Source organism: Dermacentor silvarum, chromosome 2 (assembly GCF_013339745.2).
Source record: "Dermacentor silvarum isolate Dsil-2018 chromosome 2, BIME_Dsil_1.4, whole genome shotgun sequence".
Taxonomy (NCBI): Eukaryota; Metazoa; Arthropoda; class Arachnida; order Ixodida; family Ixodidae; genus Dermacentor; species Dermacentor silvarum.
This window is the reverse complement of record NC_051155.1, coordinates 257,614,040-257,686,128: the sequence shown is the minus strand read 5'-3', so window position 1 is coordinate 257,686,128 and position 72,089 is coordinate 257,614,040. Positions and strand designations below refer to the sequence as shown.

Sequence of the window (72,089 nt, the reverse complement as noted above, 5' to 3'; positions counted from 1 at the left end):
TAGGCAACGGCTCAGCTCGTGGTTTCACCGGCTCCTCCTCTGACGTCATGCCAGATAGCGCGGTGAGTGGCGCTGCCAGCTGCGGCGGTTGCTAGGCAACGGCTGAGCTCGCGGTGTGGCCACCATAGAGTTTCCCATTATATTACCTAGAGGGAAAACTGGCGCTGCTGCGCTGTGGTATCCATGGGAATGCTGGTATATTGTGACTTCGGATTGGCATCGTTCATAGAGAGCCAGAACGCCTTGAAGACGCGCCTGGCTAGCACCGTTCCGTCTGTCACAATGATTCATTTCCTGCTAAAACAGCACGTAAAAACAGTTTTAGCTTTTATTATTACACAAAAACATGTTTTGTTTAATTTTGAGGACTTACTATTGGATGGATGCACAATTATATGAAACGTAAAAAGTATCAGCTGGCCGCTAAAGGTGGAGGGAAGACGACAACATTATCGCTCGCTCTTCAACAACTTGTCGTCTGCTCTTGCTTTTCTTCGCTTGATTCTGCATTGTAGGTGAGTAAACTTTATTGAGAGATGTAATATGGGTGAATGAAAGCCTTTTATATAGATTTTATTTTAAGAATGCAGTACTTGTGTAGCCATATCCACGTTCTAGACGAAGCCTCGTTCAACACCAGCCAACACAAGCTTCACAGACACATATCCCGTCATTCCCATGGGGACACGGCGCCCTTTAAGAAACTCGCATAGACGGTGGCGCCAGTTTACCCTCTAGGTGTTATAGTGAGAAACTCTATGGTGGACCATAGCGAAACGGCGAGAATGAGGCCAATGTAGCTCTCGCTACAATAACGTAAACTTGGTCTTTCTGGTTTACAGTGTCTGCGAAATACCAAATTGTCTCAAAGAGCTGCGTAGCGGTTGACAAGTGCCTGCGGAAAACATGTTGCTTAGGATCGAGTAAATTGTCTTCGGCATACTGAACCAGATATTTGTTAAATACATCTTCAAGTAGTTTGCATACGGCGTATATTGCCGAAATGGGACGGTAATTACTTACTTTAACTTGCCTCCAGCTTTTAAGATCGGAACCACGAGGGCAACTAACCAGTCATCTGGTAAGGCACCCGTTTCAAGGGAAGCACTGAATATTTCAAATAAAAAACTTGAAACGCATTCGCAGTAATGTTGTTGAAACGCATTCGGTATTTTATCAGAACCAGAACTTTTCCTCACATCTAGATTTAGAAGTAGTGCTACCGATTCCGTTTTTAGAAATAATAACCTCACTAGTACGTCACTGTTTATCCCAGCTTCTTCTACCAGATACTCTTTCTTAGCCAAAAAGTCTCAGCCATTCTTACCGGTTTGCTACAGACGGTTTCATTGACTAAAACACCATGTAGCATTAGCGTTGAAGAAGATAAGTAGCTCCAAATTTTTTTCGGGTTATGAACCGGGTAATCAGTCAGCGTAGACGAATAAAAACGAGTTCGGGCATCGTTCAGATCTCTTCGTATCTGCGTGCCAAGCTCCGAAATCATTGCAGCTATCTTTGGAACCTTTTATTGCGATAGCAATTATATATGGACACTCCAAAGTGGATTTTTGCCGTCGGCGTCGTCGCCGTCACCGTGAGGTTCCGTATGATGTCAACGGCGATGAAATCGTCGCCGCGCTCCGGACGCTGTATGTGCGAGTGAAAGGGAGCGAGGGACGCGCGCTTTCATGGGAAGCGAACGCACGTCGGAGAGCAAACGCGCGTTCTGCGCCGTGCTCCCTGAAGGGCTACGTCTCTTTTCTCCGCTGCAATCACCATATATAGAGAGCAAACGCGGCTTCTTCCGTGGCGCGAAATGCCGGGGGGGGGGGGGGGGGGGACGGGAAGGACGGAGGGCAGGCGACGTTTAGCTGCGGCACCAAATGCGTATTTATATAAAAAAGTTGTCGCAGTTTCACCTGAAAGGCGAAGCATCAATTGCGATAGCAAACTTGTAGAGAGCTATAGGGAGTAATGATATTAGCTTTATCAGCTGTATAAACTTGGACATGCAGCAACATCGGCAACACGCAGAACTGTTGAAGACGCCATCGGCGTTTTGCCCGCGTTCGCTCAAAATGCGTGCGGCGTTGGTGACTGTTGCCGGAGCCTCTGATATAAATAGGCACTGCGTGCCGCAGCTAAACGTCGCCTCCCTTCCCTCCCCCTCCCCCACGGCCTCTCGCTCGTCGAAAGAAGGCGCGTTTGCTCTACATACATGGTGATTGTGAAGGAGAACAGAGACGCCTACTTTTGCAGCCCTTAAGCGAGCACGGCGCAGAACGCGCGTTTGTTCTCCGCCGTGCGTTCACTCCCCGTGAAAGACGCGCCCCTCGCGCCCTTTCTCTCGCACATACAGCGTTCGGCGCGCGGCGACGATTTCTTCTCCAAATGACGTCATACGGAACCTCACGGCGACGGCGACGGCGACGGCGACGCCGACGGCAGAAATCTGCTTTTGAGTGTCCATATAATTGCTATCGCAATAAAACGTTGCGAGGCGAGAAGGTAGGTAAGATTTTCGACGCTGCTCGACGAGTATCCCATTCTGATCTTGTCGAAAACCTCCGAGCCGCCCCCAGAGGCACCAGCAACATTTACCAACGCCACGCGCGTTCGGTGCGAACGCGGATAAAACGCCGACGGCGTCGACAACAGTTCTGCGCGTTGCTGGTGCTGCTGCATGTCCAAGTTTATACAGCTGATAAAACTACTATCCTTACTCCGTATAGCTCTCTACTAATTTGCTATCGCAATTGATGCTTCGCCTTTCGGGTGAAAGTGCAAGATTTCTTATTGCGATAGCAATTATATGGACACTCCAAAGCAGATTTCTGCCGTCGGCGTCGCCGTCGCCGTGAGGTTCCGTATGACGTCAATGGAGATGAAATCGTCGCCGCGCGCCGCCGAACGCTGTATGTGCGAGTGAAAGGGCGCGAGGGACGCGCGCTTTTACGGGGAGTGAACGCACGGCGGAGAACAAACGCGCGTTCTGTGCCGTGCTCCCTAAAAAGGGCTGCAGAAGTAGGCGTCTCTTTCCTCCTTTACAATCACCATATATGTAGAGCTAACGCGCCTTCTTCTGACGCACGGTAGGCCGGGGGGGGGGGGGGGGGGGGGCAGGGAAGGGAGGCGACGTTTAGCTGCGGCAACAAGTGCCTATTCATATCAGAGGCTCGCATTTGTGCGAACGCGGGCAAAACGCCGACGGCGTCGACAACAGTGCTGTGTGTTGCCGGTGCTGCTGCATGTCCAAGTTTGTACAGCGGATAAAACTACTATCCTTACTCCGTATAGCTCTCTACTAAGTTGCTATCGCAATTGATGCTTCGCCTTTCGGGTGAAACTGCGACAACTTTTTTTTCATGCTTGTTAGCAATGCTTCGTGAGTTAACATTTATAAGCCTTATTTCCTGCGGCTTTTGATGCCATACATTGTCGCCAGACGCAGAAGCTGAATATTTACGTACTTGTACAGTATGAGCGCACAGGTCCCATGTGTAGGCCGTTCCGTTGATAAAAAGCCGGCCGTTGACAAGCTTTACCTTCGCGCCAGCCCTTTTATCTGGTTACGCAGAACGCCACAGTTCTTTCTTTTTCCGTTGCGTTTCAGACAAGAAATCATGCGAAATGTTCGTGTTTGTTCCTTCCAGTTTCTTACAGTTGTCGAAAATCGCTTCTTCTTGTGATTCTAAAGCTTGCAAATGAAAGGTCTATCTTGGTCCCTTTTCTCTTGCCCCGGCCTATGAATTCTTTCTATCGACGTCACTTCCACACCGAGGTGATCAGAAAAATATCCTTTAGAACTGCGTTTTCATTTTTTAGACGCGATGCATCTTATGCTCGGGTCTATATCACGCCCTCCCTCCGCCGCGCGGCGTCCACTTCCGGTTCCACTTCCGGTTCCGGAAGCCAGCTTCCGGAGAATGCTTCCGGCGTTTTGCCCGAATGATCCCCCGGTGCTTCGCCCACTCATCATCATTCACTTCGTCCTCTCATTTTCCTCCCGCAATGCCGCGATGAGTGCCACGGACAGCGCCAGCGTCACCGCCAGTGTCAGCGCCGTGGACAGCGCCGCGGAGAAGAGGGCTCGAGCCGCTGCCACGAAACGGCAGCGGTGACTGGCCGATCTGAAAATTAATGGGAACTTGAGTCGACCCCATGGCTGCTTCGTATACTACTCGGGGTTCCCCTACGGGAAGATGGTGTAATTTTTTTTTTTCATTGGGACTCTCTGGGACTCCGTACACAATAGAATGTTTTAGCTGAGCGCTTGCTGTCCGCTCCGCTCAGACCGGCATATGCTAGCAAATGCCACACAAGCGCTTAGCGGGAACGCTATTGAGCTTGCGCACAACGCTCATACCGTCAGCGGAACGAAGACCGCATCCCTCGCTCCGCTACAAAGCCGACTGAGCGGAGCGTGACCGCGTGTCTACTTGGCCTCTTCGTCGTTTTGCAGCCGAGTTGATAGCGCATCGCTCGCGTCTCGGCAAGACGCGCTTATCAAATGCGAAATCTACGCAGTTCCCTGAAGTATCTCAGAACGTCAAATCTGAGTGGAGCCTACCCGGTGCTCTGCTAAAACTGTCTAATAATGTTGTTCCTCCTATAGCACTGACCTCTAATACAATTTTCTTTTTTGTTGTTTAATTGTCTGTTCCAGGTTGCGTACAGTGATTTCCAGACCTTCCAATCTCGCGCATGTCGCCGCCACTTTATCAAGTTCCTGTTCAAGCAAGGAAAGCTTAGAATTAATTTGTGTTTGAGTCTCAAGAATAAGTTGCAGCAGTTATTTAGTAGAAGGGCCGGTCTCAATGTCCCTGTAAAGTTAGAGATTCAAATGAGACTACAACAAGCTTATCGCATCAACACAGTTCGCTGGGAGTGGCAGCATAGTTAGACACAGAGAACCTGACTTAAATGAAAACAGGGGAATAGTAACTAACCTGTCGAACAAGCCATGGGAATTTAGGCTACATGACTGCAGTGCTGCTGCCACTCCCACTGAAGAAGTAGCGATGCGGTGAAGGCTTTATACGCTCCGGAAGGCAAGGTGATGTCCCTCCGCCTGACGACGCCCAGTTTCCTGGACATATGACATCATCCGTTTGCAATCGTGAAGTCTAAAAGTCGATCAGTGAGACGCTCCCTTGTCCACTTGAGGCAGCAAAAGTGACGGTCAACGGCAGAATCTGTAAAACAAGCCATGCGAATTTAGGTGACAAGACTGCAGTGCTGCTGCCGCTCCCACTCATCGTCTACGTATAAGCAGAAATGCGGAGTGCCATTAGGGTCAGTGTTATCTCCTGTTTTATTTAATATATTTTTAAGCTCCATTACTCTGCTCAAGGACATTCATATATACGTTTATGCCGATGACGTCGTTATTTTTGCATCAAATGATGACCTATATTCACTTTATCAATCGTTACAAAATTACTTATGTACTCTTGAAACTTGGATTAAGAATACACATATTGCTACGGATCAGTAGCTACGATGACGAAGAGACCAGCGTTGTGAAGACGACAATTGAGGGCTAATGCGGGCAGTTGCTTTTTCGCCAAGCCCAGCGTATTAACTTGTAAATGCACTTGTCATCTGCCTCTTTCCACGTAACAATTTGTCTCTTCCCACGTAACATCAGTAAAAGTGGACTTCTTCTCTTTCCTTTGGATCTTCGCGCTCACATTTCACTGATGCATCGCCAAGATTTCATTCTCCAGGTAGATGCATGCGAATCACGTATGATGGGGCACTAAACTGGAGAAGCGGCATTAAAAACGTCGTGTTTAAGGCAACTCGTGCCATGGGATGGTTGCGTAAGATCAGTAACCGACGATGCGGGTTACGAAGACATACATTAATTATGATATATAAAATGTATGTCTGACCCATCATGGAATCTGGGTGGGTCTTGTTTTCCGGCATCCCAGCTTATAAAATTCAGCCTCTGCTACTATTAGAAAACTTAAAACCCCTCCTCTCCCAAGAACAGGGGTGCACGCGAAGCTTGTCCAACCCTATATCGGAGGGGTCGGTTAGTTATTTGAGCGTTTGAGACGGGCCCACTGCCGCTGCCATTCCTTCAACGCCGCCTGCTCTTCGGCAGAACGAACCAAGCGCGGCCTCCCCATCCGACTGCCGGGCCTGAACTGGCGGGAAACAGCGGGCGCGACATGAGAGAACATGTGTTCACACCCTTTCCCTCCTCCGGAGGGAGGGCACGCCTATGATTGGCTGGGAGTATGACGTGTTCGCGCGCGCCAGCTGCGGGTGCCGCGTCGACTATTTCATGCATACAAAACCCCGCTCTTAAGGGCGCGCATGATGAACCGACAGTGGCTGAACCGGTTAGCGTGGTGGTCTCGCAACCCGGAGGTCGGTAGTTAGATTCGGTCGGTAATTAGATTTTCGCGCGGCTTCGGTTTTCTTTTCGTACGCCAACACCAATACCGACGCCGAACCGAGTGAGGCAATACAATCTTCGCTTGAAAAAGAAAGCTCTGCAATTGTGCCTCGGACTCCCTAAGTTTGTTGCAAACATTGTTCTGTATATGGAAGCGTGAATATCATGTTTGAAAAGTTGATTCAGGATTCTCACTGTCTAAACGTGTATGAAAATTTACCTATTCTCCTCTAAGAAGATCAATCTGTGTTTTCATCAATGAACCGAGCACATTTTCAATAATCATTGGTCGCGACTACACTGTGGGAAAAACGCCGCAGTCCACGGCCAGAGCTCCATTCCCGGCCGGTCGTGCCCAAGGGCACCCAGCCGGAGCTCGCGCGTTCCTCGCATTACTGCTCGCGCGTCCGTCCTCCTCTTTGTCCACGGTTGGCTCCTATCCACTATTCACGTCAGCGTTCCCACACTGCCTCTCCCTCTGCGGTGGCGTTGGCGGCACTGGCTGGCAACACGGCGTTCGAACCCGGCGGCACGGACGACGAGAGATGCCGAGTCGCCATGGGCGACGACGCTACGTGCGCGCTGAGCACGGCCATGATCACAACGAAAGACACACACATACACACCGCTGCTACGCGTTGCAAATTCACTCACTAACTCCGCCACGTCGTCACAGCAAACGCACCGCAAGGCACAAAACGAGGAGAAGCGACTAGTCGGCGGCGGGTGGTGTAGTTATTCGTCTGCACAACGGGTGCAAGCATTCGCTAGCGCCCTTCCTTCCTCCAGTTTCGCCGCAGCTGCGCTACCAGGGCGGCACTGGCCCACGGTGGCTGGCAGCGACGGCATGACACCAGCGGGCGAACCCTGGAGACTGATAATGCACCGACCGAGGATCGGCGGAGCCGTCAAGGCCGAGTCACCGAGGTCTTCCAGGAGCCCGCAGGCCCTGACTGGCTTCCATGACGGACTCCTCGCGAAGATTGAGCAGATCAGGTGGTGCAGCTTCGGAGTTTGCAGTCTTGCAGGAACCGAAAGACCCTAAACCGTACCCTGGCGCACACCTGGTCTAGTTTTCTTCTCTGACCTCGTTCTGACGAGTGCACACAGCAGGTCGCCGGAAGGAGCCGCCAAACCGCTCAATGCCTTGCCACCAGAGACCGCAGCAGAGAACCAGAGAACCACGCACCGAGGGACGGAGCCGCTCTTGAGGTGGGGCTGGCGCGATCGTGCGCAAGATGTCACCTGCGCTGGCGATGCCTTTCTCGAACGGCGGCGCCGGGAGCTGCAACAGCGTGTAGAAGACCACGCCACCACCAGGACCCACGCCAAGCTCGATGACGGTGACGGAGCAGGAACCGGCGGAATCGCACATCATCGAACGCTAGAGCTCGCACCGCGGAAATGGTCACGCGCCATGGCTGGGTTGGAGTCGCCGTGGAACGGGTATCTCCAGCCTTCCGCACGACCATGGTCCGTTCCCGGAACGCAGCCGGGGCCCCGCGTTACGGGCGCCAATGTGGGAAAAACGCCTCGGTCCCGCGGTCCACGGCCAGAGCTCCAGTACCGGCCGGCCGCGCCCAAGGGCGCCCAGCCGCCACTAGCGCTTTTGGTTTGGTTTGATTTGGTGCCTATACGAGTAGATATAGCACAACCCCCTACGGGGGATTGGCCATGAATCGGGCGGCACTGGCAAGAAAATTCTGAAACTAAAAGCTGCAAACAAGCAGCTTTTAGTTCTTGTCCTGTTGAAGACAGCCGCGTCTCACAGGCCACAGGTGTTTGATTGAATGAAACTTGGTTTAATAAGCGAAAAAGAAAAGGGAGGGTGCTCACAGAGAGCAACGCAGGGGCTCGAGTTTGTCGCACATAAACTCGCACATAGCGTCCGTCGAACACGCAGACGGTATCTCGTCGTCGCACTAACGAACGCGCACTGCCACAGAATCCCACAACACAATAGACGCGTCTCGGCCGCAGATCGCAGTGTACAAGGCAGGGGGCGCTAGCTAACAGCTTGTGAAAAAGCTAACAGTCCCAGCGTTCATTTTTTGTAAATGAATGAATGGGAAATAAGGACTGATTTTATTTGAAACTATGGATACTTAAATTGTATTTTCTTACTTAAGAATGCGTTCCTCGCACCACTAATCGCGCGTCCGTCCTCTTCTTTGTCCTCGGTTGGCTCCTATCCACTATTCACCGTCAGCGTTCCCACAAAACATACCTCATATGGTATTGGTACAGGCACAGCTAACATCATTGAATGTGCAAATTCAACGTATTCATCCAACAAGTCAATACAAGATAAGCTTACATTGAATGTAATGATATTTTCCTCTCAAAGCTTAATTAAACTGATGCCATTGCAATATTTAAATGACCAATTACATTTCTTGTTCTTTTTGCTTTCTCGGGTTATTGATTATGAGGCACGCCGTAGTGGAGAGCTCCAGAATAATTTGCACTACAAATGCACTACGTGCACTACAACGCAAGCACATGAGCGTTTTTGCGTTTCGCCTCCATCGAAATGCGGCCGCCACCTCGGGCTCAGCAGCGCCGCCGCGGGTCTCACCTGGAAGCAAGCAATATAATTGATGCTTAACTGAAAGAAGTGAATTAAGATGGTGAATTAAAGGTTGGGTGATAGGAGTCAAATGAAAGAATGAGATAGTAAGATAATGAAGAGTGAATTAAGAGTGAATCAAGTGTGATGAAAAATTGGAAATTTGGAGTAATCGACCAAAGCGAGTGTAATGGAAGTAAAACCGAGATGATAGACTGAATGAAGGTGAACCAAGCAGTGATAGGGTGAATCAAGAGTGAATCAAGCGTGAATTAGGAGTAAAAAGAGTAAATCAAGGGGTATGTAGTGGGAAAAAGACTTGCAAAAATATTTGGGAAATTTGAGGGTCCAAGTGACGGTGACTCAGCAAAAAAAGGGCTGAGTCACGGTTCGAGTTTGGTGAATCATAGGAAGGGTGACTACCAAAAAAAAAACAAAAAAAAAAAAACACGATGACTTACAAAAAGTGACTGTAAATTGTGGTTCCAGATCCATGATGAATCAGCAAAAAAAAAAGCACTTGAGCGCGGTACGAGTTTGGTGAGTAAAGGATGACTTGTAAAAATGACTGCAAACTCTGTAAAAAATGCAGTCATTTTTACAAGTCATCCTTTACTCACCAAACTCGTACCAAAGCGAGTGTAATGGAAGTAAAACCGAGATGATAGACTGAATGAAGGTGAACCAAGCAGTGATAGGGTGAATCAAGAGTGAATCAAGAGTGAATCAAGCGTGAATTAGGAGTAAAAAGAGTAAATCAAGGGGTATGTAGTGGGAAAAAGACTTGCAAAAATATTTGGGAAATTTGAGGGTCCAAGTGACGGTGACTCAGCAAAAAAAGGGCTCCAGGACACCGGGGACACGACCCGGATCCAGATCCAGGTCCAGAACCAGGCCACCCACTTCAACAAGCACGACAACCACGGTGAGCTGGGCAGACGTGGTCGACGGCAAGCGCCCGGGGGCTGGCGGGGATACTGCCATTAATAACGAGATAAAGGAACTAAAACATGAGAACGCGCAGTTGAGGATTATGCTAGCACGTATGAGCGATGAAATAAAGAGTCTCAAGGAAGCAAAAAGCCAATTAAATCAGGTAACTTCCGCTCCACAGGCGAGCACGAAAGATTCAACTGAGGTCCCGGACAATAAGATGGACGAAGGGGATAACCCCCCTCCACTCAAACGCAAGGCCCAAGCCAGAAATGATAAACAAGATAACACGGCGGTAGATAAAGCATTAGTCGATATCCAAAAGACCCTAATAGAGATACAAAAGGCAAATGAAAAACGGGACGAAATGATGAACCAAATGGCTAAGGCAATAGCAGCAATTATGAGTAGATTAGACATCCTAGAGGCAAACCAGTCACCAGGTAATGGACTCCCCTCTGGTGCATCAGAAGCACCACAATCCTCACCCACTTCGCAACCACAAAATTATATAAGATCAGCTTCTCTCCAGCCTCCCGTCTCCCTCCCATGGTCGCACCCGCAATGAGGCGCGCTGCAAAAGGGTTCAGGATATGGCAATGGAACTGTAGAAGTTACAAAAACAAAAAATCAGTTTTGCAGCAGTATTTAAAAGACAAGGATAAGCCGGACGTCATAATTCTGCAGGAAACACATGGGGTCGCAAAGCTGGCAGGATACAGATCTTTTGGCTATGCCGAAGGGGAGACCAGGGTATTAACCACGCTTGTAAAAAGAAACATAGTATGCGTGCAACACAATACAGGCATAGCGCACATAGACAATATTCTATTGGAACTCATCCCACAAAAGAAGACAGGACCTAGCTTATTTATTCTGAACATTTATAGCAATCCCACTAAATATAAGCACAAGTTCAAGAGCCTATTCCAGAAAACACTCAAACTAGCTCGAGAAAATCCGGTAGTAATAGGAGGAGACTTTAATGCCCCACACACTGCGTGGGGATATCTATATTCCAGACCAAAAGGAAGGGCCTTATGGAATGACTCGCAAGAATTAGGCCTCACGCTAGTCACAGACCCCGGTACTCCAACCAGAGTAGGCACGGCGTTAAACAGGGACACAACCCCAGACCTAACATTTACCAAGAATATTGAAAAGGTGACGTGGCGCAACACACTACAGGATTTGGGTAGCGACCACCGCATATCAGAGTTACTCGTCAAAGAAGGGCCGAATAGACCCAACGAACGACAGATCAAATTAATAGACTGGGAACTACTTCGTAGATCGCGAGAGGCTACACAGCAACGATCCATCACAGACATAGAGCAATGGACTAAAGAGCTCAGCGATGACGTCAAAGCTGCCACAAAAATAGCACCACCTGAATCTAACTTGGAGAAATGCGACAGCAGACTTCTCCACATGTGGGAAGCTAAGCAGTCGCTGCAAAATAGACTTCAAGGTCAGAAGCATAACAGAAAATTGAGAAAGCGCATAGCGCTCCTCAACAAAGAAATAGAAGAATATGCTGCGCAATTGAGCAAGCAACAATGGGACGAGATATGTAATTCCATGGACGGGCAATTAAGCACCGGCAAAACCTGGCACATGCTTAGGTTCTTGCTGGACCCTTAGAATAACAAGAAAAACCACAGACAAGCCATTAATAAGTTAATACACGCCTATGAGGGCACGGAGGAGGACTTTCTCAAAGAATTAGAACAGAAATACATAACACAGGTACCCCCTTGCAACCATCCTAGCTACAACGGGAATATCAACGCAAAATTAGACGAGGAATTCACGGAGGCAGAAATCCGCGCGGCCCTACAAAAGTTGAACACCAAATCAGCCCCAGGCCCAGACGGTATAACAAACAAGACTCTCAGGAACCTCGATGATGGGTCGATCACCAACCTAACGGAATATATGAACGAGTGCTGGATAAAAGGAGCAGTACCAGCTCAATGGAAGAAAGCGACGATAACGCTTATTCCAAAACCTGGTAAAAAGCTTTCGATCGACAACCTCAGACCGATCTCCCTAACATCCTGCGTCGGAAAATTAATGGAACATGTAATTTTAAACAGAGTAGATAACTTCTTAGAGGATAATAACATATACCCAGATACAATGATAGGATTTCGCAAAAACCTTTCGACACAAGATGCGATGCTTCAACTTAAGCATCAGATAATCGACTATAAAACGCGCTCTACAAGAGCCATATTGGGCCTTGACCTTAAAAAGGCTTTTGATAATGCCAACCACGCAATCATATTGGAAAACATCGAGCGATTAAGACTAGGGCAACGGACGTATAACTATATCAAGAGCTTTCTATCAGATAGGAAAGCAGTCTTTTCCGTCGGAGGACTCACGTCACCCGAAATCGACATCGGGGGGGCCGGCACGCCGCAAGGCTCTGTCATCTCCCCGATGCTGTTCAATCTCGTATTGATGGGACTCCCCGAAAAACTAAATCACATAGAGTCCCTCAATCACACAATATATGCGGACGATATTACTATCTGGGTCTGTGATGGCAGCGACGGATCAATAGAACAACGACTCCAGACCGCAATAAACACAGTAGAGGAACACCTCATAGGAACAGGCCTCACATGCTCTGCAGAGAAATCCGAACTTCTCTTATACCGCCCCACACTTAGGGGCAGGCCTCCCAAAGGATACGACAGAAACAAGGCTCATGAGGAAATCAAGCTACACACCAAGAACGGGCGGAATATCCCAATAGTAAATCAGCTCAAGGTACTGGGTCTAATAATCGAGAACAAAGGTACAAACGGGGAAACCATAAGGAAGTTAGACACAAAGGTAACGAACACCATGAGATTAATCAAACGAATTACTAACAAGCACCAGGGTATGAAGGAAGAAAGTATCATACGGCTCATACAATCATTCATAATCAGTCAGATCACATACATAGCAGCCTTCCACAATTGGTTTGCAGCTGAAAAGACCAAAATTAACATCCTCATAAAAAAGGCATACAAACTAGCACTAGGGATTCCAATCAGTACAAGCACAGATCTATTCCTTAAGTTGGGACTCCACAACACACTGGACGAACTCATAGAAGCGCAACAAACATCCCAGGTGGAACGACTAACCAAAACCAAAACAGGACGGCATATACTACGCAAGCTAGGAATGAATTACCACAATCAATACGGGGAAAAGACGACGATAACGAGAGAAATTCGCGACAAACTCCTACTAACAAATATACCCAAGAACATGCATCCAGTTTACAACAAGGGCAGACGCACGAGTAGAGCAGAGAAAATGATCCGAAGCTATGGCTCAGACGACAGAGCAGCCTTCGTAGACGCGGCTGAATACACACACAGAAATAGCTACGTGGCAGTAGTCGTAGATCACACCCAAAAACCCCTTACAAGCGTGTCAGTTAATACCAAACATTCCGAGACAGCAGAGGAGGTAGCCATTGCACTAGCATTGGTCTCCACAAATGCTCAATACATAATTAGTGATTCTCAGGCGGCCATTAGAAACTATGCTAAGGGTAGGATCTCTCCTGAGGCGTGGCACATCATCATAGTCAACAAAGCAAAATTCTCTAACGCAGAGAAGAACGGCAGGCAATTGCTCTGGTTCCCAGCGCATACGACTCCAGCAATTCACGCAATCAACCCCAACGAGGTAGCACACCGCGAAGCTCGAGGTCTTACTCGCCGAGCTGAGCAAGGAGTGACTTCCATTGGTCAGGGAAACGCGGAGGAGGAGATCTGGAGAGAAAAAGACAGATTAACAAGATTTAGCGATATTACAAAATTCTATCAAAATCAGAGGCGAATATTACCACCGCCTCACACTAAACTGAACAGAACTGAGTCCGTTGCTTGGAGGCGATTACAAACAGAAACCTATGTGAGTCCCGTGCAGTTAAAGACTTTCTACCCTGAGATATACGCCAGCGATATATGCAAGCTATGCAAGTCTGCTAGAGCCACCCTTCAACACATGTTGTGGGGATGCACAATATATCAAGAAAAAGTGGCAGTCTCCCCGGAAAATCTACGGACGCGGTGGTCGGCCACGCTGCTCAGCTCAGAACTCCAAGACCAACTTTGGGCCGTCCAGCGAGCCATGGATGCCGTGCGGGAGCAACAGCTCCCAGTGGCCATCTAGGCGGCCCCAGGCCCGGGCCTCCCAATCGCCGGATTTAAAATAAAGTTATGTCACTCACTCACTCTGTAAAAAATGTGAATAAAGAAAATAAAGAAAATGTCAAAAGGAATTTCACAAAGCGTAAAAAGTGTCGTTGTGTCATTGAGTTAGCCGCGCTCGGGCTTTCGCCTTCAAGTCCTCTTAGTTGTAGCATAGGGGCCCCTAGTAATTTTTAACATTATACATATTCTCCCCTTCATTATATCTTCTTTTAAAATTCCCCCCTAGTTAGTCTGATTGCTCGCTGGCATACTAGTCTAGTTATCCCAATATCTCCTTTGGATTTTTTTTGTACTTTGCTTTCCTCGCTTTCAAATAAGAATTTTCTTGAGCTACCCTGTGCCATTTGATTCTGCCCTAGCCCCCTTAGTGGGTATGAGTCACGGCAGAAGTTAATCATCATTATCATCACTGTTTCTACGATCCCATGAAAGCAGCACCGCAGCCCGACAAGTGAAACTCGGCATTTGGCATAGGTAAGTGTTTCGAAGCTTATTGTTCTTCTTTCGGATGTTTTACGTGCCAAACCACTTCTGATTATGAGACACGCCGTTGAGTAGGGCTCAGGATTAATTTGGATACCTGGGGTTCTTTAACATGCACTACAACGAAGGCACACGGGCGTTTTTGCAATTCGCCTCCATCGAAATACGCCCGCCACTGCCGGGGTTCGATCCCGCGATCTCGTGCTCAGCAGCGCCTTAGGTGACTGAGCCACCGCGGCGGGTCGAGGGTTATTGTGACGCAGAACTGAGCTTGACATGCGAACTCCACTGAAAAGTGAATTGGCTTAATGAACGTATTTTAGCTTGGCCTTGTGGGTGATTGTGTAGTACATTTAGTGCTCTTTTTTTTTTTTAAGCGAAGCTTGTGTGACACAGCTCAGGGAAGCTGGGAACGCGTCGATTCCGTCTCAAATGTCACACGTCACTGCCGTACGTTTGAGACATCGAAGATACGTCGCATTGCGCCAAAATTAGGACGCCTGGCGAATGTGACAACCGTTGCCAGCGTCGATGAGAGCCCGTCCGCCGATCTTTCGTCTACTATACGGCACATCGTGCGTGAAGAACTGCTGCGACACCAAGTACTTCCGTGCAACGTCATGCGACAGCCTGATGCCTATTCCCCGCAACACACGGCGGCTGCAGCACCCTGCGCTTCGTGGCAACCGTTGGTATAAGTGTCCCGGACACCAACCCTAGATGAGCGCCATGGTAACCGTCGGTATGTGTCACAGACATCAACCACAGAGGAACTCCATCGCCACGTGAGGGCTCATTTGCGCCCTAATAACAATTTGGAGAACACCCTCTCTCCGGAAGGTTTGTACGTAGACCGACGGTTCCTCCTGTGCGGCAGGCTCAGTCACTTTACCCTGCTGCACGACCCCCCACGGCTGAGCGCTTCGAGTTGATCGATCGTCGTTTACCTGTGTGCCATTTCAAGTCGCCAAGTGTGTGTGACCCCAAGTCGCCATTACATCAATGGCGACTTGGGGTCACATTGCCAGATACTGCAATCGCCGCCGAGGTTCGACCGATCGACGATGCCTACCGCGCTCGACTCGTTGAAACGTACTCGCATTTGCACACTCGGGGTGCTGGGGAGCATCCCTCCCCAGCATCCGGAGACACAGCAGAACCGTTCTCCAGCATCCGACCGCAGCTTGAAACCCGCTCCTCGCGTAAGCCGGTCGCCATCTCCGCGGCGTTGCTACCCGTCGCCACCTCCGGAAAACGAGTCAGCGCGACCGTTGAAGGTGAGCTCACTGTACAATCCTTCGTACTTTCATCAATGGTCTTAGTGGACACGGGAGCAGCCAGTGATGAGTGATGCGCTTAAAAACCTCCTAGGAGGAAAAGGGATGCTTCGCTGGGATCGGCCCGATACGTTTCGCGAAATGAGTACGGAGTAGTTTCATCCTGTCGGGGTGCGCAATATCATCTCGGCTAGTCAAGTATTTAGCGTAGAGTTCGCTAATCCATCTTATTCTACGCATGATGTAATCCTTGATTTTTTGAAACTGTGTGGTCCCACTGTCGACTGCGGAACGGGAGAAATTAGTGTAGGTACAAGCTTTTCTGCTGCGTTTGGAAGGCCCGCCCTATCACGAAAGTATGCTTTGTGCACCCAGTTATGCCTCCGTTGTCGGCAACATGTGTTTCAGTCGCCTGTTTCCTTACCACCGACGGAACGTTTCACGCTACCATGGAGCCCGTTCATCTGAGCTGCATCAAGGGGAATGTGTTGATACCGTATTGCACGATGTCAGTTGTTCACGCACGCAAGACCGTAAAGTGTTCCAGTGAACCTGCCATACTGCCACAGTCTGAAACTTGCCGCCTACCATAAAGATCAAGTGCTGTCACTCACCATTCTTACAGAGGTTCTGCGGATGAACGCAATTTCGTTAATGCATGCCCTGCTGCGGACTCCTCCATTCTGACTATGGTGACCAAGTCACTCAGCACTAACCAGCGTCATGAAGTGGCGAATATTCTGCTTCCGGGTTATTTGACTTTTCGCAGCAAGAGGGGCCACCATTGCATAGATGCGGGATCAGTCCAACTTTTGCGACAGAAGCTTTACATGCAAAGTCTCACCATAGGAACGCAAGGTGGTCAACGAACAAATCCGCGAAATGCTAAATAATAATGTCATCCAAGAATCCTGTAGTCCGTGGGCAGCGCCAGTGATTCTGGCTAAAAAGAAAGATACTACATGGCGATTTTGTGCTGACGATCGCGGCCTCAACGCTATCACTAAAAAAAGACGTATATCCTCTTCCACGTATTGATGATGCTATCGACTGCCTTTTATCAGCGTCTTACTTTTCGTCTGTTGACTTGTGGTCGGAGTACTGGCCGATTCCTATGCACAAGGCACACAAGGAGAAAATGACTTTTGTAACACCAGACGGACTTTTTGAATTTAATGTGATGCCGTTCGGACTCTTTAATGCGCCTGCAACTCTCGAGCGCTTCATGAACAACATCTTGCGTCTGTTCGAAGTGGGAAGTGTGCATGTGCTATCTAGACGACGCAGTGATTTTGGGGCGCACGTTCAGTGAGCACAACGCACTTCTCGATCTTGTGCTACACTGCTTGGAAAAATCGGGTTTGGTGCTCAACTCGAAGGAATGCCATTTTGGAGGGAGCCAAACACCAGTTCTGGGCAATCTAGTGGACAAATACGGCATACGACTCGATCCAGCGAAGACTGCTGTTGTGGAAGCCTTGAAACAACCTCTATCTGTAAGAGAGCTACGTAGTTTCCTGGGCCTTTGTTTACACTTCCGCCGGTTTATTCGTGGATTTGCCAACTTCGCGTATCCGCTGACATGCCTGCTCCGAAGGACGTTCTTTTTGAATGGACCCCTGAATGTGACGCCAGTTTTCGTGAGCAGAAGTTTCTTCTGACGTCCCATCCCATTCTTCGACACTTCGACCATGAGGCTCCCACAGAAGTTTGTATGGACGCTAGCGGTATTGGCATTGGCGCTGTCATTATTCAACGTGTCGCCACCAAAGAACACGTCATCGCCTGTGCAAGTCACTCTTTAAGTCCGAGTGCACCTACACCGTCACAGAGCAAGAATGTCTTGCAGTGATTTTCGAAGTACAGTGCTTCCGGTCATACCTGTACGGGCGTCCTTTCACCGTGGTGACAGACCATCATTCTCTCCGCTGATTGGTTAATCTCCGTGGTCCATCAGGCCTGCTTGCGCGTTGAACACTTCGCTTACAGGACTATGATTTTACCGTTTTTTATAAAAGCAAGCGACGGCACGACGACTGCCTCTCGCGCATGCCACTTCCAACCACGGACGGCGACGCTGACTTCGACCGCTATATCGCATCATTGGAACCTGGATTTCCTGATATTAATACCTTCAAGGTCCATCAACAAAAAGATACAACTTTAGTGCCACTGCTCGCTACTGCAAGAAAATCAGCACATCCATTCGTTTCGGCGTTCGTGATGGGGTTCTGTACAAAAAGAACTATTCTGTTGCAGGCCCATGATATCTCCTAGTGGTCCCGGACAACCCTCCGAGTCTCCATTTTGCGCGCGATGCATGGCGATCCAACATCTGGTCATTTGGGATCTGCGCGAATGCTCTACCGCGTTCAACTGTCCTACTGTCCTAAGGTTCTACTGTCCTAAAATGCGCCAGACGACCGACCAGTACGTGTCCAGCTGCAAGGAGTGTCTACGTCACAAGCGTCCGACGAGCGCTCCTCCTGGTGAACTACATCCAGTGCCACCCCGAAGCAATCCGTTTGAGCAAGCCGGCACCGACCTTCTCGGGCCTTTCTCGCGGTCATCTGATGGGAATCGCTGGATTGTAGTCTGTGCCGATCACTGGATACGCCACTGTGAGACAGCTGCGATACGATCGGCTACTGCAACCAAAGTGTGTATTTTCCTGCTGCGTTTTGTCATTCTCCGACGCGGACCTCCCAGAGTCGTCATGAGCGATCGTGGGCGGCAGTTCACTGCAGACGTGGTCGTAGAGATGCTTAATTATGTGCTTCAAGTTTTTGACATTTCACCCCCTATCAACCACAAACACATGGCCACAGGGAACGCACTAACAGAACCCTTATTAACTTCATGTAGTCGCGTCAGATCATAAGAACTGGGACAGCGTGCTACCTTTGATTACGTGCCTATTTATTACCTCACAACACGAAATTACGAGCTACACTCCCTTCTTTATGCTCGTCCGCCTGGTTATACGCTGGACACTATCTTCACCTTTTCAAGCCACCATAATCTTTGTATATCCGAGACCGTCTCTCTTGCTGAAGACTACCGATGACTTGCTTCTTTGCGCACTCTTGTTTCACAAGACCACTCGAAAGCACGCTGCGACCGCCGACGCCGACACGTGATATATGACCCTGTTGACGTAGTGTGGATGTGGAAACCAACAAGAAAACGTGGATTATGTGAAACTGCTGGCCCACTATGTTGGACCGTATATTATTACTGATTGTATAAGCGAATTAACGAACCGCATAGCACGCCTCTCATCAAATGGCCGATGGTCAGCAAAGAGTGAACTTTCGCATGTCGCCCTTTTAAAGCCCTTTAATTTCTCGACAGCCTGTTTGACTTGCCCGGCGGGCTTCGTCTGCGCGGAGGGAAATGTGACGCTATTACGTGCGTAGTGCGTTTAGACCTCAACAGTATATGGGGCATCCAATACTCAAGGGGAAGGAGGGAGACGACGTGCGGCTGGCTAGCTGAATCTCGATAGGCGCTCAGCTGACCAAGGCCGTCGCGACTCACTCTACCTGGCTTGTCAATAAACGCATTTCGTGCGGGTAACACTTGTTTTGCCGACCTCCCCGGGGATTGCCGGGTGTAATTGTAAAGGTGGTCGATCCAGGAGTGCTAGAAAGGTGGCGGGCCCATTCTGGCACCAGTGCACGGTACATTCTCGCGCAAACGCATTTGGGCGGTTTGTAACGCGGGTCCATCCTAGATGGGCGTTTAGGCTGCCTCACGTGCATGGAGCTACATCATCTACAAAGGCCAATCAGAGCACGTGGTTGTCGTCTCACCAGCGACAGTGCTCGTCGCGGTACCCCATGACGGCTGTGGTGTCACCACGCTGCAGACGCAGTTACGCGCAACACTCGTGCGTATAGCGCAACGTTTGCGAAGTGCATGGCAGGGTTCAGGGCCGTCGTGCCTAGCCAGATTCCGGCAGGCGCGCGTAGAAGCGAGCACGCAGGCAAGCTGTCAGGGACACGACGATATGCACCGACTTAGTCACGTGGTGTTTGAATGAGCGCGCATGTAATACGCCAGGTGCCACCTCACATGATTGTAGGAGAAAACGCGACAATAAGCAGACGTACCGAGAACGAGAGAGCAAAATTGAAATACTTCCTTGGCCTCTTAAGGATGGCGGACATGTACGTTTATTTTGTAATTCATTCAACTCAACATTAACAATATTAGTATTACTGTGAATGTTCCCGCGATCACGACATTCCTCAATACCTGTTGGGTCCGCTTGCTGCAGCTTGCGACGTAGCTGCTGACAACATTGTGCTCGTGCGCTCGGCTTGCATGCAGCATCTTAAAATTGGATATGCAGAAGCCCTCAGCGGCTCGTCGGCATGCATCGAGAGCAAACCGTGAGAAAAGTTCGAAATCCATTTTTTTTTTTGTCGCACCAGCATGTCGATGATGATTTCGATTACGAGAGTCACCACGCAAACCTTAAAGGGAGAGGATATCCCAACTCGCTGAAAATAAAACCAAGAAAATGAAACAACACATACATTTCGCATATTTATTTATTTATTTATTTATTTATTTATTTATTTATTTATTTATTTATTATTTATTTATTTATTTATTTATAATACCTTAGAGGCCCAGTGAAGGACATTGAGTATGGGGGGTAACAGTTTCAATGGAACAAAAAAATTTTAGCATCAAAAAGAGGTAACGAAATAAGATTTACAAAAAGTACAGTAGAACATACAGTGTTATCACAGCGTATTCAGATTATCATGAAATGTTTCGCGGTTGGACATGGATGTGATGTGGTCTGGCAGATTGTTCCAATGTGCAACATCGCGAGGCAGTGATGATGCCTGTGTTCGACCATGCATGCGCATGAAACTGAGCGCGTTGTGAAGACGTCGTGACGTGCGTACAGGTGCATGAATTGGCAGACGGTGACATTCATAATAAATGCACCTGTGAAAGAGAAGAGCGATCATGCGGCGAGTTTCTAATGACTGAAGTGAAATGTCTTTTTTTTTATTCGGGTAATGCTAGAAAGATGATCGTACTTACGCGAGATGAATCTAGCTGCTCTATTCTGAACAGCTTCCAACATGCTCATAAGGTAATCTTGATATAGTGACCATGTGGATGAAGCAAATTCTAGTTGTGGCCGAACCTAGGTTAGGTATGCTAATTTCCGTACGTTATAAGGCGTATTACGCAAGTTTCTACTGAGATAACCGAGAGACTTAGAAGCTTTATAAGACATGGCTGCTTCATGCGTAGCGCAAGAAAGCTCAGGTGTAAGGCGGACGCAAAGATATTCGTAAGATGGAGTATTACTAATTATGGTATTATTAATCAAATAGTGAAACACCGAGTTAGTGCGTTTACGGCTAAACGAAATTAACTTCCATTTAGAGGCGTTAAGGGATCTCTCACACGTTTCACACCAAGTGAAAGTAACGTTAAGGTCATTTTTGAGAGTATAATGGTCATCGAAACATTTAATAGGGCAGTAGATGATGCAGTCGTCATGATAGGTTTTAGGGTAAGTCATTATTGTATATTAAAAAGAGTAATAGACCAAGGACCCTGCCTTGAGGAACACCGAAAGAGATGTCGCAAAGGTTAGATGAAACGTTATTCACTAGCGTAAATTGCTGACGCACAGACAGAAAGTTATGAAGCCAGGATAGTGTTAATGAATCTAATCAAAGGGCCGACAACTTGCAAATCAAACGGCAATGGGGCACAGTGTCGAAAGCTTTAGAGAAATCAAGAAAGAGGCAGTCAGTTTGGTCATTAGAATTCCTGTTGAAGTGAAGGCCAATCGGGAATTTATATAAACTCGTTGCTCGAATGACCCATTGAGCGAAATGCAGCTCCACTAATGTGAAACCTGGGGAGGTGAGAAGCATGCAGTGATGCACCGCTAATGGGCTCATACTGCCTTAAGCAACGGCTCATAACCCCGTAAACGCGGCCTCTCCATTACGACGACAGAAGTGAAATTCTACGCTGAAATGATGACCGGCAACGCATCCAGCTGTGGAAGAAGACGACGACGACGACCGCGGGAGCCGTGGCACGAGCGCGAGTTTGAACCGCTTGCTCAGCCCGAGCGTATAAGGTGCTTCGAGCGCCAGCACGAGCCGCTTGCTTACCGTGACTACGACGACGACGACGATTACGACAGGAGACGCCAACAGCCCGGCGAATATGGTGCTTCGCACCTAATAACTGTGTGTCACTCGAGCAGCCTTTCCTGAAACCATGCTGATTAGAAAAGAAAAAAGTTATTGGATTCTAGGTGAGAGTAGACATCAGAAGCTATGACATGCGCAAGTAATTTGCAAAATATGCATATTAGCGAAATAGGTCGGTAATTATCAGGTGAGTGCCTGTCACCAGATTTGAAAAGAGGAACGACCTTAGCGATCTTCCAGTCCTTGGGTAGTTCACCAGATGATAACGATTGGTTAAAAATGAGACACAGAATGCGACTAGAAAAATCTGCAGTATTCTTTAGCATTTTTGAGTTATCAATACGAGATGAAGTAGAAACTTTAAGACTGGTAATCATGTTAGATATTCCTTTGACAGAGACGATGAGTGGTGCGATGATGGCGAAGTTACGCTCTGGAACAAATGGCACATTGGAGCAATCTTCTTGTGTAAAAACAGATAAAAAATACGCATTGACAGCAACTTGACAATCTTCATCAGAAACCGGAGTCGTCAAGACCAAGTCCAAAATGTTAGTACTGTTGCGATGTCCGAGGTTCGAGTGGCCATGCAGGTTCCATGGATGGTGCCGTGCCAGTTACCGGGAGAAGGAGAGGTCCAGTGAAATCAGAAAACTGTTTTATATACACTGTGCATATTGGTATTTTACAAGAAGGGCTCCATGATGATTTGCATGTTCTAGCGTTTACATCTCCGAGCCTCAAAACACTCAAGTCCCACTTTTTTTAACACGAAGGTGTTTTATGCCGGGGTCCACCAAGACTTCACTGACGTATTTCCGTCACGGATATGACGTTCTTAAAATGTACACGAACATAATACAAAGAAAGAAACCAGAAGAAAAAGTTCCACAAACATGGAAAATTTGGAAATCGAACCCACGACCTCTCGGTCCGCGAGGATAGATCGCCGAGCGTTTAACCCATTGCGCCACAAACGCATTTGCAGAGAGCTACACAGACGCGCCTTATATATCTAACACTCCTCCGTGTACCCGCGCGCGTATTTACAATTGCTAGTAGGTACAGCGTTTGACCGCTGGCGCCACGCTGCGCCGCTCGCGCGTACCAAGTTTGTAGCCGCCGCCGTTGGAACGGAGAAGGCGTTGACGGAGAAAACGCTGGGCTGGTGGTGACTAGCCTGCTGTTGGGATCGGTGGTATTATAAACGCATCACTGTTTTGATGATCCAAATATAATCTCACTATCAGGGAGGGAGCAGTCTACCTGACTGGAGCAGTATTTTTTTATTTGGGGTGTTGCTACGCTGCGCTCCGCAACACCCCAACGACCGCCGCTTCGCGTCGGCGCCCGGTACCACGGCTGCCGCCGTGGCACCGGGGTTCAAACGACCACGCTGGCAAACAGAGAGGAAAAAAAGAAAAAGAAAAACGTGATATTAAGAATAAGAAATTCTAGCCCGGCCGGGATTCGAACCAGCGAACGCGCGAACCTAAAGCGAGCGCCGTAGCCACTCAGCCATACAGCCACGCTTCGAAGGGTTGCATTCATGCGAACCATATGATTGCGTTCGAGCGCCCTCGGCGAAAGAAACCACCTAGAAACGCGGTACGCGCGAGCGGCGCAGCGTGGCGCCAGCGGTCAAACGCTGTACCTACTAGCAAATGTAGTGTTGCTACCCGCGCTCTTGCTCGGGGCGGTGCCGCCGCCTACGAGCAGAAAAGAGAAGTACTGCATTATGACACTAACGCGCACCGACAGTGAACGCTTCGGTGGTCTCAGCACTACGACGCCTCGATGCCAGCATTCGAAGGGACGCTCGCATCAAAAAGCACTACCAACGCCACCTAGGTGGCGTTCACCGTACTCAGCACAGCGGAGCGTGGCCTCCGCAATTAGCTCTGAAAATGTTTCTGAAGTTGATCGCGGAGGCTGCAATTACGACGCGCTGTACGCGCTGATTTGACTCGGTGACGATTCAGTTACGTGCTTTGTCTTGCGCGTTGTATTAGTGTGTCAGTTACGTGCTTCGTCTTTCGCGTTGTGCTAGCGTGTGCAGCGTAGTGCAGCTTCCATATGCACCGACGGTGTTTCTCCGCTGTCTACTATTACGAGTGTGATTTCACCGACTACGAAAACTGCGGCATTAAGCGCCGTCGAAAGACAACGACGTCGGCGAGCTAACGTCGCGCAAGTGAGTTTAGTGCAGCGATGGACACGCCAGGGGGGAGCGGGAGGCCTTCGCGCCCAATGTGCAATAAACATTACACTACTTCTGTGAAGACACGTTTCACTTTCGTGTTCTATACCGATTCCTATATAAGAGGGATCAACCACATTTTTATCCCTTTCGTTTCGCTCTTTCACTCGACGAGAGAATGCACTTTGGTTCTTCTTAGCCAATGACCATCTTCGACCAGTTCGCCATATCCCGCCCATGATGTGTCCCCGTTCCACCGGGCTCCGCCTCCAATCTTGCCTGATCGCCCCGGCCCACAGGCAACGGTTGACACCTTGGGAACCAAACGTTGATGTGGTTCCCACGGGAATGCTTGACGCTGGCCCCTTGCAAGATTTAGTCGGCTCTCCGTAGTGGTCAGTGCGCGGAAGCTACCATTTCCAGGGAGGGTGGTGGCTGTTGTCTCGGAAGGGCGCTCCAGGTTGGCGCGTCACAGTCGGCGCCGGGCCTCGTCGTAGTTTGGCGGGCACTGATGCTTCACGAAACACACCAAGAGCAACGTTGCCGTTTTATCAACGCAAGAGGCCGATAACCCATTGCAGTCTGGGCACTAATTGCTCATACATCAGTCCCAGGTGACTGACTGACACTCCTCGGCCGCGAGCAATGACAAGCGTCAAGAGCACTTGATAGCGTCACGTCTGTCGATGAGGCCCCCTTTGTCCCGACCGCCAGACATAACAGTACCACGAGTGCATTGGTCAACAACTTGCGATACGTTGTAGCCAAGTGTTACATCGAGAAAATCTGCTGAGACACGACACGTGGTAAGCGGACCAATTAATGGGAGGATAATAGAAATAACCAAAAATATATATACCGTCGGTAGTATATGGTTGTGTAGCGCGCGCTAAGTTATCATATAATTCCCTAGTGAATGAATAATCGGCACCTGGTGGGCAATAACATGATCCTAGAAGTAATTTAGCAGAAGATGTAACGCATGCAGCCCAAGTTACTTCTCTCTTAGGATTTGTATCAATTAGAAAGAATGAGACTGCCTTCTTGGCTGCTATTAACACGCCTCCTCTTTTTTTCGACCCGGTCACGTCACTACACGTTATAGTTACTCTTATTTTGGAAAACTTCTTCGTTTGTTACGTCGGAATAGAGCCAGGTCTGCGTGAGAATTAATATATCAGGGTCGCTGTTATCTAAGTAAGAACACAACTCATTCCTCTTGGGCAGTAGACTTCGAGTGTTAATCACGGTGACATTACCTCACTCTGCTTACGCTTGCGCGTGTTAGCCTCAGGCTATCTTGTGGACTGTACTACTACGTTGCTTGAAATGTCAAAAACATACGTTTTAGCATAAATGCGAAGCTTATCCCCGTATAGCCTGAATGGTTTATTCTGCGCTTCTGCGTACTCAAGAAGCTTTTGACGCGCTTGTCGCGTTGTCAACAGAAAATCTTCGCGTATGTAAAAAGAAGATCCCTTGAGCTTGCGTGCATTTCACAAAATCTGTCTTAATCCCTGAAAAAAAAAAGCAAACTTGGCGATGATAGGCCTTCGTTTTTCTTTGTTGAACCTGCCCAGCCTGTGTACAGGCTCTAATTGCGGGCTTGTTATGGGAATGTCGACGTTATCAGAACAGAACTTCAGAATTTTTTTTTCTGAAGTGGCCCAATCTTCATTGGGTCGCCTTCTAGAACAAAAAACAGATGAGGTTGGACCGACGCATCCTATTCTCAGCGTCAATAAAATTAAATTATGGGGTTTTACGTGCCAAAACCACTATTTGATTATGAGGCAAGCCGTAGTGGGGACGCCGGATTAATTTGGACCACTTGGGGTTCTTTAACGTGCACCTAAATCTAAGTACACGCGTGTTTTCTGCATTTCACCCCCATATAAATGCGGCCGCTGTGGCCGGGATTCGATTCCGCGACCTTGTGCTTAGCAGCCCAACACCATAACAACGAATCAACTACAGCGGGTTTTAACACCGAAGCTGTTTAAGCCAGCCGTAATTTGTGGTGCGTGCCAAGAAACTGCCGCACCGTAGCCATGGCAACCCGGAGAAGAAGGAGGAGACCTCGCCAGCTCCCTGCCTTCCCGACCCCCGCCTCTCTTTTCTCTGCGGCGCGTTGAACCAGGAGAAAAAAAATTACTCCATCTTCCGCTAAAGGGAACCATGTGTGGATGCGAAGCAGCGGGGAGATGGTTAGCTTGAGCGGGAGATGGTTTCGCGGCCGAGCGCTCATCGCGGCGCGGCACAGGAGAGAGAATGAGGCGCGCGCGCTCCGTCATTTTCATACCGCGGAGCTACCGTGGCGCCACCAGCGGAGTATGTAGCTGTCGCACCACCTGTCGAGCGCGCTGCTCCGGATTCCTAGAGGAGAGAAAGGGGGGAACGAAGGAGAGAGAGGTGGAGGGGATGCGCATGCGCTGTGGGGGTGTGGCACGCGGGCGCCGCTCCGTAGAGTATTCCTAGAGGAGAGAAAGGGGGGAGCATAGGAGCGGAGAGAAAGGGGGAGGGGACGCGCATGCGCTGTGGCGGTGTGGGACGCGGAACAACAGACAGAGCCGCCGGCAAGAAATGCTTGGCATTTAAAAGTTGGCCGATTGATAACGAGCGGCTAGCCTCCAACGTGTTCGGCGTCGGCAAGCAACAGCGTTCTTGGCACTGGGCACACCTTGGTTAGCCTGCCTGCATTTGTGGCATACCAGGAACGCTGTCGCTCGTAGGCGCCGACGCGTCCAGCGCTAGTCACGTGAAATGTCGCGAAAGGGAAGGTACTTCCCGATACCTTCCTACATGCTTAGTTAAGTTAAACCAAGTTAAGACCTAGCAGCAGCGATGTTAATACTTAACGATAGCAGCCAGTAAGACTTGAGGATCGACAGTTTCGCTGTGCCTAAGCTTTGCACAATGGAGTGTACACTTGCCCGTTTTTTTTTTTTTAACACGAAAGTGTTTTATGCCGGGGTCCACCAAGACTTCACTGACGTATTTCCGTCACGGAAATACGTCATACGGAAATACGGAATGACGTTCTTACAATGTACACGAACATAATACAAAGAAAGAAACCAGAAGAAAAAGTTCCACAAACATGCAAAATTTGGAAATCGAACCCACGACCTCTCGGTCCGCGACGATAGATCGCCGAGCGTTTAACCCATTGCGCCACAAACGCATTTGCAGAGAGCTACACAGACGCGCCTTATATATCTAACACTCATCCGTGTACCCGCGCTCTTGCTCGGGGCGGTGCCACCGCCTACGAGCACAAAAGAGAAGTACTGCATTATGACACTAACGCGCACCGACAGTGAACGCTTCGGTGGTCTCAGCACTACGACGCCTCGATGCCAGCATTCGAAGGGACGCTGGCATCAAGAAGCACTACCAACGCCACCTAGGTGGCGTTCACCGTACTCAGCACAGCGGAGCGTGGCCTCCGCAATTAGCTCTGAAAATGTTTCTGAAGTTGATCGCGGAGGCTGCAATTACGACGCGCTGTACGCGCTGATTTGACTCGGTGACGATTCAGTTACGTGCTTTGTCTTGCGCGTTGTATTAGTGTGTCAGTTACGTGCTTCGTCTTTCGCGTTGTGCTAGCGTGTGCAGCGTAGTGCAGCTTCCATATGCACGACGGTTGCTCATGGTCATCGACGTTGGTAGTCGTGATGGAGGAGACGTGCCACCAGGCGTCAGCGTGGGTGCATCAACGCCTAAGGGCGCTTTAGCCACAAAACACCAATAGACATTATATATCAATGTGCAATAAACATTACACTACTTCTGTGAAGACACGTTTCACTTTCGTGTTCTATACCGATTCCTATATAAGAGGGATCAACCACATTTTTTTTTTTTTTTACGGCATCATCGCATCAATTCGTAATTGTCGACAGCTAGTTCGTCACATCACGTAAAGCATCCACAGCCCCGGAACGTGTGGTCGCAGGTAGAGAAGCGTCCACTTCAAGCGAAATCAGCTTTGTACTCACCTGTTTAATTTCATTGCCAGCCGCTTTCAACCTGTCGGACACAACACGAAGGGCGTCGGAATCAGCACCAGCCCCGTCTGCAAAACATGCCACAATGGCTTTCTCTAGAATTTCTACTTTACGCTTGAGTTACTTTATTTCGATTTCAGCGGTAGCAGGTTCGCAAAGTACAACCTCATAGCTTGCTTTGAAGTCACGCATTTCTTCAAGGACATGGTCAAATGCGTCGCCTTCTGACTTATTCATAAGGCCTAGATTTGACTCTACATCACCCGCAAGCATTAATAAAAGGTCACACATGGCACCACGTACACCGGACGCGCAACATGACCAACGCTCCAATATATCTACAAGCACTGAAAGGCACGACACCGCAAGGAGGCAACGGTTACTACTTTGTGCACAAGAAACATTACTCAATTAACTGACCCGAAAGAGCCGTAAGCGTTGCATCTTCCCCGCGGTGTCGAGCCCAAACTTGAAAGCTTCAGACTGGCGTTTATATCTAGTGCTGCGCAGTCCGACTGCAGTGGTGGTAGATCTATATATGTTGACAGATGAAAAGGTTATTTGCATCCAAGGCTGGAATTCCCAGTGTCATCGATCGCCAATCCGGAGTCTGGGAGGCAAACCAAGACGAGCACTCCGGTGCGCTTAACACAATGAATGAATGAATGAACAACTTTATTTGTCAGGATTAATATCCTGCAGGATCTGCGGGGGTGGGAGGCGACAGAGGCATCTACTCGTGGTAGAGTCCCGTCACCTCCACGGCCCAGCGCAGGACGTCGTCCTGCAGACCAGGCTCGGAGCTGCCTAGGGCAGCCCCCCACAGCTTCACAATCTTAAGGCGGGGGGTGGTCGGGGCATTCTAGAAGTATGTAGTTATAGTTAGCATAAGGTGTTGCGCAACGATAGCAGCCGGGATCGGGGTATAGTTTATTCAGCAGTGACGGAGTAGTGATGGCGTGTGTCTCCATAAGATTTCCAATTCCCTCGAGCGGGGACGAGTGAGAGGGGGTAAAGTGCGTCGAGATGACGTGTAGTGCTGGCAGATGTCGTGATATGTAATGAGTCTATCACGCGAGGCGCCGGCCGCAGCCTCCCCTTGTGTTGTCTGTGTCCGGTTCGTGAAACCTCGGACACAAGCATGGGCAGCTTCGTTGCCTGGCAGGCCCTCGTGTGCAGGAGCCCAAACGAGTGTAACATCTGATTGAACTACTGATCTGCGTGCGATGATTCCAGCCAGTCTGCTCATACACCCGGCTCCATAGTCGTACACGGTTATTTTAGAATCGCTGATGGCAGTGGCGGCTGAGGGGATAGTGAGAGCCCCGCTATGGCTGCCTCTTCTGCCTCCTCTGAGAAAGGGGTGCATATAGAGGCCGCAGCCACCAGCTGGCCTTGTGGAAATTACTGCCGTGATAGCGAATTTATTGGGGTTTGAGGGGTACTCTGCGGCGTCTACGTATAGTGTGCCGGGTAGTTTATCGTAGTCGCGGTGCAGCGCTCGCACACGAGCCGCTCTCCGCATGTGGTTATAGTGTGGGTGCATGTTCCGGGGAAGCCGTGGTACATACAATTTCGCTCGGAGCTCACTCCGCAGAGGATTTTTGCGTGTAGCTTGGAAGGGAGGGTTAATATCAGGGCTGTCAAGTATGCATCTTCCGGTAGTAGATTTTGCGAGTCTGTAATACTGGGCATTGAGGTGGTTTTCAATTAACTCTGAAACTGTGTTATGTGCCCCCGTGGCAAGAAATTGTTCCGTAGATGTTCTCATGGGTAACCCCAGGGGAAGTTTGTGAACCTTGCGGATAAGTGTATTAATTTCCTTCTCCTCCCGTTTAGTGACAGTGAGGTAGGGCACAGTATACGCTATGTGAGGGATTACGAAAGCTTGAACGAGTTGGAGAAATTCTCCTTCTCGCAGGCCCCCTCTCTTGTTTGATGCTCTGCCAATTAGTCTAATTGTCTGATCAACAGATTGCCTAAGCCTCTGAATTATAGCTGTGTTTTGCCTATTTTTCTGTCAAATTTGTGTTTTTTGTCTTTGAGTTTGCTGTAAACATTGACAATTGATATGGTAGGAATTTTGTGAGATTGTGGAAGAATTTCAATAAAGTCGCGTTCTATGTCAACCCCGTCAAATTTGGCATGTGTTACTGTGAGGTGTCGTTGTGTAAGGAATGCCGTGTACGACCCTGCAGCGGAGCGATGCGACTGGTGAGTATTATACCCCGGTAGTTTCACTGCACAGTGAACTTCTTGTAATGCTATTACCGCCGGTGGGGTTGGGCTACATAGTGTTGGCAATTAGTTTTTTTTTTCTTTTGGTACCCCCGGCCAGTGGTGTAGCCAGAAATTTTGGTTCGGGCGAGGGGGGGGGGGGGGGGGGGGGCTCAAGTTGCAGCGCGGCCTCCTCCTTATAGAAGTTGTCGAGGGATCAAATACATGAATAATAACTGCATTGCCATTGCCCATACCATTGTGTATGAGATGCTGCACACGAATTATTGAACGCTACGCACTGTCAAGACAAGTAAAATATGTATTTTTACATAAAAGAATATATTCGTATGTTCGAAAGATTGTGGCAGAAATAACTGATATCAATTCTTCAGCGTTTTTTTTTTGTCTATTTAGTAAGTAAAGAAAATATCACCACAACTTTAGAACTATATCAGTTCGAAACCAGCAAAGCAGTGCATGCAGCTGATATGAAAAACGTAAAGGCCATAAAATGAACAAGTTGAGGACAAATATGTTGATCAATCTTTGTCATTCAACAACCTCGTTTTACATATGCAACGGCCAGGGAAAAACCTCAATGACGCTGTCCTTTGTTGCAATGGATAGCGCAGGAGCAGCTGTTACCGGTCGTATATTGTGAGTAATTGCATGGAAATTATAGTCGCAACAGAGAGTACATATAAAAAGCAGAAGTTCCGCAAAATATACATTAGAAATGTGAAGATAGAATGGAATATACAAATGCGAAGATAAACGGCAAGAAAGTGTCGCTGGAAACCAAGTTGACTGCTTGTATACACAAAACCTCGCAACAAGATATTTAAATATACGTATAAGTCTGCAATAAATCTACGTATCTAAGGAAACGTCACTGAATATAATGCGTCAAACAAGTTAAATAAACACGTTGCGCAGTCACAGATAGTAAACTTCACGCATACGAGTATAAAGACAGACGATCCAGGCAAGAACAAAACTGTGATCGCATAAATCGTGATATACATTGGGCCATGCTGCGGTCGCGACAGCACCATGTGGCTAGAATAATAGAAAAAGAATGCAGAAATTAATACGAAAATGCGTATTTTACCTGCCTGCACAGCGGCAACAATTATTCTGCACCCAAAATTAAAGAAGGGTATTGCTTCGTTTCAAAAAAGAAGTAAAAGCATGTAGCTAAAAAGGAAAGAAAAGAACAAAGGAAAAGCACAGATGATGCGGCAAGTTGATTTATAGAACATCCGATTGCGTTTTTGGGAAACACCGCGTGGGCCGGGCTTTCAATGAGCAAGGTCGGTCAAAATTGGTTATTGATGTCCTCGTAATTTTTGTATTCGCATGATAATTTTGATCATCATGCTAACTGTTACAATAAACGGTGAAAATTTCTGTGGTTTGAAAAGCTAATGAACAGTAATACGTTTTCATAATTACGAGCTTATATAGGAACGTGAAGGAACAGATATTTTTACATGCATTGATTTTTGCTGCTTCGCTATCTCAACGATAAACTTCACTCGGCGGGAAAGTTTAGCAAAACGTTCAATAACTTCGGACAAGTTGATGGCGATGTCTCTGGGCGTATAGAAGCGCCAGCATAAACTTGCGTTCCTCAGACATTGTTGAGCGCAAGTAGTTTTATTGCGATAGCAATTATATGGACACACCAAAGCGGATTTCTGCCGTCGTCGTCGCCGTCTCCGTGAGGTTCCGTATGACGTCAACGGTGATGAAATCGTCGCCGCGCTTCGGACGCTGTATGTGCGAGTGAAAGGGGGCGAGGGACGCGCGCTTTCACGGGTTGCGAACGCACGTCGGAAAGCCAAGGCGCGTTCAGCGCCGTGCTCCCTGAAGGGCTGCAGAATTAAGCGTCTCTTTCCTCCTTTACAATCACCATATATATAGAGAGCAAACGAGACTTCTTCCGTCACGTGAAAGGCCGTGGGGGGACGGGAGGGAGGGAGGGGAGGCGTCGTTTATCTGCGGCACCAAATGCGTATTTACATAAAAACGTTGCGAGGTGAGAAGGTGGGTAAGATTTCCGACGCTGCTCGACGAGTGTCCCATGCATTCTGATCTCGTCGAAAACCTCCGAGCCGCCCCCAGAGGCACCAGCAACAGTCACCAACGCCGAGATTTCCGACGCTGCTCGACGAGTGTCCCATTCTGATCACCTCGAAAACCTCCGAGCCGCCCCCAGAGGCACCAGCAACAGTCACCAACGCCGCGCGCGTTCAGTGCGAACGCGGGCAAAACGCCGACGGCCTCGACAACACTTCTGTGCGTTGCTGGTGCTGCTGGATGTCCAAGTTTATACACCTGATAAAACTACTATCCTTACTCCGTATAGCTCCCTACTAATTTGCTATTGCCTGTCGGGTGAAACTGCGACAACTTTTTTTTTTTAACACGAAAGTGTTTTATGCCGGGGTCCACCAAGACTTCACTGACGTATTTCCGTCACGGAAATACGTCATAGAACATAATACAAAGAAAGAAACCAGAAGAAAAAGTTCCACAAACATGCAAAATTTGGAAATCGAACCCACGACCTCTCGGTCCGCGACGATAGATCGCCGAGCGTTTAACCCATTGCGCCACAAACGCATTTGCAGAGAGCTACACAGACGCGCTTTATATATCTAACACTCCTCCGTGTACCCGCGCTCTTGCTCGGGGCGGTGCCGCCGCCTACGAGCAGAAAAGAGAAGTACTGCATTAGACAGTTTTAGCAGAGCGTTCACGCCCCGCTCCGCTCAGACCGTCGTGTCCTAACGATTCGCGCAGAGCCGCTCAGCGGAACGCAAGCGGGAACGCTAATGCGCGTGCGCACAACGCTTATATCGGCAGCGGAACGAAGAACGCTGCCCACGGTCCGCTACGAAGCTATTTGAGCGGAGCGTTAGGCTGCGTCTACTGGTTGATTTGTCGTTTTACAGCCACGCTGAGCGCGCGTGGCTGGCGTCTCTGGCAGACGCGCTTGTCAAACAAGCCAAATCAACGCAGTTCCTGCAGCCAACGGTGTGCGTGAAATGTTAGCGGAGCGGAGCGTAAGCAACGCTCTGCTAAAACTGTCTATTATGACACTAACGCGCACCGACAGTGAACGCTTCGGTGGTCTCAGCACTACGACGCCTCGATGCCAGCATTCGAAGGGACGCTGGCATCAAGAAGCACTACCAACGCTACCAAGCTAGGTGGCGTTCACCGTACTCAGCACAGCGGAGCGTGGCCTCCGCAATTAGCTCTGAAAATGTTTCTGAAGTTGATCGCGGAGGCTGCAATTACGACGCGCTGTACGCGCTGATTTGACTCGGTGACGATTCAGTTACGTGCTTTGTCTTGCGCGTTGTATTAGTGTGTCAGTTACGCGCTTCGTCTTTCGCGTTGTGCTAGCGTGTGCAGCGTAGTGCAGCTTCCATATGCACGACGGTTGCTCATGGTCATCGACGTTGGTAGTCGTGATGGAGGAGACGTGCCACCAGGCGTCAGCGTGGGTGCATCAACGCCTAAGGGCGCTTTAGCCACAAAACACCAATAGACATTATATATCAATGTGCAATAAACATTACACTACTTCTGTGAAGACACGTTTCACTTTCGTGTTCTATACCGATTCCTATATAAGAGGGATCAACCCATTTTTTTTTTTAGTAATCTCACGTTTGAAAATCTCTTTGCGCTGGCAGTAGCACTGGAAGGGTGACTAGAATCTGCAGCAGTTTGTACACATGTACATGTAACCTGCAGTCTCAATGAGAGAGGGCATCTATTCCTGTGCTAAAACTTAAAAACACTTCTTCGATATCGTTGACATCCTTGTTTAGGTACCTTGCACAAACAGTAAGCTGTCCGACTCCAGCAATATTCGTCGTTTCGACAGCAAGTACGCAGAAGCAGCCTGCAGTGTTCACTTTTGCATCTTGGCTTCCTTTGATAATTTCACCACAAATTTCTATAATTCGGTTTTGTACATCTGGTTTAAATACGAGGCATTACTGGGGCAACTTTCCAATTGGTTCTTCAGATATGTATCTTCACAATCAGCTCGCATGCGAAGAAGCGCTCAGGAAATACCAGTATTTTCAGCGGGGGGCTTTGCTTAAATCCATAGGACCAGTATTGCTATCGCAACGGAAAGCCAGACCTTACCGCCCGCAAAAAAGAACTATCTCAAATTTAGTAGGCCGTTAACTTTCTTCTGTTTGCTCTTATTTTACTTTGCCTGCCCTGGTCCAGCTGATCGATCACATTGGGCGCGTTTCCTGAAAATGTTTGGAGATAATTATCAGCTGCTAGCTGACAGTCACGATGATATTTAGTATTTTCGTGTGTGTGGAAGATTGCGAGCGTGTGCTTCCATTTCTGGAACGGCTTGGACACGAGGGCTCCAGTGCGCGCATGTTGGCCCAAGTTTATAAGAACATTAACCCCATAAAATTCCAGAATTGAAAATCTTTTAAAGCACGCCGTTGGAAATGTCTGTGCACCTTTCGCGTCGAAAGTTTATGAGAACTTTATACCCATAAAGTTTCGTAATTGCAATCCATGCGCTCCGTAGAATCCGCGGCCGCTGCGAGATGCCGCAACGCGCCCGCTCGCTATCGAAAAGCCGTTGAAAGTTTGTGCTCGGATGGGGCTCCTTGCGTTACATGACTCCAGGTGCAAGGGCGTTGCTACGAAATCCAGCATGAGTTCGCAATGTTCGTGCCGAAATGTCTTTTCGAGCGTGAAAAAGACATTGTAGACAAAATCCAGAATGATTCCCGGCGTCGGTGGTAGTTTTGGTTGGCGGTGCATGCCAGCACGAAAAAACTTCGGGGGGGGGGGGGGGGGGGTGGCTGAAGCCCCATCAGCCCCCCCACCCCTGGCTACGCCCCTGCCCCGGGCAGTTACATTGCCAGATAATTAAATCTTTGCTTGTATTTGTTTTGGACATTAGTCAGTGTTGAAATGAGGGGGATGATCGTAGGAACTGATGTTTTTGAGATTGTCAATTTTGCTCTCAATATTGGTCATGCGAGTCTCGAGGTGTGTAATGCGCGTCTCTAGAGCAAGAAATCTCTGACCAGTTTTGGTGTCAAGATCTGTGATGCTGTCGTTGAGATCAATGTAGGCGTCTGCGTCTAAGAGGATTTCGGCCTCGTCGGAGCTCCTGCGCTTGGCGGGCGGAGGTCATGCCGTATTTCGAGGGGGAGGCGCCACCACAGGGCTCGCCTGCGTATTGTTAGAAACTTCCACGTCTTCTGATGAATTGGACGTACTAGGGATAGGGGTGTTAAGCGATTGGATTTGAGCTTCGATCTGAGCTATTTTGGCTCTTTACGTCGCGTTTTCTTGAGCTAGTGAGAAAAATTTATTGGTGTTTGTCAGGTTGGGAGGGAAGTTGGGAAGTGAGGAGCCGCGAGAAGCTACTCCAGCCCAGCTCACCTGGTTTTGCGCTGATCCTGATGGTGAGGTTGATGGTGTCAGTAGCGCCGGCCAGTGTTCTTTCCATTTCAGAGGTGGTGGCGGCTCCTTGCCTGATTTCTTGGTATCGGATTTCTTCTTCTTTGGAGGAGGAGGGGTCCTCTTGTAGCGCTGCGGGCACTGCTCCGAGCCCGTGGCGTGGTGTCCCGCACAGACCACACATTGCAGGCACGGTTCGCGTCGGGGCTAACCTCCCCGCACTTCTCACAAGTTGGAACGCACATCCGGCCGATGTCCGATTTGCGTGCACTTGACGTAGGCCTTCTGTCGAAAAGGAGTGCAGCGGAGCCAGCAGTGGGCGTATTGGACGTAGAACGGCACCTTCTTACCGAGGAAAGTCACCAATATTGTTTCGATCTTGCCCATTCGGCGGGCGTGGAGCACCGCGGGTTCCGGGTTAGCTTGTCCAAGATGAGGCAAGATTTCGGCTTCCTTAATGTCAACGGGTAAACTGAAAATTCCTTTACACGAGTCTTGCGGAGAGGTGGGGTGCACCACCACCTCGTGGGTCTTGCCAGCGATGGTGAGGTTTTTGACGCGAAGGTATAGGCGTTAATGCGGTCTATACTGGTAGAGGTGATCAATAAAGTGTTATTTAGGGTATTTACCCGAGCACTGTCGATGCCTTCTGCAAGTTTGACAGCCTCTTGCATCATACTCTTGAGGTAGATTGGAATGTATTTTGAGCAATCTAGGCCGCCGCGTATCCGTACCACGGCGGTGTAGGAGTCATCCGGTGGCAGTCGCTGCCTGGGCCACGCCATCTTCCCAGGTCGTCTCGGCTGCGATGATAGTGCGATTGCGTTGGAGGGCTTGCTGGCACGGAATAAATGTTGTTCGCGCCAGCGCGCCATCTCCTCCGCCGTGAGCTCTTCTCCTTCAACTTCAATATCAGCTGCCATCGCCGCCTTGGCGCCGAACGCTGCCGCCGACATGGCGGAGCGGCCGCCGAGGCTTAAGCTTGGCGACGCAGAAAGTAGTGAATAAAACAATTTCAGTACTTCCGAATGGTCGGATGTCTTGCTCAGTGGGTGTCGATCACTGTTTGGAATGTCCTTGCCAAAAATGGAAGGTCCAGCACCGCATAAACCAGGATAAATTGAAACCTATGCAGAGCTCGAGAGCGATGCGTCCGCTCCATGCGAACGCCGAGCAGTGTCCGCTTAACACAAGAAATCTCGATTGACCCGAAGGCGTATTCCCTTTGACGGCCGGTGAAGGAATCCATTGCGCAGTGATTGGTTTGGAACAAGGTACGGGCATCCGAAGTAAGCCAGAAGGAACCCAGCATACCGCAGCCCAGGTAACCTGAAAGAGCCGTAAGCGTTGCATCTTTCGCGCGTCACAATACACAGAGTAAGTGACGCGCCTGGTGGGGAGTCGTGCGCCGCATGTGCCAGAGCGCTAAGACATGAACATGGGGACTCATGTTGTGTACGGAGAAACTTTGTTTGTTGTGATATTACAACATAGGCCGGAGTATGCAGATCATAATTGTGAGCGAATCTTATTGCAATCATTCATGATGTCACATATGATATGGACTCACACGAATTGAAATTCCCGAAGTCAGTTCAACAGCGTAAAATTTGTTTTTATTGCGATAGCAATTATATGGACACTTCAACTGGATTTCTGCCGTCAGCGTCGCCATCTCCGTGGGGTTCCGTATAGATTCCAAGGGCGATAACATCGTCGCCGCACGCCGTATGAGCGAGCGAAAGCGCGTGGGGGACGCGCGCGCTATCACGGAGAGCGAACGCACGGCCGAAAGCAAACGCGACCGTCGCGCGAAAGGCCGTGGGGGTATGGGAGGAAGGGAGGCGGGGCGACGCTGTACTCCGGCACCAAAGGCGTATCTTGCAATCGGGCGTAAGGGGAACTTGCCACTCAATCTCCCACGCGGAAGCGAGAAAGCGGGAAGGCAGCGCGGGAGGGAGGGGGGGGGGGCGCAGCTTCTACTCTGCCAACAACTCCGTTCGTACTTTGCCCGGCTGTGGCCGTAGCCCGCACGGTCTCTTATCTCCTATGTTTGGTGTGAAAGGAATGCTTACTATGTCGTTGATATAAAGTATAAAAAGTAAGGGGCAAAGTATCGATCCTTGAGGAACCCCATACTTAATTACGCCCAAATCAGATTTAAAATTATGAAGCTGTACATATTGTTTCCTGGCCCAAAGATAGCTTTTCATTAGATCAAGCGCAATCTCGCGTATTCCATACATTTGTAGCTTCCTAATTAATATGTCATGCTTTATCGAATCAAAAGCCTTACAGCTTTTGATTTTATCGAATCAAAACCCTTACGGCTATTTATGCAGCCAATAAAGCTACTATCCCTACTCCGAATAGCTCTCTACTAATTTGCTGTCGCAATTGATGCTTCGCCTTTCGGGCGAAACTGCGACTTTTTTCTTCTTTCTTTTCGGAAATATGTCGCCAAGTTTTCTAGCAGTTCTATTAGTTAGGGTTGCTTTCTGTTTAAAGAAACGAATACATTTCTTTAGCTCTATGGTATGTTCGACACCCAATGGAAATAATTAGGGTTTACGGAAGCCAACTTGAGGCGGGCGCACAGATACACGCTCTGAAACTCGCGCGCCCATACGGTACCACACATTGGTGCTGGTAGATCAGGAAATGCGAATGTATACTGTGGACATAGAAACGAGCTCTCTTGATTTGAATATATCACATCGATATTTATCTCCGCAAATCTCTGTACATAGTAGACGTATGTTTGGTGAAATCCGTGAGCTATAATCTCCGATTTAGATTAATTAATTTTCACAGCTTTCTTTTTCTGTAACTTCAGAAGGTCTTCTTTTCTGTATTTGCTAATTTGGGAGCTTGTCATAAACGCTGCTAATGCGGGAATTGGACCGAATTCTCGCTGAAACAATCCAGGCTGCGTTTTCTATGGTGTTCTCCTGGGGGCGATGCATGGACGAGCTTTTGCTGAAATTAGGTTAGGGCTGTTTTAAACACACATTCTTTAAGTCCCCCCTCCATGGGACCCGAAAGTGACCCCACTATCGGCTATAAATAAGTGAATATAAAGCACTCCCTATCAATTTTCTCTCCGCCTACCAATTCATCGAGCTCGCGCGACAGCAATAAGAGCAACTTGCAGTGTCACGTGATGTATACCTGCAGGCAGCATGGTGGTGCATCAGACGGGCCTGGTGCTTTGGCGGACCCTATACGTGCAGGCGCTGCGTCGCCACTGGCTTGCCACGCTGCTCGAGCTGCTGCTCGTGACGCTGTGCTTCATCCAGCTGCGGGACCACACGCGCCCCAAGGCCGCAAACGATGGTCGGCCTGGTTTCAATCCACCGGTCGCGTACGCGCCCCGACCACTGGCAGAGATTGTGGCCGAAGGCGCGCCCATCGGCGGCCCTACCGTCTGCTACGGGCCCAGCACCGAGTTTGCGGAGCGGCTCATGGACGCCGCCTACCCGAGGCGAGAGCAAGGCGCTCTAGAGAAAGGTATGTCCCCGGGTTCCTGCACGAGGCCTTCCTGCGCCGTCAGCTACCTCTGAAGATAAACCATTGAATAAACGAAAATGCCGATAAAAAGTGTTGCTGAAGGTTAGTATAAATTGTGAAACAGCCGCTGTGCTTGCCCAACTTTTCTGTTTTCCGTTCAGTAATTCTTCTAGCGTTATGTTCGTACGTATCCATCAATAATACAAACTATAATTAAATTGTCGCTATAATCAAGTGTCAACTCACCACATGCTAAATGTTTCATTATAAAACGCACATTTACGCAAACCTTATTGTGTAGTTTGATTTGTGCGGTACAGAAACATGACTATTATAGCCATGTGACAGGCTTGCTACCGAGGTGCTCACTTTGACCTCAACGGCAATTTCAACAGCGAAGCTGTTCTACCTAACCGTAAAAAGTGCCGCCTGCTGCCGCAAAACCTCGCCGAGCTATGACGTCACTACATTGCCTAGCAACCACCTCGCGGAGCAGCGTGTGCGTCGCCTCCTCCGCGTGCCGTGCACATGTTGCCTTGACATGGGATGTTAAGGAGAGGGAAGGAGAGTATGCTCGTGAGAGGGAAAGAGAAAATGAGAGCGAGATAGAAATAAATAAAAATGTCACAGTTTCGCCCTAAGGGCGAAGCAATGAATGCGATAGCAACACAGCAATGTCATGCGAAGTAAGGTGAGCGGCTTTGGTAGCAATATGAATTGTAGTAAACATGAGCTGATTAAGTAAGCAGGTGTGCTGCGGCGTAAGTAGACCGACATGAAGAGACACTCGATGACCACGAGAAGGCGCGTGTCAAACGGTGGTGTTGATGAGAAGCGCTTCCCGTGGGCAGCGCGTGCGAAGGGACACACCTGTAGTGCTGCACTGCCGATCCGGGCAGCATTACATGTGTAGCGTGGGTTGGAAAATGTGGCCCGACTATTACTTACTGAATGAACAAGCGTAGTGTGAGCGCGCACAAACAAGAATAGATCACACTGAATGACTGCAGACAACGACTGTCAAAACGCTGGCAGCAAGCGCATATACGCCGCAGCGGGCGAAGGTACGTGCGGTCTATCGCTTCAACGGAAACTGAGCGGCGAATGCACGGCGCATAAAGGTCATAGCCGTGTGGAGATAAGCGACGGTGCGAGCGAGCGACGAGCGCGGTTGTTGGCAGAGTAGGAGTGCGCCCCCCCCCCCCCCCGCTTCCTTGTTTGCGCGTGGGAGATTGAGTGCGTTCGCTCTCTGTGATAGCGCGCGTCCCCGCACGCTTCCGCTCGGGCATACGGCGCGCGGCGCAGATTTTATCTATAGGGAACCTCACGGCGACGGCGACGCCGACGGCAGAAATCCGGTTGAAGTGTCCATATATTTGCTATCGCAATAAAACAAAAATGCAGAATTATAGCAAAAGTGGTATTATTTATTTATTATTTTATTTTATTTTACAATGCTGCAGGCCCTCCTCGGGCCCATGCAGGAGTGGTTACAAAATGAGATACAGTACAAAAAAAAGGAGAAAAAGAGACAAGTGAAACCATTGTATCCAAACAAAGAACATAAGCACGCACAAAAGGGAACATACTCAATAAATACACACACTTTGCTTAAAGGAGCGGTTCGCGTACAAGCAGGAAAAGCAACGTTTTACGATAAGTATGCAGCCACAAGAGGCTGCATATGGAATACAGATAACATCAGTCACTTTATTACCACTCGAATTGCAAATTCTGAATACTGTCAATAAATGCATTGACAGATGAGCAGCCTCAGAGGGTAGCATGTTCCAATGGGAAATGGCGTGTGGGAATAAAGAGTACTTGTGAGTGTTGTTATGACTCGGATGGGGCCGTATTGATTTATTATGATTATTTCGGGCGGAAAGTCTGAATGGTGCTTGAATGTATATTGCTTGTGGCATATGATAGCAACCGTGATAAACTAAGTATAGAAATTTTAACCTAGAAATCATTCTACGTTGAGCTAGTGGTTGAATGTTAGCCTTGACGCGCAGGTTCGCAGTGCTTGCTTGACGCGAATATTGCGAATATATGAATCTTAATGCTAATTTCTGTATGCGTTCTAGCTTGTCGGTTAAATACTTCTGGTGCGGAGCCCAAATTGAGTCAGCATATTCTAAAGCGGGTCTGATGAGGGTTCTGTATGCATTTAATTTAACACTGGGAGGTGTGTTTCTGAGTTTTCTTCTCAAGAAATGCAGCTTACCTAGCGCCTTGTTATATATGTTATTTATATGAGGTTCCCAATTTAATTTCGTTGTAAGAGTGACCCCAAGATATGTGGGGTCACTCTGGTATGGGCGTTAAAGGCAAGAAAAAAAGGTAATACGTGGCAGAGGTGTGCGCAAGGTGAGATTTGAAAGTGGGCTGTCAGTAACTGCTTAAATTTTATTGCGATAGCAATTATATGGACACTTCAACCGGATTTCTGCCGTCGGCGTCGCCGTCGCCGTCGCCGTGAGGTTCCGTATAGATAAAATCTTCGCCGCGCGCCGTATGCCCCAGCGGAAGCGTGCGGGGACGCGCGCTATCACGGAGAGCGAACGCACTCAATCTCCCACGCGCAAGCAAGGAAGCGGAAAGCCAGTGCCGGAGGGAGCAGGGGGGGGGGGGGGGGTGCGATTGCTGCCAGCGTTTTGACAGTCGTTGGCTGCAGTCATTCAGTGTGATCTATTCATGTTTGTTTGTGCGCACTCACACCACGCTTGTTCATTCAGTTAGTAATAGTCGGGCCACATTTTCCAACGCACGCTACACATGCAATGCTGCCCAGATCAGCAGTGCAGCACTACAGGTGTGTCCCTTCGCACGCGCTGCCCACGGTAAGCGCTTCTCATCAACACCACCGTTTCACACGCGCCTTCTCGTGGTCATCGAGTCTCTCTTCATGTCGGTCTACTTACGCCGCAGCACACCTGCTTACTTAATCAGCTCATGTTTACTACAATTCATATTGCTACCAAGGCCGCTCACCTTACTTCGTATGACATTGCTGTGTTGCTATCGCATTCATTGCTTCGCCCTTAGGGCGAAACTGTGACATTTTTTTGGTCATTTCGCTCGTTAACCATTGATTGTGGCTGCTCGTTCCAGTGCTCTATTGTGATGGGCAGAAAAGGTTTATAAATACGGCAGTAGTTCCATGAAGACGCTGTACACTTACGCTGAAACCACGTTGGTTAGGAAAAAAGAGTGAGTGTTTGTCTGGATGGGAAGCTACGTGGGAGTGTGTAATATGTTCAAAGTGTTTACAAACTATGCACGTCAGAGAAATGGGGTGACAATTCTATGGATCAGAAGGGCTACGTGATTTGTATATCGGAACGACATGGCTGATCTTCTAGTCTCTGGGAATCGAGCAGCTAGCAATGAATTGATGAAAATAATTAGCAATATGGCAAATGAAATTGATTTGATTCCTTTTAGGTGCTTAACAGGTACGTTATCGGGGCCAGGAGTATATGAAATTTTCAAGTGAGTGAGTGAGTGAGTGAGTGAGTGAGTGAGTGAGTGAAATAACTTTATTTCGGTCCAGAGAAGACGCAAGTCATCGATAAGCTTTGCAATACCTTCTGCGGTAATTGTTATGGGTGGCACCTGCGTGAGATTGAGGGCAGGTAAGGGAGGTAATACTTGGTCAGGTTCCCGAGGGAAAACCGACCAAAAATAATAATGCAATAAACAATTAAATTTGGGTGCTTACCTGCAAAACCACGATCTGATCATGAAGCACGCCATAGTGGCGTGACTCTGGAATAATTTAGACCACCAGGGGTTCTTGAACGTGCACCTATGTAGACGGGTGTTTTCAATTTCGTTCACATCGAAATATGTCCGCCCAGGCCGGGATATGATCCCGCGACATCGCGCTCAGCCGCCCAACAGCAATAAGAATTCGTGGCATCGCTGCATCGATGAACGGGGACTTCAGAATCATCTTAGTTGAGTAGGGCGATGTGTTGTGAAGGAGCAGTTATTTTTTACTATACACCGAAACTTTCGCCGGCTATCCCGAAGGATATTCAAGAGATCCTGGAGGAAAAATGTACGCTTAGTTTGTTGTAAAAGACAGGTGTATTTACACAAAGTCTTGAAGTAATTTTCCGACTTTTGTGAAGAATTTACTTTTTTGGGCTTCTCGGAAAACACGTTTCTTTTTCATAGAAAGTTTACACAACGTGTTCGAAAACCGGGGCTTATCGGAATTCCCGCGAATGCCTACGTAAGGCACGTATTTTTTCATCAGTGATAGGATCTATTTGTACGATGGCCACTTCTGTTCAAAGCTTCTTGATTTGGCTAGCCTACACAGTAAATTTTTTGTACTCCCAAAACGGTGTAAATTGGACACCCTTTTAAATAGGTGCTTTTCGGCACACACTACAACAAGGCTACTTATGTAAAAAAAGAGAACTGTAGGGTCCTGTGAAAACATCCCAACCATGGGGTGCCGCCTACACCCTCCATTTATTTTTCGTGATTTAACACCCACTGTGAAGGGTGCCAAGATAGGTGTACAGTCCCGATTCCAGGTATGTGAGACCTATGGCATATTAATTACAGTTGTCTGAACTTGAATAATTTTGAAGTTGTAATATAGTTACATAATTATATGTGTGTATGCATACATATAAACGAATTTAAGATAACTATTTCATATATATGAGCCGTGCTATCAAAAGTGTGGTAACTCAGGACTGCAACAATAGACATCAATAGTCTCATTCATCCGAGGTGTACCACTATTTTATCGAGGTATAAATTATATGGACACTCCAAACGCATTTCTGCCGTCGTCGTGAGGTTCCGTATAAAGTCCAAGGGCGATAAAATCGACGCCGCGCACCGTATTCTGTATGTGCGAGTGAAAGCGTGCGAGGGTGAGCCGGCAATCGCGGCTCTATCTCGCGCATGCAAGAGGGCGGGAAGGAAGTTCGCCGTCTTCCAGTCGCACGCAACGCTCCGGAGGGCGGGTATGTCCGCCCCCGACCGCGAGCGCCCGCCGTGCTCCAAGGCTCCAGGGGGAGGGAGGGGGAAGCCCGTGTACTACGCCGTGCGCTTCTGCATGGGCGGCTGTATCTTGAAAGCCATTTGCTGCAGGGGCAGAGTCCTTCCTCCCTGAGCTGTGTTTTCGCGGCTTAGTTCACGTTGATGCGAGCGGCGGGACGAAGGTCAATTCGCTCACTGCTGCTGCCGCGCTTACTGACTACAGCGTTTTCACAGCGAGTTTCTGCGGTCATCGAGGGAGATGCGTTCATGTTTTCCTGTGCGTGCCTGACACCATGCTTATTAATTTAGTTAGTATGCCTATGTTTACATGCTTATACGGCCGATAAAACTACTATCCTTGTTAGGGCACGTTGCCGGGATAGTTTTTAGATTCATAATAGACATGGACCAGCGCAACACGACAGGGACCAAGAATAAGAAGACACATACACAGCGCTAACTTTCAACTAAAAGTTTTATTTGATCGCACGCTTTATTTATACAATGACATCGGATGACAGTCTTTACTTCGTATAGCTGTCCGCTAGTTTGCTATCACAATCGATTCTTCGTCTTTTGGGCGAAACTGCAACCTTTTTTTAAAATCTGGTTCAAGTTATTTAACTCGAACACAGAATAATATATATATATATATATATATATTGTTCAAGCATCCCTGCATGGTTCAAAATCTTCAAGTGGACATTCAGATTGCACACGACATGGGTGTTTTGGCGGCATGAGGCGGATCACCATGTCAGGTGTACAGGTGGTGTTACCCGTCATATACATTCAAAGTGAGATAACTTATATACAATATAATACACACATACATATACACATTCTTGTTACTCAGGACCCAAGCACATCTTTTATAAGATAGAGCTATTTATGCATTAAGCTTTACTCAAGGCATGCAAAAGAAACCACTGCTGTATTTGTAAAAAAATGCAAAGCGCAACTAATTTGCAAAGTATGTAAATGAGACATACATGTATGTTTTGATTTCAAAGCAAAATGCGAATAAACGTTTGTGTTTTATATAAAGACAGTCATAAAATGCAAACCTCATTTGCAAAGTATCACAGCAGTTAATAGAAGATGGCGATTGATCACAGTAATTCATAGGGATCACAGTATATTTTACTGCGGTGTAGTATATTGTCACGGTAACGCGTGGAGGTTAGAAGACAAAGAGGTGGTGTGGAACGCGCACGTGAATTGGGCGGCTCATGTGCTACTCCCTTCATGTGCTTTCATCTATCATCACCAGTAAATAAACCCACACCTTCGTAACAATTTGGTGGGGACGCTGGGTACATCACCCTGGACGACCACCCAGATCTATCGATTTTGCGATGGAGCAGACGCTTGGCTGGCTTGCCACCACAGGCAGTGGACAAGGAAGATTCGGTAGAAGGCACCATCGATGGTGAGTCCCAAGACTATCGCGCAGGCCAGGCTGGCTACGGAACACCGGAGCGACATCCAAGCAACCTTTCGGGGAAGCTGGATGAAGACGTGGAAGACTGGTTGAAGCAAAGAGTGAGACGCCACAACCGCTGGAGTACTACAAAGCAGCTCGAGAACCTGGTATTTTTTTTTTCTCGCCGGGACCGCACTTCTCTGGTTTGATAACCATAAGAGCGTGTAGACACCCTGGGACGATTTCGTTGACGAATTAAAGAAATGATTTGGTGACTCGATATCTAAAAAGAAGAAGGCTGAGCAGTCGCTTTCACGCAGGGCTCAATTACCTGGCGAGACATGCACAACTTACATTGAGGCTGTTTTGAAATTATGCGGAATAGTGAGTGCGACAATGTCTGATGAGGATAAAGTGGGGCATCTCCTGAAAGGAATCGCGGAAGATGTTTACAATTTTCTGATAACAAGACAAGACCTCAGAACCCCTTCCGACCTAAGGCAGCACTGTCGGACATTTGACGCCCTTAAAATGCGGAGAATTTTACCAAAATTTGGGCGCTTAGACAAATGTCACCACCGTTGAAAGCTTTACCATCCCATCTCATTACGACACCTCCTCGGTAATACGGCAAATAGTCAAAGAAGAGCTTGCTCTGCTTCGAGTTGCCGACCCAGCTCAATAGTGTCATCAATGCGCGTTTGATCACAGGCATCTTGGTCTCGCCAGAGTTAACCGGAACCTCGTGTGACCTATACCGAGCGGTTTGAAAGCAGGAACATGCGCCCTCTCGGAAATCAGGGACGTAGGCCACTCCCACCCCAAAGATTTCCATCTCGGGCTCTATCTCCCGTCTACAACCAACCAGCCAGCCCGTTCTCACCGGAGACGACAAATCGCGACTCCCGCACTTGCTACCACTGTAGTCTGCCTGGACACATCGCTAGGTACTGCCCTCACCGCCAGCAGCGAGCTCCGCGATGTAATGTCTACACCCCTCCTACGTCCGCAGTCGAGCCGTGGTCGTTCCCCAGTTCCTTTCAACGACGGCAACAGGAATGCACGACACGAGCCGACTCCCCGATGTCGGACCGGAGCCTCACCCCGCCGCCGACGCGACAACGGCAATCCCCGTCACCGCGTCGTCACTTGGTCACCGCCACCGCTGGGAAACTAGCTGGTGCGACCGATGGGGGCGAGGCCGCAGTAGGATCATCTTCATGAAGACCCCCTTGTGCGCAAATTTTAAAGAACAAAGTGTGTGTTTATGTAGACAATGTGAGTACGGTAGCATTAGTCGATACCGCGGCTGCAGTCTCTATTGACCCTTTTCGCGGAGCAGTTTTTTCTAGAGAAACGAGATGGAGCTTTCGGCGGCGCAGCATGACTCGCCTCAGCGACTGCGCATGAATACGAAACCATTACCGCTTCTACCTCGCTTCTGTGCGATCAGCTGTTGGGAATGCAACTAAGTTTTCGCTAACGCACTGTGCTCCAATCATGCTGGATTGAATTATGTGGATTGAAGACGTGTGCAGTAGTTGGCTGCAAAACTAGTGACTTACATATTAAGGAATGTAATAAATATGTGTGGCGAAGTTCGCGGATAGCTGCTGCAACTGTCCGTACGTGTTTCCGGCACTTCGAGATGTACTGTACGGCTTTCCCCGAGGATACAGAAATTCGCTCATCCGCCAGCGTTGTATAGCTAACCTTTATAGAAAGGGCTTCAGCCCCGGTATGTCGGCAGGAGTGAGTATACCGTCAGCAAGAGAGAGTGGCGCCGCTTCCTGTCATAGTAGGTTTCGCGCGCAGTATCTACACACATCTGGCGTGGAAACTTATGCCCGCATTTTCGCCAACGTATTAAGAATAAGGGAATGGGCGCACACTTGAATATATACGCCCTGTACAAGCACAATAAGACGATGGTACTATACCGATAGCGCACGAATGGTCGAAGCTGAATGTTTCGTGACGGTCCACAAGAGCAATCGAGTTACTAGCGATAGTACTTCATTGCTACAAGGTATTACAATGTAGAGAACAGCTACATTTGAAGCCTTGTGCGCAGCAAGAACAAATCTAACGGAACTGAGCGCACCCGCGAGCGATTAGGCAGAAAATATGATAGTGACCGCGCAGCGAGGAACTTTACTGAGTCAGAAACATGACAAGCTGCTGCTTCAAAATATTTGCCAAATAAAGAACGAAGAGCAAAACACGCTATTCCTGATTCAATTCACGAGCGGAAAGTTTGGATAGTTTTGAATACATATTTAGCCGCGCTTTTAGAGCAAGCACCATATCGGCTGTTCGCGCCGTTTGGACTTAGCTTAATCAGCACCGAAAGCGCCTTTACGTGCCCTCTGAAGCTGTGGTCAAAGCGTCGTGTCGTCCACCAATTCACCGGCTACGATATCTCCCGGAACAGAGGTTTGCTAAGCCGCACCGTTGTCATACACATCCATTGTAAACATGGAGGCATGCAACGGAGGCAGTTGAGGCAAGCAATGGACGCGCCACCAGGTGATCAAACATGGCAGCGCCCATGGGATCGCCGCCAAAAAGGGTCAGTAATGAATCTGGCTTTCAAAGATGTCTTGGGCAAAAAGTATTGCTTGCTTGGGACCGGAACGCTACCTTTCGCGGTGTTGGTGGAGAACTGTTGCACCCAGTTGGTGTTTGTTGTGTATAGATCACCAAGGTAGTCAAAAGTTGAGAACTGAACTTATTGTGCTCGCACGCGCTACGCATGACGTTATCTTAGGTATTGATTTCTTACGTGAATGTGGGGCGACATGGATTGTGGTAGTGGCGCCATTTCTCGTCGCAGCGCCGTGCGTACTCCCCTGACCGAATTCATTAATGATACATCGGACGTTTTCTAGGTGTCGCAAGATGTTTGTGTGCCCCCACGGACAGCAATGTTCGTACCCGTACACACTTATAGTCCTCGTCAGGGATCCTGCTATGGTTTAGTCGAGCCTAATTTCAACAACGTGCTCAAGAAAAATGTGATAGTGCCTCGTCGCCTCGTGCTCGCCGTCGACGGCTCTACCCACTTGTGGACAGTAAATGTCTCGACACAACCGATATCTCTGCCGGCAGTACTTAAACTGGCGAGCATTGACGAAGAAACTACGATGACTGTTAAAACCGTGGAACTACCGCCTGCCGGAGAGAAATGCCATTCCGATTCCTACCCTGATTACTCCTTCGACTTTGATCAACAAGTCGCGCCCTTCTGTTGAGCGGCGTCTCCTTCAAGAGGTGCTGGCAAGTTGCGCTTCAGTGTTTGATTTTGCGCAAGGCCGAAAATCACCCAATACGCTGCCGGCGTCTCCTGCGCAACATCGGATCCATACCGGGCAAGCGTCGCCAATTCGTCAGAGGCCTTATCGCGTTTTGCATTCTGAGAGGAAAATCATCGCTGAGCAGGTTCAAGAAATGTTGCAGAAAGGAGTCATAGAAAAATCATGTAGTCCGTGGGCAGCTCCGGTGATTCTCGTCAAAAAGAAGGACAACTCATGGCGGTTTTGCATGGACTACCGCCGTCTCAACGTCGTCACAAAAAATACGTGTACCCACTGCCACGTACAGATGATGCCGTCGACTGTCTGCACTCCGCGTCATACTTTTCTTCCGTTGACGTGCAGTCAGCATACTGGCAAAAACCTATGCACCCCTCGAACAAGGAGAAGACAGCTTTCGTAACGCCCGACGGCCTCTTTGAGTTCAATGTTATGCCTTTCGGCTTGTTCAACGCTCCGGCGACATTCGAGAGGTTTATGGATACAGCGCTCCGCGGAATGAACTAGGAAATTTGTATGTGCTACGTGATTATTTATGGCACGACATTTCAAGAGCATAATCGCCACTTATCAATCGTGCTTGACTGCATACGGCGAGCTGGCCTTGTTTTAAATTCCAAAAAGCGTCACTTCGGTGAGCGTGAAGCTCTTGTATTAGGCTTTCTGGTCGAAAACCAGGGAATACGACCAGACCCACAAAACATTGCGGCGGTTCGTAACTTTCAGCAACCAAAGACGGTGAAAGTACTCCAAAGTTTCTTGGGCCTTTGCTCATATTTCCGCCCATTTATCAAGAATTTCGCACTGCTTGCTTCTCCTCTGAGGTCCCTTCTTCACAAGGACACACCATTCTTGTGGACGTATTCCTGCGAGGCCGCATTTCAACAAATGAAGTTGTTACTGACTTCCGGACTGGTCTTGATGCACTTTGATCCCGCTGCCTTCACTGAACTGCATACTGATGCTAGTGGTGTTGGTGTTGGTGCTGTGCTCGTTCAGATCTGCAACGGTCGGCAGCATGTCGTCGCTTATGCTAGTCGGACACTTACCAAAGCGGAGAAGAACTACACCGTCACCGAACTGGAGTGCCTAGCAGTTGTCTTGGCCATTCAGAAGTTCCAGCCGTATTTGCACGGCTATGAGTTCACCATAGTGAGTGACCACCATTCACTGCGCTGGCTTGCTAGGCTCCGCGACCCGTCCGGCCGATTAGCCCGTTTGGCGTTGCGCCTTCAAGAGTACAGCTTTTCAATTACCTACAAAGCGGGGCGGAAGCGCGCTTCTTCCGTAGCGCACGGGGGAGGCGAGGAAGGGAGGGAGGGGGAGAGAGGGAGTGCAACGCCGTAACCAGGCGTTGCACTCCGGCGGCGCCTGGTTACGGCGCCGTGTCTTGAAAGCGCTCTGCGACGTGGAATAAGTGCGCGCCTCGCTGGTCTCATCTTCAAAGCGATCTGCGATGTGGACAAAGTGCAACTAATGCCGGTAGCTTCGTATGCACTGTGCTTTCGACGTTTAGTTTGCGTTGAAGCGAACTAAACGTCGAATAAATTTTCAGGGCGACTGCACCCCCCTGGAAATTTGGACAATAATATTTTGCGCTCGAGCTAAAAAGTTGATTAGCACACTCAGGTTCCTCATATCCGTATGGGAGCGCCATTCAGGATTGCGAGCAAACTTTGCACTCTGCTAACCATGACGTAATCTTGCTGGTGATGGCACGGCAGTGAAAGAATGACAGGCTGAAGATAGTGAACAATTCTGAGACGAACGCTTGAGGTGTCTATCTTGAACTTCGAGGTCTACGCAGAATTATCGCGAGAACTTCCGCTTTCTCATAAATTGCCGGCTACATTTAGGAAAAAGTCTAGACCGCCAGACTTAGTAAGAAAAGTGTGACACCTTCCCGTGGCGTCACATTTGCTTGTAAACACTCGTTGCCGAAATGACAAAATTTCGACTACCCTGCCACCCAAACCAAGCCTAAATCCGCCCCTCAAAAACCTTGTACGCTTGTAGTGCACTGAAAGCCGAGGCCAGTATAGTGTCATTATGTGATCCATTTTAAGAAATTAAGATAGGACCACATGATTATTTTGGTGCCAGATAAATGCAACCGCAACTAAATTTTGTGTGTGGCTGCCTATCAAAATAGGATAGTAAATTAAATAAGCTTTTTTTATTAATGGAAGAGTAATTCGTAGGAGTCTATGCTTTGCTTTATTTTATGGTTATGAAAACGATTGTCAAGCGCTTCGGGCGAATTTATACAGTGTAAACGCACAGATAACCACACTGCCGTGAAAACGGCTGCAGTGCGTCTGCGGTATGATGTGCCGGAGAAAAGGGAAGGAGGCAGCGTTTTTTCTTATATATAAAAAGCATTTGAGAGAAACACCAAAAATGGAGGCCCGTGCGCTTTGTGCGTACTGTAATGAAAACAGGTATAAAGGAACGCCGCAGCTAGGCTTCGGAGAGAACGAGTAAAAGCATATGAAATCCATGGGCTTCTATTCTGTGCACGACCACATCACTGAGCTGCAACGTATTTTTCGCGGCCACCGGACAAACGCTGTAGAGGAGTTCTCTGACATCACGAATGCAGCAAGGGAGGCAGCCAATCACTTAAATGTGGTGATATCTGTACCAAGATAAGTCTCTCGTCAGGCCCACCAAGACAACTACGGGATTCAGTCGCTGGAGGAATAGTACCGTGTGGCAATATATGTGCCGTACTTGGACTCTCTCACTGCTTCTTAAGCCCACCGCTTTTCTGAAAGCAATGAGAGGAGCGTCAAACTTCTCCAGTTGCATCCATCCAAAACGAAGCACTCGAGCCGTGTTGAGTTCGCTGCCCTCGCCGAAGAACTCCAATGCTTTTACGGCATCGACAACTTCAAGGAAGAGGCCATCTCTTGGTACTAGATGTGGCGCAACCAAACTGGGGACCCATCAGAAGTAACTTAGTGCGAACTTCTACATCAGGCCAAGACATTCTTCCCCGGTGTTGCAAAAGCCATTGAGGTGGCTCTGGCTTTGTCAGTTACTATCGGTCGAACGGTCGAACGCTCCTTCAGTACAATGAGGAGAGTGAAAACCTTGCTACACTCAACGATGACAAACGACAGGCTGGACGGCCTTTGTATGATGAGTTTTGAACCAGCGTTTTGACAGTGGTTGACTGCGGTCGTTGAGTGCGATCTATTTATGTTTGCTTGTGTGCGCTGACACCATACTTGTTAATTCAGTTAGTAAGCGAATACGTCCAAGTCTATCCAGCCAAAAAACGACTATACTTATAGCTCTCTACTAATTTGCTATCGCAATTGATGCTTCGCCTTTCGGGTGAAACTGAGACTTTTTTCTCTTAAGGTCAATTAGAATATCGACTATCCCCGTTTGCTCTCTGATATACACCGCTGTCTTCCCGTCTCTTAGCGTTAGGCCTAACACTTTTCGTTCCATCACTCTTTGTGCGGTCCTTAACTTCTGTAGATTCTTTGTTAACCTCCAAGTTTCTGACCCGTATGTTAGCACCGATAGACTGCAAAGATTGTACTCTTTTCTTTTCAACGACAGTGGTAAGCTCCAAGTCAGGATTTGGCAAATGCCTGCCCTATGCACTGCAACCTAATTTTATTCTTCTGTAAATTTCCTTCTCATGATCAGGCTCTCCTCGGAGTAATTGACCTAGATAAACATACTCCTTTACATACTTTAGAGGCTGACTGGCGATCGTGAATTCTTGTTTCCTTGCCAGGCTATTGAACATTATCTTTTGCAAACTTATCTTCAACCCCACTATTACACATTCTCGGTTAAGATCCTTAATCATTTGTTGTAATTCGTCCCCATTGTTACTGAACAGGACAATGTCATTTGCAAACCGAAGGTTGCTGAGATATTCGACGTTGGTCCTCACTTCTAAGCCTTTCCAGTCTAATGGCCTGAATAATTCTAAGCATGCAGTGAATAGCATCGAAGATATTCTGTCTCCTTACCTGACCTCTTTCTTGATAGGTAAATTTTTTGCTTTTCTTGTGGAGAAACAATGTAGCTGTGGAATATTTGTAGATTTATCCCAAGATATTTATGATTGCCTTCTGTAATCCTTAATTCCGCCATGCCTCCATGACTGGTATTTCTACTGAATCAAATGCCTTTTCATAATCTGTGAGGCATTTATTGTATACTCCGCGGATTTCTCGATTACCTGATTGATGATATGAATGTGATCCATTATAGAATATGCCTTCCTGAAGCCAGCCTGTTCGCTTGGTTGAAGCCAAGTGTTGCCCTGATTCTATTGGAAATTATGTAGGTGAAAATTTCATTCATTACTGAAAGCAAGCTAATGGGCCTATAATATTTCAATTCTTTAAAGTCTCCCTTCTTATGGATTAGTATAATGTTGTCATTCTTCCAGTTCTCTGGTAGACGAAATTGTGAGGCATTGCGTATAAAGGCCCGCAAGCTTTTCAAGCATAATCTCTCCTCCATATTTTATTAAATCAACGTTATTCCATCTTCTCCAGACTCTTTTCCCCGGCTCATGTCCTGCAAAGCCCTTATAAATTCATCACTAGTTATAGAAGGAGCCTCTGTATCCGGTTCATCACTATTTTGAATGAAAGTAGCTTGGCTGCTCTGGGCACTGTACAGGTCAGTATAGAATTCTTCCGCTGCTTTTACTATCTCATAGAAATTGCTGATGATATTACCCTGCTTATCTTCCAGTGCATACATTTTGCCTTGTCCTATGCCAAGTTTTCTTCTCATTGATTTCATGCTGCGTTCTTTTTTACTGCTTCCTCAATATTTTCCACGTTATAATTTCGGACATCCCTTACTTTCTTCTTGTTGATCAAATCAGCCATGGCCTCCGTTATTTGCGTGCGCCGGCTGCCAGTCGGCGCGCAGGAATCTCGGAGGCCACGGTTCAGCAAATCTGATCTCTTCAGTTGGACCCTTTCATGCTTTGTCATTTCATTATTATTTTCTTTGTTACCTGAGAGATCTCACCTACTGGCTGCCTCGGTGCCTTACCTCCCACTTCAACTGCTGCTTCTGAAGTCAGTCTAGTTGCGGTTTCATTCATTACCTATGTTATCTTCATCTTTCTGTTCTAAAGCTGCATATTTGTTTGCGAGCACAAGCCTAAATTGGTCTGCTTTTACCCTTACTGCGTTTAGGTTCACCTGTTTCTTCATGACTAACTTTATTCTTTCTCTCTTCAAATTGAGAGAAATCCTAGACCTGACTAATTTATGGTCACTGCACTTTACCCTACTTAACACTTATACATCCTGCACTATGCTGGGACCGGCAGAGAGTATGAAATCTATTTCTTTCTTGTTTTTCCGATAGTGCTTTTGCAGGTTCACTTCCTGTTGCGACGCTTCCTCAAGAAGGTATTTATTATTCGGAGCCTATTCCTTCCGCGAATTCCCCCAACATCTCTCCTCTAGTGTTTCTAGAATCGATGCCGTGGTTGCCAATTGCTTGTTCACTAGCCTGCTTTTCCCCACTTTTGCATTCAATTCGCCCATGACTACAGTATACTGAGTTTGCACTTTTCTCATCGGTAATTCAACATCTTCATAAAACTGTTTTATTTTTTCATCATTTTGACGGGAGGTAGGAGCGTGGGCTTGTACTACCTTTGTTTTACGTATACCTTCTATTGAGCTTTATTACGACGAATGCTACCCTCTCATCAATGCTGCCTGCTGTAAAATCACGCAACTAAAATCACACAATTATGTACAGTGTTTCTACGAAGACTTCAGGTAATATTTAAAGAGAGGCGTTCCGAAAAATGTGCGAAATCAATTGCGATAGCAAATTAGTAGAGAGCTATTCGGAGTAGGGATAGTAGTTTTGTCGGCTGCATAAACTTTGACACATTCGCTTACTAACTGAATTAACAAGTAGTGCGCACAAGCAAACATGAATAGATCACACTGAATGACTGCAGACAACGACTGTCAAAACGCTGGGAGCAAGCGCAGCCGCTGCAGTGGGCGAAGGTTCGTGTGCTCTATCGCTTCAACGGGAACTGAGCGGCGAATGCACAGCACATACAAAGGTCAGAGCCGTGTGGAGATAACAGATGGTGCGGGCGACCGCCAGGCCGCGGGCAAAGTACGAGCGCAGTTGTTGGTAAAGTAGAAGCTGCGCCCCCCCCCCCCTCCCTCCCGCGCTGCCTTCCCGCTTTCTTGCTTTCACGTGGGAGATTGAGTGGCAAGTTCCCCTTACGCCCGGTTTCAAGATACGCCTTTGGTGCCGGAGCACAGCGTCGCCCCGCCTCCCTCCCTCCCATACCCCACGGCCTTTCGCGCGACGGTCGCATTTGCTTTCCGCCTTGAATTCGCTCTCCGTGATAAACGAGAAAACGATCACGAGAAGACGCTGCTGCACCTCCTGATAGCGCCCCCAATGTGGAAATTTCAAGCAGCGCGGTCGCGCCGTGGTGCAGTCTCCGCTTTGTTTACATTGTTTCGCCCACGCTTTTCTTCGCTGCTCGTGCTCACGGCGCTCCGTTTTCGACGGCGGCAGATCGCCTACTTGCTGAGCAACGATGCAAAGACGGCAGTGTGGTTTCAAGACGGTTGCCGTTGTGAACAGCTTTTTTCGTGGCGGCAACCACAAGAAAGGGGAGCGTCTGCTTCCACACGTGTGTGGTGTTGAACAAATTGTGGGCGATGATGTGACAGTGAAAGCTAAGTGCGTGTCGGAGGTGTCTAACAAGATTGTATACGACACCGAGTTAGCGGTACACACCGAGTTCAGTAATTTAGTCACTTTTATTTCTCTATAATGCACTTATAAAGCGGTCATGCATGCTTGCAGAGATGTGCAGAGACGGTGACGATTGCCGTTGGTTTCGTTGGCAGCTGGGCGCGCACGCACGGTTGCTCTCATTTTGGCTCCCAGGGAGTGGCATCAGCACTGTCAGCACAGAAAGGACACATGCATTAGGCACCAATAAGCCAATAAAATCAATTAGTGATGTAAGTTCTACATATGCGCATAATGCCTTATATCACGCTGTATAAATATTTAATGTATATCATGCCTTATTCAATGCAGATGTTAGAGTCATGGCAACTCATTGTAGTATTGAGCAAGATATATTTTCACTGGTCATGAGAAATCACTCGTGCAAATTGCTCCGCCAAATGAACCCAGGTCACGGTAACCAGCAGCACGAGCACAAGAATTAGCGATACATTCCTCAACAAAGCAAATCTAGTTTCTCGTCAGGCGAATGCCCCGCTGCAGCTAAAGTAAGCTCACACCGATGGCCGGCTACTACACGAAACGAAGATTCTTGGCAGGAAGAGTGAAGCAGGAAGAATGTGCAAGGTGGCAATTACTTTAAAGCATGCTTGGATATTGCGAAGCTAGAAAGCATGGCCAAGCAACAAACATAACGCGCGCGTCTCGGGCATCTGCTTTGCGATCTGCCGCTTACCGACGCACGCGACGACCGCGGCTTGCATTAAATACGGATTGCCACCACACAAAAGACAAGTATCGCGCGGCCCCTTTTGTTGCCTGCACAACTAGAAATTTAAGTTGCAACGTTTAGAAGAGAGATATAATTTTCTTGAGCTCGTCTACGCCGATCACGAGTGAACGAACAGTACAATCAATTAAATTCGTAGGTTTCACGTGCCAGAAGCACAATATCATTATGAGGCACACTGTAATGGAGGGTCTCAGGAATAAATTTGACCACCGGGTCTTCTGTAACGTGCACACAAAATCAAAGTAGATGGTAAGAACTGTATTCTTGCATTCCTCCCCCATCTAAATGCGGCCGCCGTGGCCGGGAATCGAGCTCGCGTCGTCGAGCTTAGCGGCGCTACAAGTATGCATTTACCGCTAAGCTACCATGGCGGATGTCATGTACGATTCCCGACACGTCTAAACAAACGGGCATGCACTAAATACAGGCACATTACTATTGCATTTTTATCGAGCGGCCGTGATATTGCATGCGAATGCGAAAGTACGTCACTTACTTGACTCGGCGCACCGCAGTTATCCACGCTTGTCGTCTGTCCTTCTCGTACCACCTCCCAGGAATTTTGTAGGACTTCACGGTCGGCTTTCGACCTTTCGAGGCTGTTGTGGCAATCAACAACACAGCAGTATTGCGTACGTGCCACCTCTCTTGGTTGATGAGGTCGAGCTCACCGTTGCGAAAAGAACGCCCACGATCGCTAGCGCCGTAGAGAACACGGGCGCGCGCTGGTCCAGCGTCGACCTTCGACGCTTCCATACTTCCTCCTGGGGAGCAATCGGTGCTGGTGCCACGCGGGCAAACTTTAGGTTGTCTCGTCTATAGCGCGCATCCCCCGCGCGCTTTCGCTCGCGCATACGGCGCGTGGCGACGATTTTATCGCCCTTGGACTGTATACGGAAATTCACGGCGACGGCGACGCCGACGGCATAAATCAGGTTGAAGTGTCCATATAATTGCTATCGCAATAAAAGACTGTTCGTTCGGAGACATCACCCCATGGTCAGCGGTGCCGACCATGGGGTGACGGGAGATGTGGGGTAATTAGTGACGCGAAATAATTTGAAAGGCTGCAGTGAGTGCTAGAACATGGTCCTTGAGGCGACGTTACGCTCACCTCACCTTAAAGCGGGCACCCAGTGCATTGGGGCTCTGTGCTCGTCGCTGTCGCAGCCGGCTGGCTACCCACTGCTGCCAGAAAACTACTCATTTTGAACATGCAGTGTAGCTTATCACCATTGCAGATGATGAAGACACTGTTTCCAGTGGTTGGCTGCCTGCTGTCAGGACCGTTACTCTGCCTAAATCCGGAATGTCGTCAACAGGCGCGAGGTCAAGGGCACAGGGTAGGCCCTATACCTCCCATGTATATTGAGCCTTATTTGAGACCCGTTTTCTCAGCAACTACTGCGTGTAGCGCATTCGGGTTTGTTTCATTTGATTCGCGATCATGTCGTCTTGCAGTGGAACTAGAAGTAAGATTATTTGTCAAAGATCAACAGTTTCGCAATTTTTTTTTACTAACACAGCCAGTTTTTGTTGTTTTTTCCAAAGGAAACAATTCAGAGAAAATTAACTGTTCAGTGCATGTGCACCATTCTAGTTCAGTAGCTGTGCATAGCTGTCTACTTTACGCTGGCTAAAAATCAACGTGCTGTCATTTGAAGTTTTTATAAAAATGGGGCAAATGTAACAAAAAAAATTATTTCGAGATATTGAGGGTCAAAGACAAAAAACATGTTCACTTCATTTTCTTTCAAAAACAAGATGCACTGAACCATTTGCCTAATAGCCACCAGCCACATAGTCATTGCCAGAGACAGCGTTTCGCTTCTCTGCTTGTGTTCTTGTTTCCCTGGCTTGTTTTGTCATGTGTTCGGCCTCTCTCTTGGCAAAATACAGTCGACAACGGTCCACTTCACCCAACCACATCACAGTGTTATGCACTGGTGATATGCCAAATGCCTTCAGGACGTTAACTCTTGCCACCCAACCTTCATTGAACATGAGCACAGCATCAAAGGTGGCAGTTTTGAACATCTCCATTCCGAAGAACACATTTTCGGTGCGCGCTCCCACACGACATGGGTAAATGACTCATTAGCAATTTGTGTCTTGCCGTGTAAGCACTTTTTCAGCAGGTCTGGGTAGAACTGTTGGAATATTGGCTTAATGGCATGAAGGACTGGTGCAGGCAAGTATTCTTTGTGCACAAAAGGCTCCTGTGTCAATTGAGCCTTGTTGTATGCACACCAAGTGCCGGCATCTTTTGGGCAGAGCCCGTGACTTGGGTCGATATCCGTAGCCAACATGTGAAAATATGTTGCCCAAACAGCTTTCCGCATCCTTTCCAAGTCTCCAGTGTTTCTTCTTATGGCTAAGCCATAATAGGTTTGTCTTTTGTCAATGCAAGTGTCAGTCAACCGCCCCCGTCCTGACAGACCTTTGCCATCAGATAGCTTTGTGCCCTTGCTTTCTTCAACTTTCTTAGCCTGGCACCCACTCTCTTTTGTACGTGCCCAATGCACTCTTTCGTGATTTCCACAAAATTTACGTTTCGAAGAAGCATGAGCGATCGCTAGGTTTTGCTAGGTGAAAAAAGGGGGCGTGGCCGCTCGTCACTTGGTTTCGAAAACTGGGTCTTTTTGGCTCAATCAAAACGCGGGAAAACATGTGGGGTACTGGATATTGTTGAGGAAGGCCTGAGCATTCCAAATAAGTGAAAAACCAAAAATCGAATTTTTTAAAAATTTTGCCCTACCCTGTGTCCTTAATGTGTTCGTCAAAGTGGGGTTTCAGAACCTGTAAATAATTCATGCAATTATGGTTGAGTCGACAGTTTCATTTCTACAGCTTTGTCTATATACCCAGCTACTCATCTCCGATCAACATTCGCATTAGAGTTGTGCTGACCTATACAAGCAAAGAAGAATTAGTGCCCACCACATTCAAGGCACTAGCCAACGAATTCCAACTGCTGATCGTGTCCTGACCTACAGAGTACCCAATTTGGGGGTGGGCCAACTTAAGTTTCGGGCGGGCTGACTGAAATATGGGAGTGGGCTAACTTGAAATTTGGGGTGGGCCACCTTGAAGTTTAGGGGTGGGCTGACTGAAATTCGGGAGTGGGCCAACTTGAAATTTGGTGGTGGCCCAACTTGAAATTACTTGAAATTTGCAGGTGGGCTGACTGAAATTTGCACAATTGTTACCATTGCATAATTTTGTTTACAACGAATTATTGTTGCATGATAGATATAAAACATTTTTTCACTTAACATAAGATATTGTTTCTATTGTTCAAAGAATAATATACTCATAGGCTGACAATACATTGACATATCAATACTCAAGATTTTATAATCGTAGGACTAATTTCTTCAGAGTTAAAATGTTCAAAATCCACGTGAAGTAACCTTTACACAAGTGAACTGTAATGTTACATGAATTTACGTAGCAAGTCGTAAGGCTACCACTGTTGACCTCCGCCAAAAGCTACACCTTGCCATCGCAAGAGAAGAAGTATGCAGAAACTCCACTGGAGTTGTCTAAGTATGTGTAAGCCTACCCCCAAATTTCAGTTGGCCCACCCCCAAGTTTGAAGTTCGTCCACCACAAATTTCAAGTTGGCCCACCGTTTACTTTAAGTCGGCTCACCCCCAAATTTCAATTGTGCCACCTTTCAATTTCAAGTTGGCCTATTCCAAAATGTCAATCGCCCATCCCAAATTTCAGTCGGCTCACCCCCAAATTTCAAGTTGGCCCACCTCCAAATTAAGTTGGCCTAACGCCAACTTTACCTTGGCCCACCTCCAAATTTTATGTGGGCCCACCCCCAAAATTTGACTAGGCCCACCCTCTAATTAGATTGGCCCACCACCAAATTTTAAATTGCTCTCCCTGAAATGTCAAATTAGCCTACTCCCAAATCTCAGTCGGGCCACCCCAAAATTTAACTTGGCCCACCCTCAAATTTCATGTGGGTCCAACCACAAATTTACTTGGCCCACCCTCAAATTTCAAATGGTCCCAACCCCAAATTTCAGTTGGCCCAACCCTACTATAAGCCCATCCATGCATTTTCTATGGAGCCCTATGTATCCTTATGGATATCATCTGATATTTTTTCGCTTTCAATTTTTCCTTATCACTTATACGCTACCAATCGTCTGCATTTACACTATTATAGTGATTAAATGTTTTCGAAAATTACGCATTTTTGTACAGATGCAAGGCATTACACTTTTCGAGTGACGGACAAATTTTCCTGGGGAACTCGCTAAAGAATGCTCACGTATTAAAAGCGTGATATGTGGAGCTGGGTGAGTGGACTAACATTTAACGCTATGTGCAGTGCTCAGCGATTGAAACGCGATACCCGGAGCCTAGCGCTGCCGGCGGCTTTCGCGCTACCGCTAGGTGGACCCCGAGCTGGTGCGTTGTGGTATACGATAAAGGAGAGCCGTTGTAACGAATTTTGGCTTAATTTGGTCCCCAAGCAATCAACCAGCACTCTCCAGTGGCGTCAAAGTGCCGAACGGTCCGAGTATGGCGTTTGAATTGTTGAGCACTGTACATGCCACTAACAATGTAACAGTGTTAGACATATGGTTACGGAGTCGAAGGTTTTCATTGGCCCTAACCTTAAGGCTGGATTGATTGACCGCGACCTAAGCGGACAACCCACGGCTACTTCCACATTTATACATCACCTATTATTGGGACATGTGACAAGTAGTCTAAGCAGAAATACATGAGCAAGAAGTTGCCTTGAATAGGTTCACCTTGTCGCCGATGACGGGGCATGTAAAAATCGCTGAGTTCAGTGCTTTCAGCGTGCCGACTTGTAAGTGTACAACCATGTGACCTGCAGGATGGCCACGGTTACTAAACAACGCACCGACAACATTACTGCGCTTACGGAGGCGGCAGTCCGGTGACAGAGGCAACATACAAAGCTAAACCTAGCCGTGCGTTTGTTGAAGCAAACGAACGTCGAAAATTCGTTCCACCAATGTCCATAAACAGGATTGGATTGGATTGAAATGTGCCTTCGTGTGATCAACGATTGCCAGCACAGATTTCTCAGCGCGCGCACAGCAGGAGCAGACGATGCCGCAATTCTCGCAAACCACGCTTTGGTCACTACAGTCCTGAAGGTGCAGTTCTACTTTGCCATATGAAACCACATACATATGACAGTAACTAGTGGGAGCATTGCTTCAAACTGCAGATGTAACGACACTTGTTATCCGTCTCTCAGCAGAAGAAATGAAGTGAACGTATCAACAATGTGGCCATAGCGGGGCATGATGGGGGTTGGGGTCCGCAGTCGTGAGTGTCGTGCAATGCTTGCTGTTCTGTTATGGAACTCGCTTTGTGCTGCGGCTGTGGCCGGGAACAAACTCGCAGGTTCTCATGCTATTCTTGAGCGGCGTGTGCTGTTAGCCGATTGTGACCTGTTCATACAGGGATATTTGTCTTACAATAAAAATGATTTTGCTGCTACCGCTGGCCTCCAATTATTTAAATTTTGCTGAACGTTCCAATCTTAGGGTTCAGATTGTTCTCTATAAAAGTTGGAACAGTTACTTACCTAGCTTTAAGCGCAAAAATTGCGGATAAAGCTGCTGCCAAGTCAGTACTAGCATAAACTTGTTTCGCTACCTATCAGCAGCCGCGAAAGCAGCCGTTCGGGGAAGGTTCCCGCGTGTCCCCCTTGTCTGGAACACGTGATAACTCTACCAGAACGGCTGCTTTCGGTAGCTACTGACAGGCGGCGCAACAAGTTTATGCTAGCGGGTCTCGGTAGTGGTTTCTTTTCCTCATAAAAAAACACAAATTTCGATTTTTTTATCTTAGAAACAAACTGTTTAAATTGTTACAATAAATGATCTGGAACATAAAACATGATGTTTCTGCAGATTTTAATTAAGGTGGCCGTCCCACTCCGGCGGCACGAGCACCTCGTTTTCAGTACTTTTGGAGAAACTGCGGCAGATCATCTACTTAGGATATAAAGTTGTCGTAAATACCATAGAAAGCTTAATTCTTGTAGATTCCAACTATATATAACATAAAGAAATTGATTATTGAGATTTAGAAATAAACGTTCAAGAACAAGCATGAAATACATGGGTTTTGATAACTGTCTCAGTTGTGAATATATTTTGAAGAAACTACCGCATTTACAGCATTGCGGCTTGCTCTGTAGCCTTAGGATATATTTATATCCTAAGGCTACATTCCTATATGCAGCAAAATAATTTTGAATTTTTATTTTTTGGATAATTTGCTTTTGAAGATTGCCAAATATCACAAATTTCTGTTTTAAACAGCCCGGAAACTACACGCTCAAGGAAGCTAAATTTTGGATAAGTTAGAGTTCAAGGAATTTCCATCTAGGACGCAAAGTTTCATTTTGGATAAGTTAAATTTTGAAGCTAAATTTTGGATAAGTTAGAGTTCAAGGAATTTTCATCTAGGACGCAAAGGCCTGTAGTGACGTGTGGCTTGACATGTACTGTCATGCTTATCTGTCGAAATTGCTGTGTATATCCTGGCGATTGATTTAAAGTAAAAATTAAATGCAGCGCCCGAAGATAAAGAGGCGTTTTTGTTGGCAACAACAAGGGGCTATCATGTGAGACAGAACTATTTGGGTTTACTAACGAACTACTCCTGGGAATGGACGAAAGTCTTCAGATCTACTGTTTATTCCTCGACTTTTCTTAAAGCCTTCGATCGCATTTCATATTGTTGTCTAATACCACAACTATTTTCTTTTCGCCTCGATTCCTTAACAATTTCTTGGATAAGAAACCTCTTATCGTTTCGTAAACAGCTCACTTCAGTTGTTAATTATTCATCTTCTCTTAATGATGTATCATCTGGTGTAACCCAAGGCAGTGTAAACGGCTCATTATTGCTTCTAATCTCTATTAATGACTTATCATTAAACATCACCTCGACAATGAGATTGTTCACCGACGATTGTGTTATTTATCACAAAATCCGCTATGTTAACCACCATATAGCTGTCCAATAAGATCTCGACCGCTTTACTCCCTTGTGCTCATCATGGCAAATGTCCCTTAACACTGATAAATGCCGATTAATAATATTTAGCCACAAACGATTCAATTCTCTATATACGTATTCACTTATTAACAGTCCAGTCACCCTCGCATCATCATATAAGTATATCGGCGTTCATTGTTTACCTAATCTCTTACGGACAACCCACATACAAAAACTTGGACTACACTTAAGCTTCGCCTTTAAGAGTGCAACGCGATAGCGTTATTGGACACCGTTGACGCCGACACCGTATTTTCTGTGACATGGGGCCTGATCAAAATTTAGAAAGGCTCGGTTTTCAGCATTCCCCTCAATGTCGCCTAGAACCAAAGTACAGCGAAACGCCATCGGAATTGGAGGACGCTTATAAGCTTCGGTTTCAACAGTGGAAGGTGATAGCATTCACAGATCCCTGGCTGCCTATCAGGCTTTTTTCTCGTATACTCAATTAACCATCCGATGCTATCACGTCTGTAGGTTGTGGTTAAGTTGTACTTTACGATTTTTCTGACGGATTTTACTTTGAGAAATTCAATTTTGGTTCACTAACCCCTTGCGCCACGCGGAGGGCCTGTGTGGTCGGGGTGGTTCGGGATGATGTGGTTCGGCATGATTATTTCCGCCAGGCGCCGATGCTTACGTCGACACTGACGCCGACACCAACGCCGACGCCGGATTTTCTGCGACACGACGCCCTTAACGCTACTGCGTTAAAAAGCACAAACAAAACTCGTTGCTCTCGAATGACCCATTGAGCGAAATGCAGCTCGACTAACGTGAAACCTGGGGAGGTGTGAAGCACGCAGTGGTGCACCGCTAATGGGCTCATACTGCCTTTAGCAATGGCTCATAACCCCCCGTAAACACGGTCTCCTCATTACGACGACAGAAGTGAAATTCTACGCTGGAATGATGAGCGGCAACGCAGCCAGCTGTGGAAGACGACGACGAACGCCGGAGCAGTGCCACGAGCCGCTTGCTAACCTACGACGACTATTACGACAGGAGACGCTGACAGCCCGGGCGCATAAGGTGCTTCGCAGCTAAAGCTCGCTGTAAAGCTAACCACACATAGGCTATTCAAAGCACTACCTCAGAGGCATGCCACTTCCACTTGGCAACTCGCCTATCAAACATTTGTTCGCCCTCAACTTGGATCTTCCATTTGGTCACCTCATCAAGAATACCTCATTCATACCCTTGAACACAATCGTGCCGCTCGTTTTATCGCACATGTCTACAGCCGGAATTCCAGCATAACTTACATTATGACGACCCTTCCGTCCTTAGAATCTCGCAGAACAAACGCACTTATTTGCCTCTTCCACAAACTTGTTTATAGCCATCATCCATTTACCCTACCTCTTACACATCCAAATTGCACATCGTACCGATTGCATAATCACCTCAGCTTCAAACGTATTTCTGGAAAAACCACCGCATTCAACTCATCAGCCTTGCCACGTGCAATCACCCATTGGAATGGTCTTCAGACAGCATTTTTCGCATCTCTGACCTCGTTATCTTCAATGAAAAATATGCAGCATTTTGTTTTGAAGTGTTTTCTTTTCGTTCCATTTTCCAGTTTGTTTATTTACCAATGTTTAAGGATGTTCAAATAACAATGTTCAAAGTGCTTCTGTTCGCATCCAAATTTATAACCCCCCTCACATAATACTCCTATTGGAGCATGTGAGATACCTAAATAAATAAATAAATAAATAATACAGTATTCATGGTCACGGCTATGTAATATATATTTTAGAAGGACTAATATCCGTAGAACTACTTCTTTTTCATTAACATCCTGTTAGGGCATATTGTTATTTCAAAACTGAAGCCAGGTAATATGTGAAGTTCAGCCATTTGGCAGAAATGCTGTCAGCGGCACCAGCCTCACAAAATATACACCTGATTTGTGTGGCGTGGTGTATTGGTGTTCCAGATATATGCACCAAAAAGGTTTTCTTGGAAAATAGTAAATAGCATGTCATGAAGTATACCGTGCCCGATGTTTTAGAATAAATATCTTAAATCTTCTGCCGCTTACCCCATTAGCACTTATTGAGTACATTTTGCGTACAGGCTGACTTGAATTTGGTAATTACAGCATGCTCTTTAAATTAAAATGAAAGCTAGCTGGTTGTATTAAGTATCTATGTAGTTTAATACTAGGATATACACCTAACGTGAATTGCTTTGAATTACGTATTGCCGATAAAGTGCCTTTATTATCACCAATGCTATGGTTATGTTATAGCCTTTTTCGAAGACCCATGCGTAAACAATATACATACTTTGCAGAGAAATGCATTGGCGTGCCAGTTACTTTCGTGCTTAAATCCATAAAACGAAGTTTTGTTAAGAAAGTATATACTGGAACGCCAATGCATTTCTTCGCAAAGTTCGGGAATTAATATATCTTGAAACTGGTGTCATCCTGAGAATTTGTTCCAAGTGGATCCGCCTTGCGAACTACATGACTAGAATTTGTAAATTGCAATATGGGCCATAAGATAATAACTTCAAAATTTAATTAGTACATTTTTGTTAATTAGGCAATTATGCATTTCAATTTTTTGTGCAAGTAATGTCCGCCTCTTTGAGTAGACCAGCTCATGAACTATAATTGTGCTATCGGCCACAGGCAACCCTTAAAAATTTTTGAAAGTGTTCGCTGAAACACCCGGTATATATGCGTGTATGTCACTTACACCCTTTTACACCCTTGGTGCCAATCGGAGGGCGCTAACGATGCAAGCACCCTACTGAAAGGGTGTATTATTGCAAAATAATGGCAACAGGGTGTGTAAGGGTGTGAACAAGGGTGTAAAAGCATAAATACAACATTTTACACCCTTTTAGTTGCATAATTTTTTCCTGTGTAGTGAAGTGTTGAAAAAAACGCAGCACGTTCAACGTTAATTTTGGTCAAGTTAACTTTGTTGTAGTCCTGGATATATTTGGTTAAAAGCAGACAGTTAGGTATCTAATTTGAAAGTGAAAATAACAGTATTTTATGGCCACCTACCTAATCTATCCATTATTTCCATTCGAGTAATTAACTGCGGGTCATAAGTTAGTACTAGGTGTTGTTTCTGGGAGTTGGCATGATGACAACTCGACTGATGGGAAACAGTAGTGTTAGATCAAGAAATTGATTGGACAGACATGAGATTGTAGCAAGAATGTTCCAGTAAATATCAGTAAAGTTAAAATCGTACCATAGTACAAAACTTGCGCGGTAAAAATGGGAGTGAAAGTTGGACAGGGTGGAATAAGTTCGTTAGTGAAGGAAACGTCGCAATCGGGTACGCGGCAGCAGCAAACTACAATAATCGTGCGAGGGATATCTTTAGGCAGAGAATTTCACGGCTAGAAGCGCAAAGGCAGAGGAGACTTCGTGAATACCAACATGCCACCTCCCCGCCGACCCACCCTGTGAATGAAGTAAGGGCGATTGCTGCATAGCAGCTCCTGGTTTTTTAAATGCATAAGCACTTCTATGATTACCCAAACTGTCCGTCAGTCCGTTCGTCCTTCCAGCAAGACGATCGCTTTCAAGATATGGGCCCGCGTGTCTCTTTTTCAACGCGGAGCTACCAAAGCACAGCGCGCGCAGTTGCGGAGCTTCGCAGATCGTTTTAACGCGACAGCGTTAAGGGCCCCGTGTCGCAGAAAATCCGGCGTCCATGTCGGCGTCCGTGGCGGAAAAAATCATCCGCAACCACCCCGACCGCGCAGGCCCTCCACGTGGCGCAAGCTGTTAGTGCAGGGAAAAAACATTCCGAACCACCCCGATCGCACAGACCCTTCGTCGTGGTGCAAGGTGTTAGGGAACAAAAATTGAATTTTTCACAGTGAAATCCGTCAGAAAAATGGTAGAGTACAACTTAAGCACAGCATACCGACATGGTGGCGTCGGACTGTTATTTAAATGTACGAGAAAACATAAATTCTGTTACGAGGAAACTCAAACACAAACTTCTTTTGTCAGCATTTCTACCATAACAACCCCGGCTCACTCGGGTAGCCTACTTGCGAAAATCTTATCCAGATGGCGCAGGAATACTCGGCATCCAAATGCGTTTTGGACACGCGCGCGCGTCGGAGCAATAGCAAACAATTAATAAAATAATGAAAAAAGGTCCTAGGGCCTTACATTTTAATATAAGACGACTTATATTGCCTGTGGAGAAACATCTTCCCAGCAATGCATTTCTGTTTGAAAGTGAAGCTGACTTTAAGGGGACCGGTGTAAGCTTGGGATTTGTAAGCTGGCTTTCCCACGTTAAGTGTTGCAGTGAATGAAGCCTACTTGCCGGATGTGAAGGATGCGATGCGATTGATACAAAGAAAAGACGCAACACACCAAGGAAAAAAGACAGGCGAAAGTTTCCTTTCGCCTGTCTTTTTTCCTTGGTGTGTTGCGTCTTTTCGCTGTATGAATCATGAACCAACTAGCCCAACAAGTTTTATTAAGATATAGACGCTCTTTCCTTTCGCCTGTCTTTTTTCCTTGGTGTGTTGCGTCTTTTCGTTGTATGAATCATGTACCAACTAGCCCAACAACAAGTTTTATTAAGATGCGATGCGAACGGGTCCCGATAACGCTATCGCGTTCTACTCGTAAAGGCGAAGCTTAAGCGTCCTCCATTTTTTCAAGATACGCTCCTCGCGGCTGTACTATGGTACGTTTGATCGGTCCGTGCCGCCGCCGGAGTCCTTTGATCACGGTTCATAATGGTTCGACACGGATAGACAAGGAGCTCAAGAGCAATAATGATGATCGGAACGTCATCAGCGCACCTGGTACCACCACATGCAGTAGTTTGCTTGCGTTATCAATGCACCTTGCGCCGCCGTCCGCACCAGTTCGTGTCATCGAAGCGCTGTACTGGTCGGATCGAGTGCCGTGACATGGATAATGACACCGGGCTGCGTGCAAGTGCCACATTGATGTCGTATATACTTAGACCTGAGGAGTTTCTCCGTGATTTTTTTATATCCAGGTTTAGCCATGACTCCGTAATTATGGCAATGTCAGTATTAAAATGTTGCTTTATCACCCCACGTATTCGCAAGTTTCAATTTCTTGCATTGTCTGTAGTAGCACTATGTCGTTCGAATACATCAGCCCAGGGATCCTTGTTACGCCCTCTGCCCATTGCGGATATAATATTAACATATTTCAATCTTTTTCATTCGACTTTCTACGCCCTCAACATAAAGCGCGAGTAGCAATGGAGACAGAAGGCGTCCTTCCTTCAATAATCGGTGAATCTACGCTAGTTCTGTGCATTTCCGTCCTTCCCATTCGATTTATAGTCGGTTGTTTCTATAGCTATCTCCGAGCTATTCCTCGAAATTGTCACCTATACTATCGTGCTTGAGAATATCCCATAAACATTACCTGTTTCCGCTGTTCTAAGCTCACTTAATATCTAGAAATGCTACGCATAAAGGAATATGCTTAGTTACATAAATGTTCGTACATTATGTCCTGTCGAGTGTCAGCACAGCCATGCGCTAGATGCCAAAACGCTTCTGTATCGCAGATTCTGATGGCGGCGGGATCTGGACCGAGGCTCCTTTCGACCACGTGGCCGTCAATTCAGGTGCAGATGTGCCTGCCGTGTGCGAAGACATAAGCCGCAAGAAACCGGCGCACACTGTGCCGTGCGTGCGTTTTTATGGGGACCAGGGTGTGCTGAACTACAGCGTTTACGTATACACGGACGACCATATCACTGCCGAAGAGCTCGCCTTCCGGGTACCTCAGGTCTTCAAACCACCAGGGGAGCCCAGCAAGCTTCTCAGTGCGTACACTTATGGCTGATACGCGATTTTCGCTGTCTCGAACGACGGATGTTTTGTGTGCTCTAGGTCTGCAACTTGATATATTGGGCAATGGCTATCTCGGGTATCTCTGCAAGAGAACCTGGTCTGGCGCAACAAAATCGATTACATCAATCACCAGCCTTCATTGATAAACAACCGTATATGTTCTATTTCTCGAATATTTTATGTGCACGTTCAGATGCTGCCACTTAGCAGTATATGCAAACCGGTAAGAATACAGGGAATGAGCATGCGGAAAGCCCCCGTTAACTCTACCTGCCGTCGCGAATGATGGTGTATCTTGCCGTAGAATATTTTAACCATGCACTAAACATTCAAATCACATTTCCTATAAAACAGAGCCAAAGGGCCGCTTACGCAGGCGTTGATCGGTCGTTTACGACCGCTTGCAAAATGCTGCTGCTGGCTGTCTCTGCACTTGATTCCTGTAAGTCGACGATACAGTCGGCTAATAGATGAAAAATATCCTAACAGTAGTACAGTATTTGGTACAATATTTATTTATTTATTTATTTATTTATTTATTTATTTATTTATTTATTTATTTATTTATTTATTTATTTATTTATTTATTTATTTATTTATTTATTTATTTATTTATTTATTTGATTAGCACTTGAGGCACCTTGAGCCTATCTCTGTATCAATCAATCCTCTTACACCAAAACAGTGACCCAAGTTGTCTAATAGCTTGGTCCACTGGATATGTGGTGATTCCGTCGTGGTCATTCCAGCTTCGCCGTCCGAGTAAATTATCGTTCGAATATTGTCGCCGTGCAGCGTCATCCCATTCTGGTCATACCGTCATCGTGGCGCCGTCATACTGCCGTCTCGCCGTCGTCGTCATACACTCACCCCACTTTCATGGCGTCGTCGTAAAACCGTCGTCATTTGATTTGATTTACTTTATTTGTCTTTCCAAGAAAGAAAGGAGCAGTCACAAAAAGCTACTGCAATGAGTAGCTTGACGGGGTGACAGCCCCCTTAGAGTGACAGCAACGGACAGTGCGTAGGACCAAAAAAAAATATATAAAAATGAACAAGAAATGAAAAACAATATATACACAGGAATACTTATACATGTTGGTAGAACATTGTTAAACATTTGGATAACAGGAACCTTATGTAAACAGTTTTAGCTAGATTAAACAAATTATGAAATAAGGCAACATCGAGAAAAACACAAACATCCTAATGTCACCCTGGAATCGTCATCATAGGGAGTTTTAGTATAGCGGAAAACAGCAAACGCAAGGATTTAGCGCTAGCGTTAGCGTTGGGTGCTGCAAACTGCACATGCGCAGAACGTAAACGTAGCCAGAACTTCTACGTACGTACGCTATTTCCGGAATATAGCGTTCAACGCTAACGCACGCAAGGGATTCCGCACGTAGGGCCACGTAGGGCACGTAGGGCTTGTTGAAGCGAGAGCCGTCCACTTCGGATCTATCGAGTCGTCGGCCTGCACTGTTCGGCTCATTCGTTCCCCACTAATGGTCGTGTTTGCTCTACATTAGTGTGATGATGCTTCGACAGCGGCGTACAGGTAACAAATGGGCGTTGTTTTCGATATACGTTCTCGATTAGCGGCGGAGTAGGCTTAACGAGACGGTTTGCTCATGTTTGCTGTATCTGCCTCGAGATGGCGCCCAAGTATATTTGCGTTAGCATTAGTGTTTTGCTCCGTTCCGCTATTCTAAAACGCTACCTTGTACCGCGCAGTGCAGCCTTTCTTTGCGTTAGCGTTGCGTCGCACGCTAACGCAAGCGTTTTCCGCTATACTAAAACTCCCCCATACCGCAATCGTTCTTCTATCATCGCTATTCCTTCATCAATCGGTCAGGCCACGCCATCGCGATTAAACCATCGTCGCACCTGGATCTTCATGATACACTCGTCGTCATACTTTCGTTATCGTGGTGATGTCATCGTGGTCGTTCTAACTTCGCTGCAGCTTTTTCATCTGATCGTCTTCGTTGTGACGCAATCGCCGTCATGTCCTCCTGCCATCGCCGTCAGCTTTCATGCTCCCACTGTTGCACCGCCTTCATTGGCGCCATTCCCTCTTCGTCATTTCATCACTGTCGTGCAGTCGTTGTCATGGCTGACCCTGGCGAACGAGTCTTTTAGCAAAGTGGGCCGATCCCAGAGAGAGTGTACGTCGAATGTTATAGCGGCAGCAATGGAAATGTCACCACTACAACTTATAAATAAAGGTGTCTTCAACAATGTGGGCATTGCAGCAGCTTCAGCATGTTGCCTAAACGCCTCTTCTGGCTTGTACAGCTCCTGGATTTCTTCGCTGGCCATGCCGTTCGTCTCCGGAGCGTGGCCAAGGTAAATAT

General features: G+C 47.5%; 1 protein-coding gene across 1 annotated transcript; it reads left to right on the top strand.

The window, feature by feature from the left end:
* The first annotated feature begins 14,575 nt into the window (after nt 1–14,575).
* On the top strand, nt 14,576–69,770 carry LOC125943363 (uncharacterized). The gene is made up of 3 exons (XM_049662637.1): nt 14,576–14,620; nt 39,189–39,521; nt 69,441–69,770. Exons 2-3 carry the CDS (start codon nt 39,194–39,196, stop codon nt 69,719–69,721), a joined length of 609 nt encoding a protein of 202 aa, XP_049518594.1. The 5' UTR covers nt 14,576–14,620; nt 39,189–39,193; the 3' UTR covers nt 69,722–69,770.
* The last annotated feature ends 2,319 nt before the right edge of the window (nt 69,771–72,089 follow it).

Excerpts from the sequence above, each read along its gene's own strand:
- LOC125943363 (XM_049662637.1), top strand. The coding sequence starts at position 39,194 with ATGGTGGTGCATCAGACGGGCCTGGTGCTTTGGCGGACCCTATACGTG. Across the intron at positions 39,522-69,440 it reads GCAAGGCGCTCTAGAGAAAG|ATTCTGATGGCGGCGGGATC; the intron begins GTATGTCCCCGG and ends TCTGTATCGCAG.